This window comes from Indicator indicator, chromosome 2 (genome assembly GCF_027791375.1).
Source record: "Indicator indicator isolate 239-I01 chromosome 2, UM_Iind_1.1, whole genome shotgun sequence".
In the NCBI taxonomy this organism is placed as follows: domain Eukaryota; kingdom Metazoa; phylum Chordata; class Aves; order Piciformes; family Indicatoridae; genus Indicator; species Indicator indicator.
The window spans coordinates 23,932,456-23,993,403 of NC_072011.1; the positions used below are offsets into that span (position 1 = coordinate 23,932,456).

A 60,948-nucleotide genomic window follows, 5' to 3' on the forward strand; every position below is an offset into this window, starting at 1 on the left:
CATTTACAAATACATACAGTCAACAGAAAAGCACAACCAAGCTCCCTTTGCTTCCCCCCTAAGGGGCCTTTCCCAAGGGGCCTCTCTCCCACGGGCCTCCTCCCCCCAGGCTCCCCTGGCAGAAAGCAGAGCGGCTGTTAACTTAGCTTGGCAAGGTCAATGTGTTATCTTCAGCCAGAAGAGAAGAAGAAGCAGCCAGACAGCCCAGCAAGTTGCAAACTCAGACCCCAACTGCCCCAACTTTGTTTTGAGTAGTGGTTCTTAAACATTTCTATCTATCCAATGGAAGTGTTTAGAACAATCATTGATTTGCTTTTTTACACCCAATAGTGACTTATTTACATTCTTTAGCTTTCTCTGCTTGAACTTTGCAAAGAAAAATTAAAAAGACAGTTTTAAACCATCACACATCATTAAAATATTTTCTGTAGGTACCGTATTTGAAATATGAAAACACCGTGGGATTGCTGCAATATAAGTCTCTAAAGAGCTAAGGAGGAAAAATAAGTGGGAATAAGCTGATGAGAAACAATGGTCACCCTGTGAGATTTTATCAGAAAAGACCTGACAAAAGGGCTTAGTAGGCATTGCAAAAAGTGCAGGGGGATGTAGAAAACATACACTTCAGGAGAAGCAGACGTACAATAAAAACGGGTTAAATATGATTAAATCACAAGGTGAGCAGTGGTTGAGAAGGCAACATTTCAAAAAGCCGCACAGTCTCTAAGGGGAGGCAGGTGAGACAGGTTACTAACAGGAATTCAGAGAATCCGTATCAGGATTTCTTGGTATTTATGCTGATGTTTCTGAAGTACCACTTCAGCCATGGAGGACTGCTGTAATATATCAATCAATAGATGCTGTAAGTAAAAAAAGAACTATGTCTCATGGCAACATTTGGCAATAAGTTACAAACAAGTGTGTTGTGTAAATGACATAACATAAACTCATGTTCAAATGTTTTATTTTATGTAAAGTTCATTTTTGGCACTCAAATACAGATTAGAGTGTGAGCACTTTCAAACTTACGTAATAAAATATTTTCCTAGAAACACATTGGAGAGTTCAGTGCCTGACTGAACTTTTAGCCAGGCTTCAGCAAACCTGACAAAACAATACAAAACAAAAAAAGAACTGTTGGCCAAAGTTAATGATGAATAGTATACTGTTGAAAGAGAAAGTTTCAGGCAAAATGGGTCCTGTTCATACCAGTGAGAAAGCTCTAAAAGTCCAGTTGCTTGTTGAACTGTTCATACCCCCACACCTCTGTATCTCTGGAGAGGACATCATCTGTTCAGAAGTGCCACGTTTTCAGCACTAGAAGTAAGAAACCTCATAGGCTCTTTTAAGATTCTTATATTTTGAAGCAACAGAAATATTTTTTTGGAAAGCATTCTCTCCAAAAAGTGCAGATAATTCCTGTACAGTAAAAGTGAATGATAAAATTGCACTGTACCAAGACGAAAGCTTATAAACCAGACCTTCCTGAGAGAAGCCAAGTTAAACATGTCTAGCACTCTTCAGGAACATGCATTGCTTCAGTGCCTGTTGCCCAAACCACAGGGCGTTGGCTGGGCTTGGCAAAAACCTTCTATGTTGATGCTGACAACCTGCTGATTCTAATGAGCTGCACTCCTCCAGATGTACTTGATAGCCAGCACCATCGCCTTTTCTACAGCAGGCAAGGGCTGTCCTCATCACACAACTTTGCCTGTACATCTACAGGCTCATACTCCTTGCTTATTTCTAAAATCTCTAGACCAATTTCTGCTCTTACCCCTTGTCCTTCCAGGTCTTCATATCGCTTCAGATAAAAAAAGTATGCTTAAATTTATCCTTCTTCCTACTTCTACAGTGAGTCTACACTTTCCTTTTTGGAACTCATGTGCACCTTCCTGGTGACTGCATGAGCTCAAACATAAGCCCAGGTTTTAGATATTCCACCAAACCAATTGATTATACTTGATTCCTTGACTGGTCTCTAGAAAGCTTGTGTCTTTCTGTTCTTCTTTCTGGGTGGCATCTGTCAAATCTGCCAAGGTTCATCTGTTTTCATGAACTAGGTGAAACTGCAAGTTTCTCATCACTTTCTCATGCAGCCACATCCAGTTTCTCTCAAAACCAGGCTTGAGTTTATTGACTTAAGCATTCAAAGCAGAGGGTTTTGTGAAGTTTAACACATATAAGGTGAAGAATGTGAGGTCTGGATTCCCATTGCCAGATGTTTCCACCATTATAAAGAGGATGAAGAGCACACAGCTGGTTGCAGAGCTGCATCTCCACTGAGGCCTTACACACCTGCTGCTACACTTTGTCTTTGCAGTCATTGCGGAGTTAATCTGAACCATGTGGCTGCTGCCATCTTCTTAGAGTCACATTTCCTGCATATTTTCTTGTCATTGCTAGTGCTTTGTTCTGGTGTCTGAGAAAACATCTGCCCTGAGGATCCCCCCTTTTATAATCTCTTTAAAAAATATCACCATCTGCTCGGTCTTAAAAATCTCTTCCTTGATCCCATCACAAGTGACTGACCCCTCAATAACCTCCCGTTTCCTAGCAAGGTGCTTGAGCAGGGATGTTCATTTCTTTGCTTCTCATCATACAGTATTCTGTGTCATGTTTTGATCCAGTGGTTTGTTCAGTGTACAGCAGAGAAATGCTATAGCAAATGTCTCCTGTCTTGGCTATTGGAGGCTCTCTGCTTCTTGGCATTTGTACCGTGTCAGAAGGCAGACCTCCACCTCATCTCTCCCTGCACCATTCCCTGCTCCAGGCATACCACCTTTGGCTTCTTGCATCCCAAACATTTTCTCTGCTGCCCCAAAGTCCATCTACACCATACACCCAGACACAACCAAGATTGCCTTCTGCTTCTGCATAGCACATCTCCAGACATATCCCTACTTCTGCAATGACTCTGCCTCTGATGACAGAATTTTTTCATTGTCTTAGCTCTCCCTTTCCTCATGTCTGTCCTAGGTTGAGCTATTCCATATGCCAAAATGTCTCTTCAGGTTTTCCCACATATGCAAGAAACATAACAGCACTGTAAGCTGCTGTTGTAGTAATGGCTTTAATGTTTTAAAACCTCCCCAGATGCTTCCCAGTTAACTTCATTGTCTTCAGCTTTAGCTGAGTGCTGTTATGCTCCTTCACACAAGTTTGCCAGTGCTCCTTCCCATCTCTCTGCAAATACTGTCTCATTTGCTCATGTTTCTTAGCTCCTTTCTCCCTTCTTGCTGTTTTTAATCACATTGTTGTGATTACTCTGTGGCATTTTAGGTGAAATATTGGAGGGATTATTCTCTGCCAAATGTTAGTGACATCAAAAACAGGCCCAAAGACAGCCAGGAGAGACCACTGCTGCCCTGCTCGCCCTGGGCAGCTGTGTCTGTGGGATGGCAGATTCTTTGAAAAATAGTTTAGTTTTCAAAACAGGGACTGGTAAACAGACATTTGTATATTATCAGAACCACCTGAATGGAACACTGAACCAAAGCAGTCGTAAGTGGAGGTAAAATGTCTGTGGTACTCGACACAGTGCTCATGGTTAATGTTAGTATATGGATGATGTAATATATGCTTCAAGAGTTGCTCTCTAATGGATTTTACTTCTTTGTTTCCTTCTAGACTAAGTAGCTTTCTCCTGCTTGCCAAACACAGCGCTGAACATCCTGAGATTCTCTGATACGGATTTGGGATCCCAATAGGACCCCACTCTGTAGACAGTTCTTCTCCTCCATCTGCACTTAGCGTTCATCTAGTCTACAAATACCTTTCTAAGTGCCTTCTTCAAAATTAGTGATAAACACATACCATCTGGTTCACTTCTGTACTAGATTTTGTCCTGCCTGCACTTGCATGTACAAGCAGCATCAACGTGATTCTGCGTGAAGGACAGAGCCACTGTAACCATTGCATTAGGAACTTTGGTTAGTTCAACAGGCACAACATACACGTGTGTACTGGGTGATGACCCATTTTGTATTACTGTTCTGGCAGCCCACATCAGTTCACAGCATCAATGACAGTGTAACTGCAGCCTAATTCCCACCAGAAGCAAGTAGGTCAATACCCACCTCTGCTGGAGGATCCTTGCTTTGCTAGCCTGATCTTACTACAAGTCTCAGCTGAAGAAAGCAGGAACCATCTGTGCGCATATTTAAACATCAAAATATGGAGATATTAAATTTGATACATGCATTTCATTATCTCAGGATGTCTTGCAGATGATGACCAAGCACCTCTGAGTTCCCACCACATCCATCCTGCCCATTGCACATGGCACCATCGAGGTGCACAAGGGGTATCCTAGCCAGAGGGCTAGCCAGAGCAAAGCATGATCACTACGTGCTCCACTCCCACATGCATCTCTTCAGATCCCTGGTAAAACGCATGGCCTGACATGTCCTTTGGACATCAGAGAGCAGCTGATTCTTTGTACATCCCTGGGTATTTTATGCCACCGACTACTCCCTATACTGAAGAGAAAAAATAATGAAATCTGATTGAGCCCAAAAGCTGTTTCCTCATGCACAGTGTGCATGGTTCCCATGTGACTATTATTTTATATTCAGTTCCTGATAAGAAAAATGAGGAAAATATTTTCCCAGACCTTCGCCAAAGCTCATCTTTAAGTTGGGATTTTCTCATTGTAATAAAAATGTATATTTTTGTATATTTCATAATATTTCCTGGTGGTGGTATCTTCAAACACCACTGTAACTTATTTACAAAATGCATTCACAGGTTCAATTACTCAGTTGTGGGTTTTACACTGCACATATAAAGACAGTTAAATGATTTAAGCACAGATCTAACATTTCCAATACAACAATTCAAATTGGAAATACAGGTGCTGTGATCTGTGGTTTCCCACAAATGGGATTCTGTGGCAGATTAGCCAGGGACTCACAACTTGCTCCTCTGTCTGGTATCTTCCCAGATGCTGTGGCTATAATTCGAGCAGTCCTTGACTTGGGGAGGGCTAAGCTTAGACCTCTCTTTTGTCGTGCCCAGTTCACAGTCTGGAGCTTGCCCTTGGCTCAGAGAGGGCTAGGGGGCCTCTCTCTTGTATGCTTCCTTGCTGGGCTGCAGCCTCTTCTGGGATTCAATTCCCTTGGAGCTTTTCCATTTCTGCCTTGGTCCAGGTGCAAGGCCTGGGTGAAGTTGTTGGTCTGCTAGAGCAAGTTCTTCAACTGCTACTCATGCAGCATTTGGCTCTTGTTGCTGTGTGGGTGAGACAAGGCAAGTTGCCTGACTTCTTGGCTGGTTTAAATACTGTCCCAAGAAAATACCCTTTGGTAACACAGAACCCTGATAACTGGACCTGTAGGATGGGGCATATCCAGATATGGCCAGGGGCACACACAGTTCACAGCTGTGTTACAAAGTTAATCACACATGGTACATGTTCATCTAGACCCCAGGAAGTGTCCAGGTTTGCACATTCACAGGTGCTTACAATGTTAATCACACATGCTAGACATTTGCCTTGGCCATTTGGACCCCAGGAACTGTCCAGGTAAGCACATTCACAGATTGTCTGGGATAGGGCATGTTTCTGGGTTTGACCCTTCAGGACACTCATATCTCACAAAGGAAGCCACTGGGACTGTCACCATTGCTAGGCAAACTTAGTATTTTGGCTTCAGACTGTCAACCTCTTTTTCCAAAGATTTGAGAGGTGTGGAAATCTGGTTTACTACCATTTACTGCAGGGGACCAGGCTTAAACTTTCCCTGCTCTGTCAAAAAGCTCAATTTTTTAAGTGCTAAACAATCCAGTTAGCATGCAAATGCAGGAAGATAAGAAAAACAAAGCTTTGATTCCCTGAAGTGAGTTTATATACAAATGGTGTTCACCTTTAGTTCATTTGAAAATGTGAAGCATTGGAAAGGGTAAAACATTTCTGTAAGAACATAAGTTCTAGGTGAATAGCAGGGAGAAGAAGGAACTTTCTGAAAAGAAGCATGTAGTTGACACTGTCACAAAGGGACACAAACTGGACTGTAATACCATTAGAGGTTGCAAACTGAGAGAAATCCCTGGCCAAGGGATGCCATGAGGCTGAGGAAGAGTCTCCAGACTGCTGGGAGAAGTAGCCAACCAGGTGCAAGGAAGAGCCTCTTGGCTTCCCAAAGGGATTGTGTGCCCCACTGCTCACTGTCCAGGGAGCTGAACATGCCATGGCAGAGATTGTCTCTCAGGCCTATGGCCACCTCCCACCCCACTTCCCAGCTTTCCTTCCTCCATGTTTCCACCTGCTACTTCAGAATTAGAGCAACTGCTTTATGGCCTGTCTTCCTCTTCTGCATGGAACATAGGAGAAAGTCCTAAGTTTGTCATATGGTAGAAGCACCAAAGAGAGCACAATGTTGCTCTAGATGGAGGTCTGCTCTGGCAGCTGTGGGCGCACAGCTCATTTGACGTCACTCAGAAGAGCAGAAGAGCCACAGGGCACCTGGTAGCCCTGCCCCATCAAACCAGCTGGTCCTGGTTAAAGCCATACAGCACTGAAGCATGCAAGAGAGACATTTTAGCATCTTAGAGATCTAGAGAAAGTCACTTCATTGGATGCTACTTTGGTTGTTTGAAGGCAGCATCCTAGAGCATTACCCTATGACTATGAGGATCTGAAACTGTGATCTTTGAGATGAAAAGAAGAAATCAGTTGACTTCTTTTTTTTTTTTTCTATTTGCATTTAATGTATTAAAATACTTGTGAATCTTTCTGAAGATTCACTGAGACTAATTCCAGAAGGACTAACACTTGTAATTTTTCTGGATACAATTAAATTCGACATCTACTGCCCTCATCACTAACATATGTTAAACAGAGCTAAATATATCATCTTATTGAAAATTGCATATAATTTGGCTTCTTTTGTTTTCTTTCCGTGGGCACTGATATCTCTTTTATGCTCTGAACTGGTCATCAATAAACCAGAATTCATCCAGAGAGAGCAATTAACTGCTTGTATAAAATAATCTATCAGAAAATCAGTGTCAGCAGGTGGGTCCCATTACAACTGTTTCTAAAGCGGGGGGAAAGTTGCAATTCCTTCCACTGTACACTGCACAGCTTAGCTTTTAAACCGCTGGCGAACAGAAATTTGGCATTGCCAACTTTTGCAATTGTATCGTGAGTTGCTGTTACTGAACTTCTAAATGAAGTCTCCACTCCCAAAAGCATCTGGATTAGATGAAACTCTAAACTTTCACTTCTTGTAAAAACACTGTCTTTCCCATCCTCGTGGTTAGAAAAGCCTGGCAAAACATGGCTGCCATCTCATCCAGTTTTACTGCCTGTAATTTAGATACCTTAGATGCTCAAAATACTGCATTTGAAGAACAAAATATGGAACAAGAAAAATGCCACCAGAATGCAGGTTGCCAGTGGCTATCTGGACAACAGAACTGAAAAGACAACCAACCTCTCTTTGCACTAGAAAAGCAGCCACAACAGTTGCGCCATGAGACCACCCTGTCAAGGGAAGCTGCTGATCAGCAGAAAGTCTCACCTCTCCCACAGAGGCAGGAGGAGAAGGAAAGCCACCAGCCTCATCCGGAGGGAGCCTTCCCTGCGGCTCACCAGCGACTCAGCCGCAGCTCCAGCCCCGGGCAGGCAGCAACCAGCTAGTGTAACCTAGTAGCTTACTTCGCTACAAACAAAGACACAGTGTATCTTTTCACGTGTGCAACACTCGCTAAATTTCAGTTCAAAGCACCCGCGCCTAGCCGCATGACATTCTAGCTTGAACTGCCTCTGATAGCATTGTAAATCTTTCTGTGTATATACTTAAAGCCGGCAAGCATCTTGTCGAGTCGCCATCTTGTGGACAAGCGGTGGAACTTTGTTCCCTTAATTAGAAATTAATTCTGTAAATATTCTAATTGGGTCAAATCGTACATACTAAACCAGTTGTGGGATGTATTTCACAACCATGCACTAGAATCTATATATAAAATAGTGATTGATCAGTTATTAATAATTTTAATAATTAATAAAAATATTTTCATAGTTCATAGTTCATAATTCATAAATTAATAACCTCCATCACAGGTTAGGACTAAGAAACAGCAATTCTACCCATCTTCAGCTGCAAAGGAGAGAGCTGCCTTGGCTTTAGGGGCACCATTTTCCCCTTCTCAGAAGGATCAGGCAGAGAGACTGTCATGATACCTACTTGGGGCTTTGGGTGGGGAGCAAGGAGGAGGACAAGTCATTGCTGGACAATGAGCAATGAATAATGCTTTGAAGGGTGTCTTCATAAAGTTTTTCACATTACTTTGTTGGTTGGATGGCAGCACAGAGCATCTGTCTCCAGCTTACAGTACTGCTCATGTAAAAAATTCTGGCAGTTGCAGAGGCTCCCTTCATCCTCCATAAGGTCTCCTCCCAAACCGCACTGGTGTTGGAATGCAGGGTCCATTGCCTGGGGTGTTTTGTCTGTAATTGTTTTCTTCCTTCACTTTTGGAGAGTTGGGTTTTGGACTTTTGTTGCTTGCTTTTCTGCCAGAGAAGCTGCTTCCTTGTGGCTTGACTATACAAGGCAAATGAGAGGAGGCGGGGCAATAGGAAGCAATGACTTGCTGTATCTTGTGCATTTCATTGCTTTTAATTTATGAGCTATAGGCAGACGGTGGCTGCAGAATGTTATCATTTCTTTAGGAAATAATACAAGGGTTCTTCCTCCAGTGCCTCAAAATTTTGCATTCTGAATAAAAAGTATGAGAGAGTGCAGCCCAGCACTGGCACTGGCATAGTACCTGAGTACAGTTAGGCTCTGTTACACCAGGCTTTGCTACTTGAAGGCAACAAAGGGCAAGTGCAAGAGCTCCAATGAAATCAGAAAAGCTGATGACAATGGAAGCTTGCTCTGAAGGTGTGCGCTCCCTCTCACCCTGTGCAATACCATTTCTGTATCCACTGATCTTCCCTGAACTGGTGAATAACCTGAAAAGAAAAAGAACAAAGTAAAAAGAAACAGGATCTTGGAGGAGGAGAAGAACAGCTAATATGCATAAAGGTTGCCAGATGGGGAAAATTATTGCACAGAAATGCAGTGTGAATCACTACAACAGGAATTATGGCCCTTTTGGTATACCTGAATCTCAGAAGGCAGACATAGCTGCAGACACTGTGTGTCAGAAGCTTGGCATATGTTATTACTATTACTAAATATTTCATCTTACGTCATTTGGAACATGTGGTTATAAAAAAATCTCTGCAAGAAGACTGACTAGCTCTCTGGAGCTCACTGTTGACAATTATGAAAAGGCAGATTAATTCTGTTCATTAGAACCCATCAATATCTTTCCACCTCAAAAATGCTTGGTACAGGATGTTGCAAGTATAGAATTCTGTCTGGGTTCAAGGGTCATTTACAGGTTTGTGAATACATTGAGAACTATTACAAACAAGGGCACAAAGCTGCTTCTTTCCAGCACAGACCCAAGTTGCTGGATAACAGGGAAGCATCCCTTCAAATTTATCTCAGTCTTACACTATTTCTTGACTTCTAGTGTGAGCAAAGGCAGGGCATAGCTTGCTGAATTGGGCAAACCACTGTTCTGACCCACTTGATTGCTGTTGTGTTCTTGTAGATGCAATTTACAGCAGGTCTGGACAATTACTGATAGGCCATTCTCACAATTCCTCTAAGATCCTTCGCACAAAAGAGCATCTCAGGTCTTAGTTACAGAGTAATTTGCACTGGCATAGCTATTAAGTGTTTTAATGATCCCGTTTGAACCCATGAGAGTTTATACACAGGCATCCCATACTGCAGTATTGCATTTTGGCTTTACATAAGCCATTCTTTTTTATTTACAACCGATTAAGAGAAATCAGACTAAGTCACTGTTAACACCCAGTAACCTACACTGTCCTATTTAGCCACAATGACTAGAATACACAATATTAATTAACCCCTGGTATTTTGTGTGCAGAACAGGCCTTTATTCCTACTCCTTGGGCATGCTTTGCTCAGCACCATGAAACTGCTGCTGTCTCTGCAGATAGGAATTATTTTTTGAGGGAATATATATATAGATGATGTAACATTAAGGTCAATCATGTCACTCTGAATGCCACCAGGCTGACAGCAAGCCCCTGTCTGGTTGTCGTGGAAAGAAATACTGTACCACTGACACTCATCATTCATGCCTTAGATTCAAGCCTTCAAGGAGGTGGATAGTTATCTTCTGCCTAGCAAGGCTGCTCGGAGTAATAGGATGCCTTAGAGGCAACCAGGCCCAGTATGGGATGAGCACTTTTTTCCACTGCACTAAGAAAAGCAAACTTACACTTGGATTTTGGACTGGTTTGGAATACAAGTATAAATAGGAATTATACTTCACACCTTGCAGTGACAGAATGTGCTCAAAATTGTTCTTTCCATTTGTCTGTCCCTGCTTCCAACAAAATGATTCAACCTTGCACACAATACAGAGCTTGAACCTTGCAAGGCTTGTTAGGGTTATATCCACGTGCTTGCAGAGATGAGAAAGTCCTTTGGCTATAAGGCAATACTTAATGTTTAAAACAAAATCATACGGAAAATATGTTGCAAAGAACTATATCGTGAATCCTGAGCCCTCAAAAAGACAGTATTTAGAACAGCTGTTTTCTATTAAAGGATAGTGCAGAAGAAGTTGATAAAGACTCATTATACCCCAAACAAAGCTCCAAACTGACACAACCTCTTTCATAATCCCAGTTTGATGATAACCAGTCCTCTGCACTACAAGCAATATATATGCCTAGGTCAAGTCAATCAGCCTTCCCAGGTCTATCAATTCACTCCACCTTTGAGTTCAAGAAAGGAAAGCATTGAAAGCCTCCTGGGCTGATCCTAAAGAGCAGGGCTGTGCCACCCAGTCCACATCATTAAAAATAGAAAAAAAGAAAAGAAAAAGTGGGGAAGCAACACAGTTTTTGTTGGCACTTCTTTGTGTAACTCAATCCTCAGCATTTGCTGCTCTGGAGCACAAGCACAACCCTTGTGGGCAGGCTTCTGGGGAGCTATCATACAAGTCCATGCAAAACATGCTGACAAAGGCAGTCATTTTCACCCATTCATCCAAGGGCATACCACTGTCCGTGCCCTTGTCACATGCTGGTGGGATGGTTGCTTTGCCCAGCACTGCTGCACTGAGGGCAGAAGTCAGCAGAGGCTGAGCCACATCTCTGTCTGCAACACAGGGAGAGTGGAGCAGAACCAGGGGCTCCCCTTCCCATGAGTTGGGTTTCCAGGTCAGTGTGGTCCCCTTTTGGCAGCTCCTGCCAGTACCACTCTATTCTCTCTGGGCTGCTCTTGGCTTCCTCTTGTACAGCTGTGCTCTCCACATCAGAAGGAACTTTTCAGAGAAAAGTGAAATTAGTAAGAATAAAGATAATTGAATGCATTTGTTTTACCAGAGGGACTGTTCGTGGTTAACAAATAGACATGAAATGTTATAAAATATTTTCTAACAGTACCCTATAGAAATGACTTGTCTGTAAAACATTAAATAGAACTGGCAAGAAACTACCCCATTGACTTAATAAAACATACCATTAACTGACACCAAAAAGCAGCCTAGTTAAGAAGCAGAAAACTTTGCAGCCTCAGTCATTTGAAAAGTACAAAGGTAGCCCAGCTATTAAATTGAAAGGGATTATTGGGGTAATTTGCACTTTTTGGTTCACTACTATAAAATATGATGCCATGAATGCCTTGGGTTGGAATTTTTGACTCTGTTATTGTCCTGACTACTCCTGCTCAAAAACAAACAAAGAAAGAAAAACAAACAAACAAACAAACAAAACCCACCCAAAACAAACAAACAAACAGAAACCAAAACAAACCACGAGTGAAAAAACTAACTGCCATTTTAAAACTATGCAACATTTTGCAACACTTATTTAGAATTTTTTCCAGTGTGAGACAAATGTAGAGCCTGGGAACAACCTTAGCCCCCTGTGCTGAGCACCTTCATAAGATGAACCATAAAGAAAGGAAGAACCTCTGAAGATGTTCTTAACTATTTTGTAATTGTTGTGGCTTTCTGGGTAACAGAAAGCTGTTCTCTGCCTGTCATGAGCAGCTTTCTGGAAAATCACAGGGTATTCAAAAGGCTGGTGAGGTGGGATCAACGTGAAATCACAGAGGGAGGTGAACATCACTCTTCCTGATGCAAGCAAGTCCTTGTGATGTTGCATCTGTTATCATTTTGCTTGCAATACCATAGTTCCAACTCCTGAGTCTTTGGGTTGGGAATATGAGATATCAGATCATCTTGACATGACAGTCGCCAAAAGGCTCAACGTAGCCTTACCTGAGCTGGTGCATGATCCCAAAGCCTTGCTGTAAAGACTTATCCCATAACTGGATAGGCCCTGACTCTACTTCTCTCTATTCTACTCTCTGTCTGAAGTGTCTCCATTTTATCACACCTCCTTTAATAGCACAGCTAGTCATTTGTTCACTTTTAGATGTACAAGTTCTCTGTGAGAATGAACAATTAATCCATTTCTTTCTAAAGACAAGCACGCAATCATGAAGCTGCTTCTTCATGAGGCAGACACTATACTTGAAAGACATCTCTTGCAACAACAAACACAGCTACTGTAAACTTTTTTCCCCAGTGCCTAGACAGTCACAGAAAGGGAAAAAGGTAGGGGATTTTACTGGTGGATTTTAAGAGTGTCTAGTATCATGGATTATAACAAGTAACTACGTCTCCTGAGTGGTAAAATGATATAAAGAAATCTACAAGGAGAACAGAGTAATTGTATGGAATAAATCTGTAAGAGCAACTGGTTCAGCCATACTCCTTAAATTCTAAAGTGGTGTGCCATTGTTCTAAAGGGAAAGCTCTGAACACCAACATGAAAAGATTATTAAATCCTTGTATTGCTTTTTCCCCTAGGCTAAACTAAAGTAAAATTGGCAGCACTTTTCCTGGAGTTAACAGCAAACAGGTCACATATAGCACTCTGCCACTTATGTTCAAGAACTAGAAATTTAACTGTTCCTAAATGGGTTGGGTTAGCCTTCCTGAAGCTGCAGATGGGTTGTGGTTTATATGCAATCTTACCTGCTAGAAGTGAGTAACATTAGAATAACATAGCACTGCAATCTTGGCATTCTGGAAAGCTGGTAAGATCCTAACCTCAGATCCTCCTGCTAAATACTGCAGGTAATTTCAGCAGTGTGTGTTACTACTATGATTTATGTATATAGGTCCAGATAAGTTGCAAATGAGTAAAAAAATAATTGACAAATTCTCCACTAGCCTTCTGAGATGTTTTGTTTTTTTTTTTCCCTTCTGGGATCAAAATTTTTACATATATATATAAAGATGATTATTCTCTCCCCATAGCTATAAATTCCTTAGCCAGTTCCTGTCACCATGCAGTCTGCTGGGCATATTCCAGAACTATTTCTCAAGTTTTCTCAGATTTCCATATAAGTCCAAAAATTCCACAGTCCTGCTCTGTGCCAGCATGACAGCCAACCCTTACTGCTTGGTATAACTCTATGAAACCTACAGTTCCACTGATGCTAAGGAGCCAGTTACATCCAACAGTAAATTAAGGACACAAAATATACACAGGAATTTGGGCAAGTGTCGCCACAGTAATGACACCCATCCTTCCAGCATCTGCAGTCCTTTGCAGTAAGCCAGCCTATCCCAGAAACCACAGACAGGAAGGATCCACTTGTCTCCACATGGTCTAACACTGATCACCTCCAGAGCAAGCAGTGCTGTGGGGCAGTTATAAAAAATAAGGAGCAGGGAAACTCTAATATCTGCGTAAAAATACATGAACAGTACAAAACAAAATAATACTCCTCCACTGGAGGCAAATAAATTACTTCTAGGCTCCAAGTCAAGCATGTCTTGAAGCACTTTATCAAAATAGATGCAGCATTCTCAGTGTGGTGGTGTCCATGGTGAGAGCTTCCTACCAGGACCTGGTGTCCTACACGTGGTGCAGCTTCTATGTTTGCCATGGGCTGGAGGTACAAGGCAAGCTTCTGCCTGTGCATCCCTGTTTCCTGCTAAAAGAGTGAGTTAGGCAACAATAACAGTGGTTGTTTTGTTGCCATCTCAGTAGACGCTCTAATAGAGCTAACAGGAAAAAGAAACCTCACCAGAGAAGGGAAAGGTCAGAAGGCTGATAAAATAAATGCAGCTATTGTGCGTTTGTTTGGCAGTTCATAAGGGAGTGTGATCCCCTCCCCTCCCCTTCCCCCTCCCCTCCCCTCCCCTCCTCCCTCCCCTCTCCCCTTTAGTGGGAAGGCTCAGACCAGCATCAGACACCTATCCTACTAATCTACAGGGTTATGCACATCAGCAAGAGGGAGAAAACATTTAATCAGATCTCTAGACTTCTGGAAGGAGGGAGAACTTAACTTCTCATCAGGGAGAAAGCCAGGAAGAATAAAGAAAATTATGTGGGAATTGAGAAAGAAAATGTTATTATATTACTGGGTTTGAAACATGAAGAGACACTGTGATCATCTATTTAATATAAATTCCTGCATAAGCCAGGATGTGACATGATTGATTACCCCCAAAACTTAGTTCCTCTACAGCTGTAATTACAGGTATCTTCAGAAAAAGAGCATTTACTTGTACACTAATATAGCATTATTTTACTATCATCACCCATTTGTCTTTTGGGAATATACTCCTATACCGCTTTGCAGATGTTGCATGCGAATTCTTGTGCCAAAACACCTCAGACACAGCTAATACATTCACTAGGGTACCTTGGAAGAATATGGCATGTCTTAGACCTCAGAAAAATATTGTTTTGCAAACTTCTAAGTCAATGTCCCTCGGAGGAAGAGTTGTCTCAGATTTTTCTACAAGCTCTCATTACCATAACAATATTTATGTCTGTGCCTTAGGGGAGCAAGCAGACAGCCTAGTCTGTCCCACGCACAGCCAGCAGTCCCTGGGCCCTGCTTACACAGAGTGTTCTTTCAATACAAATTTCATCTCAGGCCAAGGGTTCAGGCAATGACCTTCCAGACATCACCACAGCCCCAGCAGTAATTGCTTGGACAGAATCCTATGCTAAATTTCTTAACCTTAATCTCTTAAATAGTACTGAAAGAAGAGTACACAGCCCATTTGCTCATAGCTGCTCTAAACCATCATTATGGATCGGACATTCACAGAACACTGCCACACTGGATGCAGCCCTCAAAGGCTCTTTCAGTTCCCAATGAAAAAATACAAAACACTTGCTGAGATATTCAAGGTTTCTTCAAATATATACAAATATTGTGTGCTTTCAGAAAGCAGAATGAGTAGCTGCGTTTTTCTGGTCTCCATTCCTTGTGCCCTTTATGAAGTATATCAGTATCTTGTCTCTTCAGAAAATAACAATTTAAATTTCCCAGAGGACTTCTGAAGAGTGCAAGTTTTACATGCTGAGGATGCAGGACAAGACCAGCAATCAGAACCTCATGGACTCCTGCAGCTTTAAAGAATTGTTGAGGCTTGCCTGATACAGAGATCACTGAAATGCAGCTGACATCTTATACCATGACACTCCTACCTATTAATAACACACATGAATCATTTAACCTAAGTCTTTGTTCAGATCTCTACATACTGACATCCCAAATTCAACTGTTTCCTGAACTCACTTTTTATCAAAAGTTTCACTAGCTTCAGGAAATTTTTGCCTGCATTTGGGCCAGTGTATTGGCAATGCCTTGCTTCAATTAGTTCCAAATCAAACTAAACATAGTAATCATTCATTGAAAATGTGATCCACACAAAGCCTGAAACTCAAAAACAAGTTCAGAGAACAAAGGTGGCATGCCAAATTTGAAGAAAAACATTCACCTGGCTCTCAGCAAACAAAGACACTTTGCAAAGGAAATATACAAATCAGTCATTTAAAATGTAGATTATATATTTTAAGGCAATTTTTCTCCTTGTTTTCTACATAATTTAATTTCTCCAAAAGTACCACAGGGTTATTTGCCAGCTGTATCAAGCATTCCATCCTTTGTTGCACTTCATCCTATTACAAAGAACACAATAAACTTTTACAGTCAATTTTGTTTGCAGTTTTTGCCATCTTGAATGATGAATGAATTATGTGAAATGCCTGTATGTCCTACATGGTCAGTGGAAAAGTTGAATTTGATTTTTTAATTGGTTTCACCAAAAAAGCACAATCCCAGGTAGAGGCATATGACAAAGGGCAGAAAATAGTCCACAGAAATGTTAGGAAAGTGGTAGGTCTGCCTAAGTTCCTACTAGAACAGTGGAAAGCTGGACTCCAGGAATTAAATGAAAGCAGGCCAGTTCAGCATAGCAGTTCTTGCTTTTTCCATATATTTTAGTTGGCAGTGTACCCTAAACAATAGCAGGGAGCTCCTGAGGAGAAAGGTGAAAAAGACCTTTTGTTCAAAATCTGATTTTTTAAATTTGCCTGGCATCAGCTGCACAGTTTTAGAGAGTACAGGAAGCAGTCAGGGGTTACCATTGTCTGTTCCCTTCTCTCTTTTGCCATGGCAAGGAAGGTGACATCTGAATACTTATTTAGTTCCTATGGAAATAAATACTACCCCATGCAGATATTTCCCTGCCTGTGTGGATGTCTTTACAGCCATCTGCTGGTTTCACCTAGCTGCCTGCTCTAGCTGAGCCATGGTGATGCGGGGTGTGCAACTGCTGTCAATCAAGCAAGGTGGATGCTTGAATCTGATCTGTGTATACATCAGACAGGGAATCCCACAAGCAGCTACAGGCTTTTCTAGGAGCAGTTTCTTTGTTGAAAAGGAGCAACTACCTCTAGGAGAGTAGAGAGTGTGTGCATATGTTGATGCTGCTTACTTTAAGGCTAGACCAAGATGAAAGTGAAAATTATTGTGGCAATACGATATTGTTTGGTCTAGGTGGGGTCTGTCTTTTACTTGACAAATTTTTCTTAAAGATGAATGTTAGCAAGGCTGGGATATCCTCAATAATCCTTAATTGCAAGTTGAGAACTTGACAGATGAGATCAATGGGGATGATGAGGTGTTTTTGGGTGGATGTTGGTATTGCTAACTCCTGTGGGAAGATTTTAATTTTCCCCCAAAAATAACCAAATAACATGCAATTTTTTTGTTGTTGTTGTCCAGTGATATCCTTTTCCTGATTCCTTGGGGTTTTTTAGAAAATTTTCACAGGTTTCTCACTGTTGTCAAGAAGAGCATACAAATTGTACAGAAGATAAAACAGAGGCTCTGTCCTATCTGTCTCTTCCACTAGATCTGTTTTTATGCTCAAGGTAAAGGATAAAACCTGATAATTTCTCCAAGAGAAGCTGAGATTTTGTTGCTTTAAAAAAGAATGTGGTTATCCCAGTTTTCAGCCTATAGTCTTTGTTCTTTTTTATTTTTTTTTTAATTTTCCCTGAAAAAATTGAGCATTAAAAAACTGGTGCTGTGACTTTACAGTAATTCTCCCCTCTTGGTTTGCAGTCTTACACTTCTTTTTCACTTATTTTCGTATTGATGACTCCTACTTGCTGCTATATTTGGCACTCATTAATATAACCCAAATGTCCCTGCCAGCTGCCACCAAGACAGTCTTTCTGACTTGAGATGAAAAATTCATTATCAATTCCTTTGAAGGAAAAAAAACAAAAACCCAACACCACCCCAAAACACTCCACAGCCTAAATATCTGTGGAAGATGGAGTCTAAATTTGATTGCTGATGAAAATCAGTAAATCAGAGTCCTTGTTTAGCTGCTGTTACATTTTCTCTGACTCAGTCAACAAATGTATTTCATTCCTGCTCCCCTTTCAAGCCAATAGAAAATAGTTTGATGGAGCTGGAAAATGCTTTGAGCAAGACTGGGGGAAGCAAACAATTTATTTACTGAATATGGAGTGCTGACTGATTCAAAATGTCTTGCCAGTTCATCTGAAGTCACCAAACGCTTAGAGACAGAGGATGTGGAGCTCTGTTAGTGGAATGAGACCATAGTGAGGGCAGAAGGTTCCTCATGAGCAGTAAGGACACTACCTGCAGCATTTTTTAGAAATCCAGACCCTCTATTCTAGATGAGCATCTCAGGCACCAGGCTGAAGGGGGTCACCTTTGCCTGACTACCCCAGATAATGAGCATTTCAGTAATTTGGTCTGCAAGAAACTCAAAATTCATCACCTCCAAAATGCTCCTAAGCACAGTAGACAGGGCACTCTTGTAGGAGATAAATGTTTAGGTCTGCTTTAGCTGATGAAGAATTCAATGCTGATATCCTGCATTTTGGAGTAGTGTCCAAACTGCCCACCCATAGAGGAGGGGCAAAGCTGCAGCACCTGCTTCCTCCCTCCTTGTGGGAACAGTGCTGTCATCCCACCCTTTTTCACTCATCCAGAAATAAACCAAGGGGGAAAGACACAAGGTCTCATTTCCTTCATGGCGTGTGCATGTGTGTTTATACAGGAAAACAAAACATTTTTTCCTAATTTCAGTTCAGAGGCTAACAAGAATCTTTCAATTTTGGCAACATTCATAGTACAGGACTATCATTTCACCTCTATGGCATGTCTGGGTAACTTGAAAGAACAGTTCCAGCCCAAGCAACAGCTTTTCAAGGCCAAGGCTTTAGTGATGAAGCAATGTAAACAAGGTCTAATAGGGGACACTTTCTATTCTTCCAACACATCGTTAGCTCACGGTCTGCCACAAGGGAAGAGTTCCCCTCCGATGCTTGGTCATAGCAGGGAATCAAAGCGTGGAAACCACATGAGTAGAGATTACTCAGCCTCTCAAGTCTGGCAGCCAGATGTTAGGTTAGAAGAGTGAGTTCGACCAGATGGTTTTTCTGCCATTTTTTCTCCAAACATCCAGAAGAGGTTAACAGAATGACAAACATGGATATAAGCTCATGATCATATTTACATGTTTACAGGTACACATATTAGCCCCTTCAAAACTGTAATCCCTAAGGATCCATAACTGGACAGCATGGATAGGATTTTCAGATGTTAGCTCCAGCTCAGACTCTGCAAGCAGTTCCAAGCAAGTAACAGCCAGACTAAGACTTCTCCATATTGCTGCCTTGATGCCAGGACCAACCTGGAGGTGGCATCCACAGAATCCCTTTGCAGCTGACTCCAAGCATACTTCCGGGTGCAGCACATGGGAACAGGTTCTCAGCTGACCATGGAACAGCTTTGCTCTTTTCTACCCATGCAAAACTTGGTTAAAGTGAACTCCTTGGGATTTGGAATAACAAATTCTGCACAAAGATCACTGCACTGCTGTGACACACTAGCTACTAATGCAAAGGGTTCAGGCAAAGTAAAGAGAGCTTTGATGGGATAGTCCTACATCACAGCATGAGCTAGCTCCTTGGAAACTTCTCTGAGGCCACAGAAACCTGCTTCTTTCTAATAAAGCTGACATTGGAGCTCACAGGAGAGAGATCTGGGTAGGTCAGTCCAGAATCAGTACATGCAGATGTCACTTTCAAGGATCTGTTTCAAGGCTGAGTCCCCTTCACCAGCCCACACCTATATCCATCCCACTGTGTCTATGCCAGATAGCCACATCTGGAAAAACCCCCAAACAATTAGTTCCATTTAATATCCTGTGCTTTGTCCTATACACAGCATGGGTTCAACACTCGCACACAATGTGTATTGCATAGTCCCGCACCAGCTGGACAGAATTCATTTAGAACAGCAATGAATATCAGCAGATGGACAACAACCACCACTTAATTGCTACAGCTTACACTTAAGATAAAACAAACTCCAGGAACAACTCCCAATTCCCAGATAGATAATACAGAAAAGCAGCAGTTCTGGCTCTGAACTACTTTTATCTGACCTGTATCTCATGAAGGCATGGGAAAAACTCCCCCTGGAGCTTTTGACCCTCCAGTTGATTGTTCCCATTCTATTTAGTTATGCAAACAAGCACCAAGCCCTGCACTTAAGCTCTCATAAATAATATTCCTCCATCCTCAAAAATCCAGGTGAGAGTTTTAGGTTTATGATCCATATTCTTTCATAAGAAAACTAAATAACTTCATGAGTATTTCTTTCTTGTAAATACCAATACAGTTTAATGTAATTACACCCAAGGTATTTTGGAAACTTAAATAGAACTGGGGGAGAAAAGGGTACACTTAATTCTGTCACAAGGTTCTCTCAGCATCTTGAGAATTGAACTCAAACACTCAAAGGACTGAATAGTCAAGCTCTTCTCCTGGCAGGCTGACCAGGTTTGCATGTATCTTGTATGCGAGGAAGAAATGGAAGACAGTCTGATGATGCGTCTTTGAAAGCCTGCATTTCCCCTTCTCCCTACATCCTCCTAACACAAGTCTGCTTGAGATCTGAAAGTGGTTGGAAATATCCCAATGAAGCATTTAATCATCACATAGATACATAGAGAGGTGGAGAGGGGGAGTTTTCTTAAACACCATCTTGTTTCAAACAAAATGCTTTGTTTGAAACAGCTGTCTGAATGACCTTTGGCGAAGTCTGAGGCTTGAAGCTCCTGACAGCTGCCCTGACATATAAGAATATCAGACTTTTCCAGCAGCTGTTGGGCCTGGGGAGCTTCTGGATTCCTGGAAATACTGACAAGTTTTCAATTGTGGCCAGTTTTGATGACAGTAAAATTTCCAAAATCCTGCAAACAGGAAGCCCATGCTTTTAGCTACCTGCATTCTGAATTTCTAGAGGGATAACAGAAGTTGTAATATCCATTCCTGTCAAGTCCAAATACTCAAATAGTGTGTATTGACCCTTCTTGGAATTGTGAGATTACCTTCAAATCATGATACTTTAATTAACAGGTGCTCTTTCTCCTTACATTCTGACTTGCAGACCTCTCATATGCGAGTGATAATTTTTGCAGTGTGAAAACTTGTAACCTTCTCTTAAAAAAAACACCAAGGAAAATCTGAAATACCTGTGCAGTAGTCTATCAATAGGATCATGGAATAGCAGAGGTTGGAAAGGCCCTCTGGAAACCATCTAGTCCAAGCACCCTGTTAACTCAGGTACACCTAGATCAGGTTGCACAGGAACGTGTCCAGGAGGGTTTCCAAAGTCTCCAGAGAAGGAGGCTCTACAGTCTCTTTGGGCAGCTTGTCCCAGTGCCCCATCACCCTCAGAGTAAAGTTTCTCCTCAAGTGAAACCTCCTCTGTTCTAGCTTGTACCCATTGCCCCTTGTCCTGTGACTGCCCACCACTGTGAAAAGACCAGGCCCATCCTCACAACTTCCACCCTTTAGATATTTATAAGAATTAATAAGATCCCTTTTCAGTCTTTGTTTTTCCAGGCTAAAGAAGCCCAAATGTCTAACCCCATTCTTATAAGACAGAAGCTCCAGTCCCCTAATCATTCACAATTCCCTTTGCCGGACTCTCTCCCAGTGCCTTGAACTGGGGAGCTCAGAACTGGAGACAATACTCCAGGTGCACCTCACCAGGGCAAAGGGGAGGAGAATGTTCCTCAACCTGATGGCTACACTCTTCTTAATGCACCCAGAATATTGTTGGCCTTCTTGGCTACAAGGTCACATTGGTGGTTCACGGTGAATTTGCTGTCCACCAACATTTCCAGATCCTTCTTCACAGAGCTGCTTTCTAGCAGACCAACCCCTAACCTGTACTGATACTGCCAGTACTGCAAAATCCAGGGATAAAAATAGCTGAATTACCATGTTACTGGTTTCTAGATCTAACTTCTTAGAGCTACAGCTCTATCGCCAATAGTATAAAAAACAAGCCTTTAAGATACAAGCACTATGGAGCAGCTAGCGGAAAGGAAGATATATACGAGGAATAAAGCACTACAGAGCTCACACTGAGGGACATGGCTCTCAATAAACAGGGATAGGGAGAAGCCAGGGAGGTGGTTCCTCCTGAAAGAAGGTGGCAAAAACAAGAACTAAGGAGTTGTACAATTGGAGACAGACCTGGACTTTTCAAACTATTTGCCTTCCCTAGCAGGTAAAAACTCCCCAGGAGGAAGATTCTGGAAGTCCCCAGCTTGTCTGCAAATACCTATTACAGGAACCAGCAAATTTTGCATGTTTCCCCAGAGTTTGGGAGAAATTAATACTTTTAGAAAATTTATGTGCAACAGAAGCCCTAAATTATGGGACTGCCAGTCTTTTCACACAATCCTAATGCCAAGGCTTCCCAAATGCTGTACTGTAGGTAGTTTTCTGAATTCCAGGGATTTGCCATCAACCCAGATGGATATTTAAAAACATCCCAGTGGGACACATCTGTCGGAGAGTTGCTTCAGTGGTGGCACAAGGCTATGTGGGTCCACCAGCCGCTCTGACAGGTCCAGGCAGGTTTGCTTACTTGCCTTCGTGCTAAATTGTCTCTCTCTCTCTTCATGTAAGAAGATTCTGTGAAATCTGGAGCAGCAACAGCCCTATGAAGCAGCACAGTTTTAATTACAAACTTCCATGTCTCAAGTAGCTGGCTGCCTACTCTCTGCAGTCCGGACTTAGTTATAATGTAACAGGCTTCGTCTTCTGAATTAAACTCTCTGGTCTCTACACTCAGAAGACCATAAGGGATGTGATGGTGTTATGGGTCCCTACACAGATATAGTTAGATCCTGATGAGGCAGCGAGGTTGGAACCCTAGAAGCATTTTAATTAGGAATTACCTTCCTCTTGCTTCTGCCTGCCTGGCTCTAGTTCTAGAAGACCTGTATTTGGCTGTATGTATTAACATAAACTGTCTTCTCCACAGCAGCAGTGCCTCCTGCGCACATAGAGTTTACTGATAAGTAGTTTAACTGACTGAGCTTACCTTGATTGTTTAGAAACCGGAAGCCCCAAATAGTTTCCTTCCTGTGCAGTACGAATACAGAAATTGCTTCTTAGCCTGCCTCTTGGAAATAAAACTCAGAAGCCCTACTGACAAGAGTAAAGCAGATGCACACCCCCACCTAGTGGGAAACACACAATTGTAGTTCACTGTGACAGGAGTGACTTCTGCTATGCAGTCAACCGTACACACCTACCACAGACACAGAGTAGCTTTGCTTTTTGAATCAGAGGGATAATAACAGCTATGACAACATCTGAGGCCAACACTTCTAATCATTGAACAGAAAGCACTTTAAGGAAAAGCCAGGTTAAGTCTACTGAGTTACCAGTATTTTATCCACTCAGTATTAGAGATGACTGAACACAACTCTTGATTTATTCTAGTGTAATGATTAACTTCTGCAAGGTCAGTGCAACAGGCATGTAAAACGTCAGCAGAGTGACACAGCAACATTCTAAACCTACTGTGCTACAGAGAAAACTAAATGCATGGATGCAAAACAAAGGCTAGTAAGTCTTTTGTAAATAACGAGGTTTTAATGCATCTACCAGCTGACAAGCTGAGCTGCTGACCATATTTTCTGGAGACAGTTTGGGGCGCACTACCTTTTTTTTTAAATACATGCTCTAGATAAAGGTGAATTAAATAAATAATGGTGAGGTGGAAAGTAGAAACTGGAGGGAGAAAAAAAAAAGATACCTTTGGTCTATCTCCATTTCTGATTGTTCAGTGAAGACGTTTACAGAGCCTTCCTATTGCAAGAGCAGGATGAATGCGCCACCCTCTGGGCTTGCTGGGACCAGCCACAACACCAGCCCCACGGGAGAGACTCACAAGGGCACTGTTTGGCTGGCCTCAAATTACTTTAATCTTTTCTGGTACAGAATGAGATACAAACGCTTTGCAATTTGTACTAGCATTCACGTGTCTTTTGACAGGTCAGGGAAAAAAAGCACAAACATGCACTTGCATTCTGCAGCATGCTGCTGTCTTTTGAGACCTGACTGCATCGGTTGAGGCAGTTCAGCCTGCTTTGACAAACTGAAAAGTCTGTAGTCTACAAACTGAAGACTCTAATTGCAGCAGCTTTGCCACCCCTAAGTATTGTTTATTGGATCACCTTGATGCATTTTGTTCCTCAATAGACAATCATTTCCAAGAGGATTTGCTTGAGGTACTGAACTTTGTTCCTGTCTTGAAAACAATACCAAATTCTTAACATAATGGCCTACACGCAAATTAACTGTGCATAAAGACGAGGCATCTCCATAGGCAACACAGCTAAGCAAGGACTGACAAAAGCTAGGTTCAGGGGAACTGTTGGGATGCAATTCTCCTGCAACTCTTCTGCTTGGCCCAGGTCATAGATCAATTCGTCTAGCACTGAAGTTCGAAAATTCTCTGTTCCTGCTGCGCAGACCAAGTCTGCAAGTAATTTCATGCTTACTAAGAGATAACCTGCACAGTTCAGGTTGGAGACAACTTCACAAATATGGCTATTTTTACCAGGAAGCTCCAGGCAGAATAAACTGTGTTAGTAGTTTAGTTTTTTGAGTAATGGGTCTCAGACTTGTTTGTTCAGACGAGGCATGTAGCTGTAATGAATTAGCTTCCTATTTCTCAATACACATCTGCCTACCTCCACAGCAGCTTCTGTACAGTTTAACCAAGTCCTTCCTTCAAATGACACACACATTTTGTTTGTCCTTTATTAATTGTCCACCAGAACAAGCATTAAATAATTTCCATTTCTTCAATGTTCCTACCATTTGCCTTCAACATTTAGTTAATTTTCATCTTCCTGTTCCACAAACATTCCTATTTGTGCACAGCTTTGGAATGTCTACTTTCAGACTTAAAGATAGGACACGAGGCAGCAGGACAAGCTCACCAGTTGACTGTAAGCATGAGAAATCTTTTTAACCTGGGACACAACATAAACAGCCTTACCAGCATGTGTTTGGTCTCACACTACTGGCTTTAAAGCCTCAGTAAGAGCTTGTCCTGCTTGAGGAGCTCTCCATGGTTTACCTCCTCATTTACCTCCTCAGTTAACTCAGGATTCCTCCATAGCACAGGCTTTCCACTCCAGACCATGAGTGTGTGTATGTTTACCTCTCTGTTCTTTAAGTACATGCAGTACACCGAGAAGATGCCTGAAAACACATTATGGCACTCAACAAAACCCTGCCTCAGTGAGCAGTATGCTCCTCAGGAGCATACTAAGAAAGCTCAAAGAAAACTTATGAGCAAGGGGCTATGTATGTCCAGTAGCACCCAGTCTGAAATATTTGCAACAGAATTAGAAAAACAAAACACCCCCATATCAATCATTTCTTGTATTTTTCAAGCACTCTTGGGCCTGCTCCTTTATATCAGATAGTAATTAATTCCCACCCTCAGGCATTAATTTTAACTAGTTCTAACTGGTTCAGGAATGCAGCTACAAAGAGACAATTTATACTTGACATATGCACACAATCAGTCTTTTAAGTTACAGGATGTTTTATGATATACTTTAACAACTAGTATGGAATAAATATCATGTGCTGTCATCCAGTTTCTACATGACAAATTTAGCCTGACCCAGCACTGTTAACTCTTGCCCAGGGTAACACTTCAAAAGCTAGTCCATCAGTGCAATACATGAAGATTGTGTGTATAAGAGATCCACGAACAGGTAAGGACAACTGAAGACAGCCAAGTTCAGGCAAGGCACAGAAAAACTTATCTCCACTTTCATCTATCTTTTCAAGCAGTGAGAAAGCTCCATAACCTGTAATACAACAAATTACAAAAGGTGTTTCTCGTCTCCTTTCAAATCAATTAACTGGGCCAACTATTACTAAAAATAAGTCTCTTAAAGATAGATATAGAAGACCCTTCTTTTGAGTTTTATTTGTTTACGGCAACATAAAGTACATGTTTCCACTTAGGTATTTTAGTACAACAAGGAAATCCATTACCTCATTAAGCTCCAGCAAGGTGATCTATGTTTTATTTAAAGTGCCTCCTTTTGTTGCACAACAGTTTAAAGCTTCAAAAATCTAAGTAAATACTTCTCACAGAATTAAACAAGCAGACACTTTACTTGATTATGAAATTCTTTTGTTGGATGAGCTAAGTGTTTTCAGCAGTAGAACAATTCAATTGTAAGCCACAGGCACTACTACAAGAGTGGTATCAGAGTAGAAGTGGTGACATTTTAGTAGTCTGTGCGAGAATTCCACTCTACTTTTTGGAGGCTGCATATCTTGAAGATACATTCTCCCAGTTGATCACATTCCAGATGGCTTTCAAATAATCAGGTCGAACATTTTTATACTGAAGGTAATAAGCATGTTCCCAAACATCAATTCCTAGCAAAGGAATGAGACCTGTACAAAACCAAAACAAAACAGGTTTTTTGTAAATCTATGAAAACACACTTTACATGTAAAGGCTTACATTGCATCCCACTTTGTACCCAATTTCTGAGTCTTTTTCTGCAGGAAGAAGGTGCTTATTGCAATACTTTACACCGTTTGAACTATTTGCTCTCCACACACACACATATTGCATAAACTGAAAGAGTTAAGGTAAACAACCACAAACACTCTTCAACTGCCTTGAAGACAATTGAAAGAAAGTAATTTTTGAAAGATTTGTATCTTTTCAGGTATTTTCATGAAAAGTTACACCATTAAGTAGTCTCTTGCCATGCTTCCGATTAAGTTATTAATTAAGCATCTAATTACTTTCCTTGCTTTTGTGCTAAAATACCCTTCTGAGTTTATAACTGACAGTTTTCATGGTGTGTGCATGTGTAATTTACTCCCATTACACTGTATGTCCCTATTTTTTTTTACTTTTTTTTTTTCCCCGGATTTTCTTTTCTTTACCGATAAGCAGTACACAGACTGCTAGCAATAGATAAAAATTCCTTGCCATTCTCTATGTTCTACAGAACACGTTTTGAAGAAAGCTGCAATAGGATTTGGACAAAAGGCCATTGCAGGCAGTATTCTCATTAGCCATAACCTCTTCCTTCTGTGGAGGGTGTCCAACGTATCATCACTTACATGTGTCTCCCAGCAAGTACAAGCAATTATTGCCAGTACTATGTTGTTTGCCTAGATGTAAATTCTTCCACACCCAAGGCTTATTTAATTGCCACTCACGACTCTATACCAATACTGAGGAAGCAGATTATAAACTTTCCATTTTAAACCTAGTCTACACAGTAACAACATTTACCGTGTACATCCTCCTCTCTGCTGTTGTCTGGTCTGCACTGACAGTTCTGTGAATAGCCTCTCCACCACAGAAAATCTAGAGGGAAGAGGCTTAACCCTCCTTGATACAGGCAAGCTACTCCAGTAATTCAAAAATAATCCAAAGGAGCCTAAGCTAAAGCTGCTAAGGGAGAGTACTTCCCCCTGAACCAGACTTTAAACCCTAATGGTCTTCACAGTTTTTAAGTCCTGCTCTACAAATGCTGCTCTAAAAACCGCAACTGTTTTCGCTTCTGCTAGCAGTGATGTTCAGTTTTCCAGCCCTAGTTATCCAGCAATTTCTTCTTAGTATTTGTCCACAAACCCGTTTTCAGATATCATACGCTTGCCTATGAAATCTACAAAGAGAGAAGTGGAAGGAAAGAAACCTGACCTGTTGTTCCTTGCAAAGGGTCTTGATTTGCACAAGCTGCTATTTGTAAGCGTCCCTGCTCTTTGTTATAGCCAAGCCACCCCCAGCCTGATCCTTGAACACCAACTGATATAGCTGTCAGCTTCTCCTTGAAGTTTGCGAAAGAACCAAAGTCACGCTTGATGGCTTCCAACAATTCCCCTTAAAAAAAAAAAAAAAGCACAGAAAGAACACAGAACATCAGCTACTTAACATCTTTCCATTTCTATTTTCCACCTGGAAAAAGAAGGAAAGAAGAGCAGAAGGAAAGGAAGTGTCTAAGACAGAGTAGTTGCATCATTAATTAACAGTTCTGTCCCAATCTGCTTCAGAGGACAAGCAGACTGGAAAGAAATTAGCGCAGAAGTCAAAACTTGCTGTCCTCACAGACACAGGCAGTGTGCTATTAACTGGATACTCAGGAACTGGCATCATTGTCTGAAAGGAAAAAGAATGGCACAGAGAACTAGGCAATAAGGTAAAGAGCTAGTGTGCATATACAGAACAACATTAAGTGACTGTGATTTCTTTGTCTTGGTACAACAAAATATTTGGACATCTTTGATATCAGTATAATGAATCTACACATAGTAAGACACATTTAACCACTTCTCTCAGATTTTAGATTTAGATCTGCTTCTACACTTGTGTATTTAACATGGCTAAGTAGATCCCTTCTATATAAATCTTAAACTAATCTGTTGGGGCAAAGGGAGCAGAAACTAAAATTTAGTGTAACAACACATTGTCACACTTCATTTCTCCTATACCCTAACAGACTTTTGGTTTTCAGATTTAGGTGGTTGCTTAAAACCTGAAGGTATCTATACTCCTTTCTAATCAGCATGTGTAAGAATACTGTGCAATGTTAGAGAAACATTCATTCCTTCCACCTTCAGACAGATGGTCTTGAAAATCTCTTGTGAAAACTGCAAGTGCATCTTAAGACAGGCTTTAAAAGGCTTCATACAAAAACTTTGAACCATTCAGTTCAAACTGAAAGATGACATTTCAAGCTCACTCATTTTCTCAAAATCTTCACAGAAATTGAGAGACAAAAATCCAGGCTTTAAAACATCTTTTCTGACAGTATCATCTGAAAACAAGTTCTACCAGAAAGGGACTGATATCAAAACTGCTTATTGAAATTTCAACTTTGAAGCTTCAAAACTTTATGCTCTAGTCTTAGCTATAACATCTTCAGAGCATCTTTGTACTTCCATGGTAGTCAAGTCACAAGCAGATGTCACTTATGAACTCTAAGTAAAACACTCAAAGCACACCAATTTACAGAGAGGCACATCAACTTTATTCAAAACCCCTCAGGTTTACCACAACAGCTTTCATAAGATCTATATTTTCAGGCCTTTACCTTTAATTGCAGGTCACTTATAGATAATCACTACTCTATCCTCCTAGAGGGATTTTCTTCCTTTAGGTTTTATTTGCTAAACTATCCCTATTCAAACTGGAGCATAAATCTAGTCACTAGGTTGGGTGATTTGCAGCACATTTTTTACCAAGTACAGCATAGCTTTGTACTACTATTTTCTCTTCTGAAGACAGAGAGAACAAGATAACAATAGACAAGTATTTTGTACTGTACACATCATCAGCTTTAGAAATTAAAAACACTTAGCACAGTGCTAGCTTTTTTATTCTTGGGTTTGCATCTGAAACAGCCTCAATATCTCAGAATTGTGATAATTGTCATACAGAAAGGTAAATTAACACTGAAAAATAAAAACCTTCTAGAATCTTTCAAAGAGAGAAAATATTATCAGTTCCACTGGTTAATTAAATCTGATGTAATAAACCACTGTAACAAGCACTAACCTTTAGGCTCTCCTCCTCCATTAGGAGAAAGGTTTGTCCAGAAGATGGTGTGGTTGATATGACCTCCACCATTGAACTTCAGTGCAGGCTGAAGTGACACTTGAGCTGTAACATCACCTAAGGATTCAAAAGATAAAAATACACAGATAAATAAGAACGTTATTATCACCACAGTAGCCACTAAGACTCCCTCTATCTCCAAAATCTTTTGAATCTTACTATAAAATACCTCCAGAAAACATGTTTGTGACTGTTACCCAGATATTTCAGACAGTCACTGACAAACAAAATTAAAAACTTCTTCATCTTTGACCTTTTCTTATGCTGTAAGAATATGTGATCTTCCTATATTGCAACTACCTGGAAACCAATACTAGACACCTAAGATCTGCCATTCTACAGCAGAATAAAGCAACTACTACAAACAGAACACTTTAAGGACCCAGCACTTGTGAACTGCTCAGTATTACTACAACAGAAGATGGTTGTTCACCCATTAGGTCACTTAGTCACAAACTAATAGTTTTTAAGCTTCTTAAACTTAAAAGGCAGTTTGCACTTGAGGTAAGATGCCTACAGTGAGTACATACAGAAACAAAACATTCATCCCTCTCCCATGTTTTGTTTAATTTCTTTTTTGGAGGAAGATACCTGCAGGAAAAGACAGTGACCGTATTATTTTACTTCACATGAGAGAACTCTTGCATTTGAAGTCAAGATCAGGCAGCCCTGTACTCCCTCCGTCTCCATAAACTGCCATATGCCTTAAAGAATTCACTGGTGCCTTGTGCCTCTAGTGTTGCACCAATTCAGCACAATGTTCTTTTGGCTTTTAAAAGAACTGAAACATCTCAACAGTTCTTGATGCTTTATCAGGGGCAGCTGTTTCCTCTCTCTTAGGCATGAGTGGTAGAAATCTTCTGACAGCAATGAATGAGTACCTTAACGCAGAAGCAAAGGCAAGCCATAAAGCAGTAGCATAACTGTCACTAAGGCTTTGTTCTCAGTATCTCCTCATACCCTTCACAAACTACAGACAGATACAGGACTGGAACAAAACATCAAATGCAGTTAGTAAAAAACACTATTTGCTTATTAATTCAGGTATCAAGGATGAGACATCTCTTATACCCACCACTCAAATGGCATCTTCAGGACATTTTCCTTAAATTTTGCATGCCTTAATGACACTTCTAAGTTCATCCAAAGCATACAGAACATCAAAAAAATAGCCCAAAATGTCTTTATCAGTCTTTATTTCACCATTCCTTAGAGGAACCTGTTCCTCAGGATCACTAGACCATTGTCATTAGAATACAGTATTTGTGGTGCCACCAGATCAGTCCTGCTGAACTTTGCACTGGAAAAGACAATGGGGGAAAAAAGTTAACTCTCCCTTAAAGTTATGACAAAAGTATCTTGGAATGTATTTGTAGATGGAGTCCCTCGCCTTTGCTCCATCTTACTATGCTCCTCAATACAGCCACAGAGAACAATTCACTAAAGGAAGACAGACAGAGTAGAGGTACTCAAGAAAGTTACCTCTGTTTCTCTACCAAGTCATTTGTTTCCTTGCAAGAGCATTTAAATAAAGCACCACAGGTCACATGACAGTCAGAAAACAGCAGGGAAAATTATGGTAGACCCAAGTTTTCACTGAAAACAAGTTTCAAGTTGATATATTTCAGTTATCAAATCTTGCATATTTTGATAGACCAATAATCAGAACCACCTTATCCTGGAAAAAATAAAGTTCCATGCTGCATCTTATCACAGAAGCAGGCTCCCCAGGGAAGTGACTGAATCCCCACCCCTGGAGGTGTTTAAACAACCCATATATATGGTGCCAAGGGACATGGTCTAGCACCAGACTTGGTAGTTAGATAATGGTTGGACTTGATGATCTTAGAGGTCTTTTCCAACCTAAATGATTCTATGATTTTCAAATAAGATTACATCATAAGCCAGTGGGACTTAACTCAAAACAGCTTTTATGTCAGTTTTCTAAGCAGATACAGATAGATGAACAATACGTTAAAGGTAATCTGAAGAGAACACTTTCTACTTCTGAACAAAAGCAATTCACAAGGTTCTGTTATCCAGAAGAGGTATTTGATATTAATCAGGCATGCTATGTAACCCAACACTTAAATGCAGCACAGAAAGACTATCAATCACGCTCAGTTTTTAAGTATGGAAAAAAATACTTAACATTGAGAGATGTCAGACTTTGCTCTTTCCTAAAGTCTGGTCTAAGAGGGAAAATACTAGGCACAGTATACAAATAAATAAAACTAAACCAAAACATGCACTCACATGTATCTCAAGTAAGTATCTGTCTGCTTTGATGTGCATAACCACCACTAATATATTATCCATTTGGAAAACAATGCCTGCAAAACCCGTAACAGATGATGAACTTCTACCATTTCCAAAAGCAAGAAATGAGGCTCTCTCAAAGGACAGTACTTTTTAAAAGTACCTCAAAGCATCCACTACACTGCAGATGTTCCTGCTAAACAGAAATTCTGCCTCCACTAGCAGCTGAAGCCATGGTCATTGAGCACTAGTAACAGCAAAAGCAGAAACACTCTTTCCTCATAGTTCAGCCCCCCCTTAACTGTGTTTGCAACAATTAAATCTCTAGAATCTGGTAGGACAAAGAAGCAGCAGCCAATTGGGAATGCCTGACTCTTAATCAAATCTCATTAGTCATTAATAAAGAGTACACAAGTTATTTTTAGGCTTGCTTAAGCACTTGAAACTTTCACAGGTAACCAATATTCTTGATTCAAGCACTCTGGTGATCATCAAGGATAAAGGGTTCAACTTCACTCAGATATTGACAATTCTCACTTTCATCCAAGCTTAAACAATTAAATTACACTTTGAAACACCCTAACAATTAGAAGTGAGTCTATACATGAATGACTTCTTAAAGAAGTATCCATACTCTTATAAAGAATATCAAAACAACAAAAAAAAAAAAATCAGAAAATATTCTACCTTCTCAAAAAGCTATACATATTAATACACACCTTTTCATTGGTACAGTTGAAAGACTGATTTTATAAAAAGCATTCTGTGTTGCAGCATAGCCTTGCTACAACAACTGTAAAGTTTTCATCAAAGTCAGCAGATCTCAAAATTCAGTTTCAGATCTTGACAAAAAAAATTCCATGACAGCTGGCTGCATATTTTAGTGTCTCAGAACGACATACAACCTACGTGACTCTTTAATCTAACCCAGCAGAGTAACTGACGCTTCACTGGGCATTGTATACATTAACTGCACATTTGGCTTACCTCCACTTTTAGGCAACAAAGATTATTTCACAGGAATACACAGAACATCTGATGTGAAAACCATCAAGATGTACGAATTTTACTTTATATTAGTTGGTTACTAATTTTTCATTACAAAGTATTTATTTCATAAAATGACTGAAATTTGCTATCGACTCAGTCTTTAGTTCAAGTTACTAATGCAAATATGGACTAAATACACAAAAATCAATGAATTTTCTTCTAGTTGTACAGTCTACAAAGAACAGAATTCATACTTTTTAGTTACATCTAGTTTCCAACTATCAACACCACTAAAGCTTATCATGAAAATTTCTTTCTAATAATATTTCACTTTCTTAAATAAAAAAAGAAGCAGCTTGAATTACATTATCCAAAACTTTTAGAAGAAACTATTTCCCTTGAGAAGCATTTTTTTCCTCTCCTATCATCTATGTCAACAAGCTTCCACCTCATCTGTTGACTGTGGCTATACAAACCTTTTGCCAGTGCCTCTTTGTATTTCTCCTCCGCAACATTCAGGTTGTTGACATAGGTAGCATGATGTTTGCTGTGGTGCAGCTGCATGATCTCTGCACTAATATGAGGTTCCAAAGCGCCATAGTCATATGGCAAATCAGGAAGAGTGTGCTTTTGCCTAGAGACCAAGCATCCCAATGGTGCTATCAACTTGGCACTGCTTCTAAAAGAGAAAAAAACACAAGGAAGAAGTCTTATTCAGTACTTAGGCTTTACTAGTGAAACCACAACTGTTATAATCAGCTGCTCTGAATACATGGGGTGCTGTCTTAGATAAAGAAGTCAAATTTCCGTTTTTCTGAAGCTCACAGCAAGCACACTCAGCAGATTAACTGCAGAGATAAATTCACATAAAGGTCGTACATCTGGGACTCTGCAATGTAAAGTCACCACTTCTCCAATCAAACTTCCCAAGCCACTGCAGAGTCACGCTGTCCCCACACATGCAGGCAAGGCAAAGGCATGGAGAAGGGAAAGCTAGCAGTAGCATGCTAGCATTCAAAGCTTCACCTAATCTGTATGGATCAAAATCAGACTACAAGATATCCCTGGTTAAGTTTCCCTCCCTCACTATGCAGATCTCTGCACTGAAAAACAAAATGCTTGAAAGACCCAGTCACCGGGTTCTCAGGCCTGAACCATAACGCCTCCTGCGCCAAGACACGCACCTGACAGGCTCCAAAAGCCACACGCTGCATGATGTCCAGCACAGAAAACAACATAGGTTCTGGTTATCCTTCCCCATTTTAACACCTCGCACTTGTCAAGAGACTTGACAATGACCACGATGAAAGTAGGACTGCTGGACTGGGAAAGGAAAGTCAGTTCCCAAGGCCATTTTTCACTGGTGACCTTGGCATAAAACACCTCCACCCTCGGGGCCCTGGAAAGCAACTGAGTGTGGCAACCATGGCTAGCAGCTAAGAGAGGACCTGGCAGCACCACGTCAGGAGACGAGAGCCCCGCGGCAGAGGACAACGACAGAGCCCGGGCAGGGGAAAGGACAACTGCGAGCAACCGCCCAGCCATGCCACTGTCCGAACCGGCGCCGAGCCCTGCGGGGCACTTGGCAGCAGCACCACCTTCCTCCTCCCGAAATGGCGGGACGCCGCCGAGGGGTGGGCCACCCCACCACATCCTCCTCCTCCCGCCTTGCCCACCGCTAGGAGCGGACGGGGAGGGCGGCCTAGCCTCCGCCTTATGCTGCGGTGCTCTGGCAGCCGTTACGCTCCCCACCTTCCCGTGGCGCAGCTCTCACCTGCCCGCCGAGGCGAAGCGGCACAACATGGCGGCTCTTTCACGGCCGGGAGCTACACACACAGCGCAACCGCGTCTGCGGCGGGGCGGGGACCATCGGCGGGGCAGGCGGTAGGGAGGACAGGCAGCCGAGCGGGGCTGAACTTCCGCGAGTTAGAGGTCGGCAGTGGAGCAGTCACCGCACTATTTCAAACTAGGAAAACTACCATCTATGTAGCACAATATTATAAATAGAACCACTATAAAAATCCGTTATTTTAAAACTCCAGGGTCACAGTACTGCAAGCCGAGGTGAAGCAGCCGCTGAGGGAGAAGGACTAGGCCCGAGAATCTCTACCAAAAAGGCCTGCCAGGAGCTTCTGCTCGTTGTACGGACGGCTGTTCGGCACTAGAGGGGATTACAGCAGCCCAAGACAGCTGTATTAAGGTCTGGAAATATGCCTGGGAAAGGCATATTTGTCAGTTTACTGACAGGACTAGCAGTACTTACAAATACCTTTTAAGCTATTTTGCCTTCAACTTACTTTTTTGGTTAATTTCTGTTCTTTTCCTCAATTCTTGTGCTCCTTTTGCAACGTTTCCTCCTGGTAGCAAAACAATTAAAATCAGTTAGAAAAGACCTGTAAGATCATGGAGTGCAACTGTTACCTATCTCTAAGTGCTGCTAATGAAAGTCTTTCATTTGGGTACATTAAATCCATCAGCTAAAATAATCCTATGGTTAGAACAAGTTAGTTCAAAAATTTGTTCTATAGAAAGATCAGTGAGAACTCTTTCAATAAAGAGTTAGGAGGCCACTCTGCAAACAAGGCAAACATGAAGTAAGATCTTAACTGAATGGAAATTATCTTTCCTACCACAAAACTCTCAGTCTTGTTTTTCTCTTCTGAAACAGACACATGTATTTCAGTCTCTTACAGAACCCACATTTTCCAGACTATTAAAAAAAGTTACAGAAAATTCAGTAGGGGTTAGCCCATCTGAACAACCTTGTTGAAAACAAGTTACCTTATCTTGGAAATTCCCAGGAAATCCACCTGGAGAAATCCACACAGGGAATCTCATCCTACTGTTAGGCAGAGCACAGTGGTGCATGTCCCTCCCCCTGCTTCTTGACAAACCCCAGACAACCATGTTACCTTACTTTCACCTATCAGCTAGTGGTACTCTCTGGGCATCTAAGCAATGGAAATAACTTTCTCAGTAGATACAAGGTAAGTTGTCTGAAAAAAAGAGAAGGCTTGGAAGCACTTTTTCCCTGGAAGTTGAAAATACATACAGCAATATCTAGGCAGTATCTAAAGATGAACAGGTTGTATTTATTGGTGACCAATAAAATATCCTATTTTGTTTAAATAAACTAACGACATTCAGGATTATTAAATATAATACAGGCATCGGTAGCCAGGAAAGAATATTACAGATATTAGCATTTCTACAGGTATTATTGTGCTGCAGGTCATTAATGTTTTGCAGTAAACATTCCATGAAAGCAAGTCAATTATGTGATACACTTTAATAACTGGTGCAGCTGACAAGTTGCTTTCTCAGGGTGGGGGGGGGGTTTCAAAATACCACAGCCTGCTTATTTAGAAGCTTGACTCTAAGCAGAGAATTTTAAGGGGAATGGCTTACCTCACCTTACAGCTATTTTCGTTCAACAAGGTAGGCTAACTTCTAGTTAGCTAACTTCTAGTTCTGAGCACTATAATACTAAGATCAAATACAGATCACTAGCAACTATAGATCTAGGTCACCATCAGGGATTTTTGTAAACTAGAAATAACTTCGGGTGCCAAATGCTAATGCTTTTTTATATAGATAGCTGTCACTTCTTTCATACAGTCAACCAATAATGTTTTTCAGGCACTAAGGGCTCAAGTTCAGTTTAAAAAACAACCAGATGTTGTCAATGGAATTCATGCTTCCAATGACAACTACTGTTAGGAAATTAAAATAGTGGTACACAGACTAGCATGTCCCTAGCAACTGACAGCCAACAGTATTTTATTTCTTGGACAATACTTTCACAGATAAATTTTCGTATAATATGCAACTTAAAAATGGTACCATAGAAACCCTTTTATAATCTAGGAATTTATTTTAACTGTGTGATTTTGAAACAAAAATCAAGCATATTCTAGAACTCTTGAAAACAACTGCTTTCAAACTGAGAAAGACCTACTCCTTCCTCAGTGAATTGCAAAGCTATAAGCCACTGTCCTTCCAATGGCTATAATTTTATTAGGCATCTGGTAATTACAAGATTCACACTCATGTCTACCCAGAAGTACCTTGAACAGTGCTTAAAAGACAGTGCTTTTTCCTCTCTTTGCTTATGTGCTATCACTAAACTAGTAGATAAAAAATATGCACCAGAAATCCAGGTTCTAGTAATTTTGTAACTAAACTCTACTGAACAATGAAACATATTCTTAATTAAAGGTAGGTTTTCCATTCTCTGCACCTGTTAAGAAGCCAGCTGCCTCTGGCAAGCATTTGAAAACAACAAGAATTGTATCTGGTTTAAGGAGCTGAATTCCACACTCCCTAAAATTTCAGTTTGTGTAAATTACCTGTTGGATAATTCTAGCGTTTTGAGTGGGTTGGGTTTTGGTTTTGTTTTTTTTTTTATGCCTGTTGGTTTTCTTTGGTTAGTTGGTTGGTTTGGGGTGGGTTGGTTTGGTTTCTTTGTGTGAGAGGTTTTTTGGGTTTTGTTCGGTTGGGGGGTTTTCTTGTACGTGCACGTCATCCTACCCACCCCCCTGGGTTTTTGGTTATTTTTGTTTTGTTTGGGTAGAGGTTTGATTTGTTAGTGATGTTCTGATTTTAAAATCTTCATAAGGTTCCAACTCTAAAGTTTACTTTTGCTAGCTGACTTCCCCCACCCCCTTCTTATCTCCCAGTAAGGACAAAACCTGTAGAATAAGCACACTCAGACAGGCCCAAAATTAGTATGATGGGATACACCTGTAATTTCAGGTACATGGCATAAGCTGTATCAGATAGGAATGACACAGGACCAAATTAGTTAAAAAAAAAAAAGCAAGTACACTGCATACAAATAAGCCATGTAAGCCAATGCAGAACAATGAGGAAATTACATTATTAAAAGTTTATTTAGGTTTGGTCAGTACAGGTAAGATAATTGGAGTCACAGAGCAATATGCATAAACAGGATACAACAGTTCTTAAAAACTGAGTAACTATGCACACAATTCAAACATTCGGTCACCTAAGGAGCAAATGCACAGATGTATGGTGGGAAAAACTGTAATTAACACTGAAACTACTACAGGACTCCTTCAGTAAGTCCATCTTTTAGTGATAACTACTGTACTGGGCAAACTTGGCAGTCATAAACCCACAGCTATTATGACAAATCTTGAAGGTGGTGCAAGTATAACAGTATGAGTAAGAATGCCCTTACACAGCACAGGTTCTAGATATACACAGATTTGTACAGACATCATTTATGTTATACTTTAAGGAAGTAATTTCCATTTCAACTTCACATTAACTCATATAAAAATAACTTGAGCTACACAAATGTCCTTTTAGCAACATTCAACGTAATTAACTGTTAAAATTTCCAAAGTGGCAGAGGTATTGAAGCAAAAAGAAACCCACAAAAAGGCAAAATTGTGACAAGTATGCACTAATTTAAACGGCTTCTGGACAGTATCCTCTCCCAATTTAAATGACACTGTATAAAAATGCTGCAGAAAAATGTTACAAAACTGAACCCTGCACATTTACACTGGAGTCCAAACCATTCTGGACATGACGAGAACCCACAGTTCTGTTACCTTTCACACTCACTGTTTTCTCCTCTTGAGGATCATGATTGGAGTCTGTGTCATTTGAATGGTGAGTGAGAGAGTTTTCACTGCCAGTGGGAGAGTCTACACTTTCATACCCAGTACTGAGTTGGTTTATGTAGCTACCACTTCCTCTACCAGTTCTATCTTCAGAGTGGTTGGACAGCTTATTACCATTCCCTGGAGAAGCTGGGAAGTCATCTTCTGTGCCGCTACCCTCCCTATAAAATCCAGGCCCAGACGTCCGCTGATGGGAGGAGCTACCATTGCTTGGTCCATTTGCCAGTCGGCTGCAGTCTTTACCCACAGCCTCTCCTTGGTCTGTAGGCTCAGAAGATGGAGTCCTGCTGGTACCTGGGTTGGAGGCCTGGGACTGCTGCTGCTGGTACTGTGCCAACTGCTGGCGAGTCTCCTTCAACTGCTGCTGAAGAACTAGAATGGTACTCTGCATACCCTCTACCTCCTCATCAAGCTGGATGATGAAGTCATTCAATTCTATATAAAGAAAACACATTTGTTGCAAATGCTTAATAGCCCATATATAGCTTGAATCCCCAAAAAAATTCTGTAACTCAACATTTTATGCTGAAATTTTTTAACACACTATTTTTCAGCCATTAAGTATGCACTGGTTTTGATACTCCACCTTATGCTTAACTATCACCTACATACTTTTTAATACTGCTACTCAAAATATGTAAGAAATTAATTTTATCAAGAAAGGAGAATGAGAAACAACTCAATTTCAACAGTATTTTGCAAAGTAGATCCACATATCTAGTTTTACTCAAGTAATAAGCCTTAGCAGAAATAATGCAAAAGTGACCACAAACCACATCTGTATATAATCTGAATAATTACAAAAACCTATTCAGTAACAAAAAAAAAAAATTGGTTACATTTCAATGAAGTTTCAGGTCTTACTAATTCTTTAAATCCTGCATATCTGGACACTAAAAGGACTATTACCAACACAATTGCTACCTTATTCCACATAGTGTTTTAGTCCTTGTATCAAGAAAGGATTTTACAGTTAGGTCTGCATTTTGAAGCCAAACAAATTTGACCTGAAAACGGAAGAAACACTGACTTGCCCAGCCTCTTGAACTGCACCATTGATATAATGGAGCAAATAAGCTGCGAAGTGCTGGTTTTAATGTTAAAAAAAATTAAAAAAACATTACAATGTTCTTGCTCATGTGTAAAAAAACCAAACAATAGGGAAATTGCTATTGCAGGATTATTGTCATCTTCATATGGGGAAGAACAGACAGGGGCTAAAGAACAAATGTCAGTTCTGGAGTTTACTTCACTATATTGCATTCAAGAGCAGAAATCTTTAAAGAATGTATTCACTTTTCTACCATGAAACTGATAAATGTACACAAAGTGCATGTCAGCACAGAAAGAATAATTCCCCTTTAGAATTCTAGTTGTATTATTTCATACTGCTACTTTCTGAAAAATACGATCTTGTGGAGGGTGGATTCTACCCTTAAAAAATTAGGTGTGTCAGACTTTGATTACACCAAATCAAGTCTATACTATCTTACATACCAAATAAAATAATGAAATATTTTAGATTATCTGAGCTATCTCAAAAAAAGGGCTAGTTTCCTTATGCTTGACCATTGTTTAAAAAAATACAAACACTTCTAATTTCAAGATGAGCCAAGAGTTAACAAAAAACATTCTGTTCTCAGTGCATGCTTAGGTTATGCAACATTAATGCTAGCCTAAACAAGACCTACAGTACAAAACCCATCAACTTCAATAACCCATTACTAGAGCTGCAAATACCACCAGTCTTCAAAAGTTAAGTTCGTCTCTGTGGGGTTCATGTTTGTTTTCAAATTAAGACTACCAGTTAAGACTTAAAATTCTCATATCTTACTTGGTATTGCCCTTTCATTCAGGCAAAGATGGTTTTACAGTATGTGTATCATCAGGAAATTAAACTAGCAGAAGTGCAAGGCAACTTCCATTTTCTTTAAAACAATCCCTTACCATCCTGACTGCTTTTAAGTTCCTCACTATATTTCTTCTGTAAAGCCAACTCTGCCTCAAGCTGTGCAATACGTCCTTGGGACAGCTGCCTTCCAAGCTCTTGATTCTCCTGGATAAGCATTCGACACTTCGCCATTAATTTTTTGCCTGTTTGGCTGCAAAGGAAAGAGCCATCTATCACAAAATGAATATAAAACCTTCAGTATTCTTCCTCAATCACAGTACAGACAAAATGGAGATGCAATTTCTGCATGTCACAATTCAAGGACCATTATGCCTCAACATAACTGTCATAGCAGAAAGTCTCCCTATAGTTACCACATGCTGTTCCAATGCCGGTTGATCTTCTGTCGCTGTCCCATAAAGTGGAAGTTAAGTTTTATTACTGCAAATATGAATAAGCATATTGTTTTTTTAACTAACATCTGGATTATCAGTATGCACAACCTTCCATGTGCTAATTCTCAATGGATTTAAATATTTGATTAAAGATGTGCCTTATACTTCAAAAGATCAGGTATTGCAAAAAAAATTACAGGTGTAAACTGAAAAACAAAGAAAATTCTTCATTTATTGTACTGGTAAAATTTAGTAATTCAGTTTGGGTGAAGAGAAGTAAGTTGATTGGGTGGAGTAACTAAATCCCATGCTAATTTTTCATAGTGGCATCCACTTTTCTTCAGAAGGCTTAGACATTCTTCTGAATGCTGTCCCAGGTATTCATTAAAAAACTAGCTTTCTATTTTTCAATTCATTTTTTATACTTGACAATGATGTACACAAGCCGTTTCATGACTTCCATGGTCAGCTTTTCCTAAGCACATCTTGCATGATGATGAAATAGTAAAATGTAGTTATAAATTGGCAGGAAATTAAAAAATAGTATATTGTTTATCTACTTCCTTTAGAATGACAGATTTCACATTATAAGTAATGATCATTAAGATGTCCAGTTTCTGAAAGAAATGGAAAACAGGCAGTGAAAAAAAAAAATGTATTCTGAACTGACAAGATTTTCTTTAGTAAATGGGTAACATCACACATCTTTAATCTTTACGTTAAAAATTGCATTGTAAAGCATTATAGGAAGTAGTATGCAAATTAATATATAGGCAATACACCCAACTCCATGAAAGAGAAAAATTAAAACCCTTAAGGCTCTTGTTTTGCCAAAGTCAGTATAGCAACCACAAACAGTTCTCCTTTTAATAGGGTCAGGACATAATGAAGCTGTCCTCTTCTACAGAAGTGTAAGCTCTGCCAAAAAAAAAAAACAACTCAATCTTGAATAGGTTTACTGTGAATTCAATGGCAGGAGTTGCATTATTTTGTTTGCTTTTAAACAACTGTCAAAGACTGAAAGAATTTTTCAGGACTGAAAAAAAATGGAACAGGAAAGAAATCTCTGCTACAATTCACAGCCATGTTTCTCTCCTGTAACCAATATACCCAACCAAAAGAATTTAAATAATAATTTCCTTAACTACCTTTAAGTTTTCAAGCCTTAGACAGCTAAAAGTTCTGCCAACTCTGCCCCATTTAACGCTTTCCGAATGACTTTCCCAAATCTTTCAGATGGGCTGCTCCAGAAGGAATCTGGCTGTGTAAAGTCCTGGAAGCCTGAAACTCTGCTAAAAGCAGTAACCTGTTTTCTTTCTTCATGTGATGTCCAATGCCAGGTCCTTGAAGTTTAAATTGTGCTGACCTAATACAGTTCAAGTCACATACTTAAGATGCAAGTTTCCTTAGAAATGTTCATTCTGTGTAAAGCAGGACCACTTTGGAGATAACCAATGAGATATCCCAAAAGTTATTAGGCAGACATGCAGCGATTTTTAGCCATTTGCAAATTCCTGTTACTGTAATCATGACTCCAAGTTGAAGGAAGTTCACAGTGCTTAAGTCATTTAATGCTTTTCACAAAACAATGTCAGCTCTAGAATTAGCAAGTATCAGTTACCTTGGAATTGGGACCATTTTAGAATCCCATTGATTTCTTCATGTTAACTCCTGCCAAAATGTAAAATATTTATTACCTGTATAAAAATTTGCATAGTTACCTATAATGCTATTTCTTCCCATCAAAATTTTTCCAGATGTTCTGGCCTACTATGGCACCAAGTAACCTCTCCCCTTGCAATTTACTAAAAAGACAACACATGCAAGAACATAAAATCCAGTAACTATTAAAGTAATTCTTATTAGCTGTAAAATTTAACTTTGGCATTGTTTTCACAAATCTTGAACACATGCAACAAAACCTGTAAGAATGCAAGTGGTTAAATTTAAGAAGAGGTAGCGTTTGTTGTATTATGCTTACAGCAAATTACATTTCTACTAGTTTTTAATCCAAATGTATACTGTTTAATGATGGTTGAAATGGCTTAGCATAACCATTCCTTTGATTATATGCCCTTTTATTTCTCCCTCCAGATATCATCAATGATTAGGCTCTTCATACTTATCTACTGTTAAGGCCCAGAATCAGCCCTGCTTAGGGCTGTATTTAAGCAGTTACCTCAAGAATACCAGTTAGGGATCCGGACAGGTATACTATCTTTCAAAAACTAGGTCAGATAAATTAAAAGTAGCAGTTGCATACAAGGATGGATAATTAAAGCTACTTGGCAGAAGGGGGAGGATGCAAAAAATCCATGAACATTTTACATGAGTCATCATTTCTTTACCTTTCCAGAAATAAATATTGGTAAAATCTTAACCCAGTTAATGAAGACAGCCTCAATTATCAACCAGAAAATAACTCTAACTCTCTCTATGCCAGCTACTGCATAATGAATTATACACATTCATATCACTGACTTATGATTTTATGATGCATATCAGGGTATACTGTAGCTACAGAAATAACAAAGTTCTTCTCAAACTTTTGCTTTGAAAATTACGAAGTTACTTGTCTCTCCTCAGTTGTACATACGCATTTAGAAGCTGAGGACTTCAGAAAACAACCAGCCTGTGTCTGGAAGTTTCAGCAATTTTCTGAACTCCGTTTAACAAGCAATCTGCATGGCATGCCTCTATCCACACATTACAGTGAGCTTTACAAAAGAGCTTAATAACATGTTAACAACTTATTAATGCAAGGCTTACCTCTGTTTCGATTCTAGATCTTTAAAATCTTAGATACTGTTATAGAAAAATCAATGCAGATGTATCACTTTTAAAAATGTAAAGTTTTTCTGTAGTTTCTCTATTGCTGATAAGTCATTACTCATGCAAAAAAAATCTGCATAAATACACTACGCTTCGATTCCACATTAATCATGTGAAGCACAGTTAAGATACTTCTGAGTTCAAAAACGTAGTTATCATCTTAATAAAAAGTAATCAAAACACTTAAAATATATCACCTGTGACAGCTGGATGTCTTTTTTGGTTTTAATTTAAAACTGAATTTTCTAGGATCAGACTGAGTCAAAGTGTTGCCCAACTGTTTTGAAAATCAAAACCTCAATTTACTAAATAGAACTCAATTCACTAAAAAACCAAGACACATAAAACACTATATACCAAATCTGCATTTCACTGTACACACCTCAGACATGCACTCCCACTTGTCCCAGACTGTTACTCCTGCAAGTATCTTGGGACAACAGAAGAGGCTTCAGAGTAGCAAAGGCTCCTTCACTGATTCGACCAAGGAAAATGCATGCATTCTTTTGGTTTGTTAAAATACTGACTTCGTTTTCAGAGAACGAGACAATGCAGAAATAACAACCTGTTCAATTCTCGTTCATCCCGGGAGTTTCACAATACAATAGTATAACCAGTAGTGTTCCTTGATCTACGTATTACAACTATTTCAAGGCACATTTTATATAGAAGTGCAATACAAAAACACCCAGGTGTACAAAGTAATTAGAACACCCCACCAACACTGAAGACAGCTGCCATAGTGTGCCTTCTGTAATGAGCATTTGAGATCAGTTCTTAATATAAAAGATGGAAAAAGTCTTGTTTCTGCATGAAAACATGCAGTGAAATACTTATCACAACTAGTTTTGCTTACACATGCTAGTTGTGATCAAATATATATTGCTTCCAACAATTTTAAACCTGCAATTAGTTTCATACAGTCCTAATTTTGAGGTATCCACAGTATTATCAACCATTCAGAAAACATTTCATTATTTAGCAACATTGACTTAAGGCTCCATCAAGTGCTAGAGCCCAAAGGCTAGACAGTCAAATGGGTACACTACCACTGTTGCGATATCAAATAGCACTCTCATGGCTATTCAAAACTGGTTAGCAAGTAAACTCTTTAGCACAAAATTCACCTCATTGAGTTCTGACCCAGAAGTTCAGTGAACAAGCAGGAAGTCCACAGTCTTATTGGCAAAACTGACTTACAGTGTCTCTATGTCACTAGGCTCAAGGTTAAGAGCGAAGCATATTCCACTTCTACATTTTACGGGAATTTTACATGTTCAATTCATGATTTTTAATCTCTAGGTTTTCTCTCCTCCAAATTGTCTGTAGACACAGTGTGCCACAGACTTAAGACTTCTGTTTCTCCCTCTATTTTCTTCAAATAGAAGAATTTTGCAAATGTCTACATGTTCTAGAAAAGATTTTTTTTCGAAGATGGCCATTTCTTCAGAATAGTCCGACGCCATCAGGCCTCTGAAGCAAAGGGGGAGAAAAAAGCTGAAACACAAGGTTCATCTGGTAAGTTTTACACTAAGCATTACAAGCTGGACAGTATAAGAATGTGGCTTTTGCCTCAAACGTCTGAGTCTTGGTGTGGAAACGAGTACTTGGCTGTCCCACCATAGCATTCTCGTAGTGGGACTGTCAGGGAAGTCTTGACTGGGGAGTATTTGTTTTGTTTACCTATCAGGCGTAAATTTCCAGGCACTCAGTTCATTTTGGGCTTGTTCCAGTTTGTCTTTAGTCTGTTCCAGTTCACCTTTCATTTTTAGGAAAAACAAGTTGATGGCTGGGTCCACCATTGTTGATCGCAGTTGGGCAACACTAGGCTGCTGGACTTGCTTGAGGTACTGAATCTGATTCTGCATAAAACAAGAAAAGACTGTTATTCATGCAACATTACATAAAAAAATTAAAGCCATTTGGATACAAATAAAATTAGTTATTCAAGGAAATTTGCCTTCTTTCAACACTGTACTTTTTCTTTAACCCTGCCTTAAAAAAAAAAAAATCACAAGAAAAAAACACAAACCAAAAAACCAATAAGCAAAACATCACTTTTTCCCACCTGCACCCTATCAGTGTGTGTGGTAGTTTCAGGCCATGCCTTGCAAATTTTCCACAGATCTTGAACACAACGTAGGTATGTAAATAAATCACCACTGGGTGTAAGAAGGAAAATAATGGTAAATTGTAAATAATCCCATTGGACAGATAACAGACAAAAAACTTAGATACATAAACTTTCTTTGCACTTCCTCCGCTCCAGCTGGTACTCCTCCTGGTGCTCTTCCTGGCTTTGGTGACCTCAGCTGTGCTTTGTTGTGGCTAAGTATTAACAAACAACTCTGCTCTTTCTCTTGTCCCTTGTGCAGGGGGCAGGGAGCAAGGAAGCTATTATTAGCTCCCTGGTTTTGTCCAGGGGGGTTCTTGCACTGTTTATAAATTGCAAATACCCATAAATATTGTATATTTTGTACATATTCATTGCATTTGATTTTAGATTGCGGTTTTGCTTGTAAACACAGCTCCGTTTGCTTCCAACTGATCTGGCAATTTTATTTTGGTTGGGAATTTTCAACCCACCACAACATGCATATTCATCCAGATCCTCATCCCACCACCTTGCCAAGCATAAACTTTCAAGGCTGATAATTTGAAACCGAGAAAGAAGGGAAAAAATGTTTTCTACATATCAGTTTACATTTCCCAAAGCAATAACTGCAGCATTCAAATGCTCCCTTTATTTTATATATGCCTGCACTTTTGCAGTAAAAGCAAACAAAAACCGAAACAACAACAATAAAAAACCCAGGAAGTAAACCAACAAACAAAAAACCAAAACAAATCTAATTTCCACATAACTTCAGTGAAAGTTATTATGGAACATTACAGCTATTATTGGCAAGTAATATTTTTAAGCAACTATTACATAGCTTTTTACAGGCTTCTAAACTTTTTTGCACAAGTTAGCATGTTTATTTTTTAAAACAAAATAATTTATAAATATTAACATCATTAAACAGACAAAACAAATACAATCCTCAGCCAGTTCTTGTTTGAGGACAACATGCTTTCATATATACTATTAAGTAGCAACAGTTGATTTTATTTCAAAAGTGATTTCAAAGGTACTGAACTAACTGAAACATTTCCATTACCTCCACATTAGTATTACTATTAAAATAAGATTTAGGTACTTAAAAAAACCCACCACAACTGAAATAACCATCACACTAAGTTCTAAACAGACAAAACTTTGATGTGTCCATAAAGAAACAGAGGGAATACTGCACTACATAAACAAATTTGAAAGAAATAAAGCACTCAGAAACCCACCTACAAACTTAGAAACAGGAAGTCCAAATTAGTATTATCCTAATGGTTTTGGATGGCATTTTACCCCCCAAAGGTCCTTTGCTTCACTGAATGCACAAGATGTTGCTCACCAAATACACCAATAACAAGCTAACTGCATCTTTATTCACTCACCTGCCACTTGCACTACTTCAAGTATTTCAACAACTTGTCACAATTCTGAGGGCTAGCACTAGTAGAGGGTGAAACACCTAGTTTAACAGATGCCTGCACACACAAAGACACTCTGGTTGACAATATATTCCAGGAATATAATTAGACCACAGCAACATGGTTCCCAACATAGATAAGCATCACTGAGGGGGAAAAGAAAGGCAGCATTCCTTTTCTAACCTAGACCCAGCTCTCTCAAACTGTTAAGATTCCCTGGATCAGTGACACAAAGAATTGCTATCACCTGCTCCTCAGTCATGCCATAAAAACACTTAAAAAGACCTAGCTGATTCCATCCAATGTCAGTTACTTAACAGGCTCATTTCATTCTCTCTAGCTCACGCTCTTATGTCAAGCGGAGAGCACTTGTGCAGGCTCCTCAACTGTCATTTCTAAAACAATAGTATAGAAAGAATTTACTTCATCTGAAATTTGCTCATTCCCACCCCAAACTGCACTCATTCCTCCAGACTGTCCAACTCCAATTTTCTCCACTGACCCACAAGTGCTTTCACCAGTTTTAAACTCCAGAGTTCTCTCACCTGTCAAGTTTTTCATCCACCCAGACCTCGCAACCTCCTACGATCCCAACTTGCCACTAACAAAGCAAGGTCAAACCTCTTAACCCTTCTGCCTACTTTCTTATTCCATTCACCTTCCTGCTCAGCCAGTCCAAGCCTATCTTGCTCCCTCTAACCTCCGGTACATGTGTCCTCCTGTTGATATTCCAGGTGGCAAGGAGTGGGGAGCAGAACGTTTGGCAGTAGTCAAGACCAACTTCATGCCTATTCATAGGAATAGCCCTGTTAAGTGGCAGACCCCAGGACCCATCCATTCTGAACACATGAAATTCCTACCAGTTATTCATATTCTGAAACATTAAAGAAAACATTCACTAGTATTCTTCAAAAGCCCATCAGATGGACAAACAAACGAAGTTTCACAAACAATTAAAATCTTGGTATTAGTTTTCACTCCACTCTAATCTAAAGCAGCAGAACACTGAAAGTCTATTTAAAGGACATCAGGCTGTGTGTAAGTTTTGTTTGGGTTGGTTTTAATCGTTAAGACAGAGTCTCTGCTTCTCACATTCTTGCAAACAGCTGAATCCTTCCAGCTGAAATTTTCAAGAAACTTGACACCATAGATGTTCAGTCTTTCATTAAGATGTGATAGGAAACATTAAAGGCTTACATATAAATAATGTCATCGGTGTATTTTATGGGTAAGTATGGATTATAAACAATGTTTATGTTAAAAACAAGTTTATTTTAGGGACTACAAATTAGACACATCAAGTAACTTGTCATATAACAAATAGGGTTTTTCATTTATGAAGTGATTTAGCAACCAATAGCTTATCTTTGCATATCATTACTGCCCTACTTTACTGGGAAAAAAAAACAACCAAAACTATCTAACAATACAACACCAAGCAGTCCTCCAGAGCTTCTTGAAACTCTTTGTATTAAAACTTGAAACAGTTTAAGTCTTCATTATAGCTTTTACCCTCTTTCTTCAAGGATGCATCTTTCTACTTCCATGCACTATGGAGAAGATTACAATCACTGATGTTATCCATGTATGAATACCTGGAAAAATGTAAGTCACATGGGTGGGTGTGGTTTTGTTTCTTTTCACTGGGTTGTTTTCCCTCTCTTTTTAATACACTGAAATTAACAAAATTTCTTCAAAAGCCAGTCTAAACAGACTTCTGGAAAGCCTGTGCACCACAGCTATAAACACCTATAACAAAGTACAGCCAAAAATCTTCAGTCTTCATGATCTTGTCAAAACTCATAGTCTTAAATACTTGAAAATTTTCTAACTTGTTCTTCTATAAATAGGAACAAAGTTGAAAACAGTACACACAAACTTGGTTTTGGTGAAAGACTTGATATTGTTTTTTTTCCTAGCAATTTTTTCAGCCACTGGCTCAGAAGATCGAAGAAAAACAGACAAACAAAAAACACCTAAACTCACTCACACTTATCACTCCTGTTCCTCGTAGCAGTATTTACCAGTAAAATTAACAAGAAGGACAATTAATCTAGTAGTCTTACTACTAGGGAAGTGTTGTGGTATAGTTCCAGAACAGATCTTCACTGGCATCCTGAGCTGCATTAGGAGTGCTGCCAACAGGTTGAGGGAGGTGATCCTTCCTCTCCACTCGACACTGGTGAGACATCTGATGTACTGGGTCTGGTTCTGGACTCCCCAGTACAGAAGACACATGGACATATTAGGGTAAGGCCAATGAAGAGCCATGAAGATGATTAAGGGGTTGGAGCACCTAACATACAAACAGAAGCTGAGAGCACTGAGGCTGTTGATAGCTTGGAGAAGAGGATCATATCAATGTGCATAAACACCTGACTGTGGAAGTAAAGAAGGTGAAGCCAGACTCTTTTCATTGGTGCCCACTGCAAGCACAAAAGGAAATGGGCACAAATTGAAACACAAGAAATTCCATTTAAGCATAAGAAAATGCTTGTTTTGCTGTGACAGTGTCTCAACACTAACACAGGTCACCCAGAGATGTTTTGGAGTCCCCATTCTAAAAGATGCTCAAAACAAATGTGCACAGTTTTTAGTAATCCGGTCCAACAGATCGTGCTGCTGTGAGCAAGCAGGTCAGACTAGGCAAACTGAATAATTCTTTTAAGCTCAGTGAATCTGCAATTCATTTTTTGTCACTGCTAAGTAACTTCAGCATCTTTCCCTCCCTGCTTTACACCAATGCTTATTATGAACTAAAGTAACCTTATGGTCTTAAGACCGTAAGAGCAGTGAAAATACTGTGTACAGAGCTAGTAGTAGTTACTTTCACAGAGAGCTTGTATTTTTCATAAGAGATCAAGAGTGTATTACAGAACCTAGTAATAAAAACAGCTTTTTACAGTCTCTTGGGAACTGCCAAATTAAAGCAACAGGTGAAAGTTATTTAAGAAAGTAATCCAAAAAAATGACCTAAAGTCCGAAAGTGGTAGTAGGTAGTTCCAAGAAAGTAAAAACTAAACACAGAAGAAAATAGTCACAGAAAAGCCACAGAAATAATGGAGAAACAAAAACAGCCACAAAAAAAAGTTATTCCATACAAAGAACATTAGAAATCCCAAGAAGATCTGCCAAATTTCAAGAGCTGCTTCCGCAAAGTCAGTAACTCTTTCCCTTACCTAACCCAATGGATGTGGAAGCTTACAAATACCTTGTTATCCAAATTCCTTCTAAGTATCAGTCTAAAACCTCCTAAATGAAACCAAATAAAGTCACCCTTATCCTTAATGTTTCGATTTGCTCCTGCATCCAGTGATAGTCAGAAGTAACATTTTTGGTAAATATTGATAAATTTTGATTGTTGATAAATGCTAGAAACAAGCAAGCATGGCCTACACAAGGATTAGCTTGGTTCTGTAGCAAAAGTCCTTCTAAGCACAATTGCTGATGAGGATCAACCAAAATAACACTAAAAAAAAGTATATGTAGTAAATATTCTTTACTAATTCAGCAGAATCAATGTCATTTCTTTAAGCACAAAACCCCGTGATGTTATAGATATACAAAAACCAAATGTACATGGGTACTGTCTCAAAAGCTAATGTTACTGTAATATTCCGAAAACACTTATCCTCTCTAAATACTTACAGTACACTCTTGCATCTCCTGTTCCTTAGTTGCCAGCCTCATGACTAGAATATTTTCTCTTCGGGCAGACTCTTGCTGTTGCTGTTTCAACTTCTCTTCAGATTCTCTCAGTCCCGTCACATCATTAGCTATTACAAGTAATAACAGAGATAAAGCGTGGTTTATAGCACACTCTTAAGTGTATTATTTAAAGACAGTTAAAACAATCTAGAAACCAAACTAATAAACAAGCATGAAGTAGGAAAAAGTCAAAATATCATTAATAGAAAAGCCTGACAGCAGTTGGTTTTAAATACATCTTTTTGATCCTTCCTTAAGATTTTCTAAACTTCTGAAAACATTTCCATGCTTATATGTGAAAAAACTTTTCAATGGCTTGCCTAACCAACCACTTCTACAACTTGCAGTTTGAAACTCAGGAAGTTGCAATCATAGTATAGTTTCAGTTGGAAAAGACCTTTTCAGTTGGAAAAGATCGAGTCCAACTGAACTGTCCTGTTATCTACAACAAACACTAAGGCCAAGATAGAGGAGGACAGAAACCTACAGTGGCAAAAACTGATCTAGTCTGTAAAAAGTGCTATTTATGGTCATTTCTCAAACTAGTCACAACATTTCATGAGTAAAGAGTAAGACATTTGAGAACTTCATAAATGACAGAATTCTTCCAATCCATGAACATTTATGAAAATTTATGAATATGAGAAGACAGCACATTTGTAAAATAGATAGAAGCAGCCTGGTACAAACAGTATACATTCAGTATGCTACTTGTCATGTATATAATGATGGAAAGTTGGAATAATTACAAATTTTATTTTTTCTAATTACTTGAAAATAATCAGCTGTAAATGTAAACCGAGAACAAACTGCTTCAGGATAATTAATTTCTAAATATTTTTTTTTTGCCGATAACACGAATAACTACAGCCTGTATTAGTTTCCAAAACTAAGACACTAAGAATGTAAGACCTTATATTTATCTGTCAGGGACAGTTTGAGATTAAAATGAAATTGATTGCTTACATGTGCTGTATTTTAGTCTCTCCATAACTCAAACATAAGTTTGCCATAGGAAACGGATATAACAGAGTAAAGAGAAGACATTGGATGGAACTAACAGAAAAGCACCCTTCAAACTCAGTGGTACTAACTCTTTCAGTATTTACACTGAAAAGGTGAGCAGAAAACAAAGGTGAGCCATCTGTAGCTGCTAACAAATTTTACAAATGACAGGACTGGAGGTTCAGTCACTTCTGGAATACATTAAGCTTTTCAAACCATTTGAGAATAGGATGCTCTTCCCCGTATTCTCTTTCAAAAGACTGAAGCACAGACTAAGTTTTAAAGACTATGTACTACTGACAATCAAATAATTTGCCTAACCAGATAAAATATTATTTGGGGACTCACTTGAGACCCTTTACTTCTACAAACTGTTCCCCTGCTTCCATGTGGTTTACAATCCTGTGAGACTGCTGAAAGCAGCGTCACAAAGTATTTCCTTTCTAACAGAGAAGAACTGAAAATGCACTACTTAGTGGAATTATGTTTTGAAGCTTCCTCCCCCAGCAGTACAAGTGGTCCTGCAGATGCAGGAACAGACTTTTCAGATACTGTGTAAGATCTGCAACAGAAACCAAGTTGCTGAAAAGGTCAGGAAAGGTTGAAAACTCAGGCTAGAAAAAAATGGGTCTTTTTACTAACAAATTACCGACATGTAGATTACTATATCTTTTATTTCTAAGAGTTTTAGAAAGCACAGGCATTATTTGCATATTCTGCTTTACACAAACATTCAGCTAACTCCTACCATTTTGAAACTTGACTAACTTACAATTAAGGTCTGTGTATTTGCCCTCCAGAGCTTGCACGTATGCTTCATACTGTTTCCACCTATTGAAGAGAGAGAACAAATAGTTTTCTGAAGTTCAGTTTATTAATCAAGGTACCTCATTACTAAACTTTCAAAATGCATCATGACCTGAAAATATCCAAGGGGAATTGTACAACTGCATAAAAGGCAACTTCAGTTTCAATGAAGAGGCTTTTAATCCTGGAAATAGTTACATCCACTCTGTATCTCACAAGGATAAAAAGATAGCTGTGAATTACAATACTTAAGAATTGACATTTTAAAACTTACTGTGTTCAAACACTTATTAGTTATCTGTGTCAATTACCTAAGATACATCTCATTCTCAAAGCAAAGTAATTCAAACAGAATTCCATAACAGAAACTATAATACACAGACAACATTGTTACCAAGTGAACAAGACAAGCAGAAATGTATTACAATACACTAGAACTGGCAGTCTAGGTTAAGTAGTTATACCAGCTCATTCAAATCAAGATCATACTCTGATTAATATTCATCAGCCAGAAGCTAAACAGTTTAATAACTCCTTGAAGGCACATTAAGTGATTCACCCAGTCAGAAAACTTCACATGTAACAACAGCATTGCATCTGATACAAACCATCAAATCAGTAGTAAATAAAGCCTACAGTAAAGTTTAGCATGACATGCCATACCAAAGTTCACAGGATGGTGTTTTGGGATATTGTTTGTTTTTAAAGGTACTTTGTACCTAAGTGTCTTCCTCACAATGGTACACCTCCATGTCAAGAAACAAATTCATCTAAGCATTTTCCAGCTAGCTCACTTTACAGGCTCTTCAGGGAGAAAGTTTTTACCCCTAAATACATTTTAAGGTTCAGTAAAATAAACTGTTTAAAAAAAAAAAAATCAGTAGTGACACAAAATTTTTCTCCTTCCCGCCCAAATTACATCACAATTAAAATGTGAAGACTGCTACTAGCACATGTTCAATCATAGGAAGAAAGCATTCCCCTCTGGTAAACAATTTTGTCTTACTTGAATATTATATATCCCTTTCATGAGGTTTCATCTATACATAACATCTGCATTAATTCAAACTTTTTTCTAATAGACATAGCTAAAATCCACACTCACAGTGATGTAAAAACAAGTTTGTTAAAGTATTTAAGAATTTGCATGGCAGTACAACAGCTTTTTTAAAAAATGAGCTTGTAGGAACTTATTGGCTTGACTTCAAGGCTGAAGCCTTTCTTACAAGATTCAAGAAATTTCACCCACACAACCTAAGAGATGCATTGGTTTAAGCATGAGAGTTGCCTTGACCACCCTGTCCCATACTGCACTTTGTGGTATGTTTGTAAGGGACTCTGGCAGCTCATTGGTGAACTTCAGTAGAGAAAAAGACAAGGTAAAAGCCAGCTTTTTTCTTTCTAGTCAGTTTCATTTCTATTCAGTATTGACTTTGTAATTTGTTTAGAAGTTTGTCAATAACCTGATGGCTAAACATTGACAATTTGAAGTTTCATTAAATTGCTACTTGTAAAGGCATTAAAGACGACAGAGTGCTGTGCACAGAACTAGGAAGACAGCCCCAAATTCAATTTGCTTAAAATAGGTTCCTTACTGCCTCACAAGAACTGGAAGGTAATTGAGCAGCATTATGTAGGTTAGTTAATTTCCTTCATTCTCTAAAAATATTAAGACGACTAAGATTACATGGCTTCAAAATACCCCTATAAATGCTACTATTTCTCCTTAAGCACTCATTTTTTATACTGAGCTCTGAGGTTCACTTTTTCCCAGAAAAATTATAAGCACTTAGCAGGTAACTGCACAGACAGCATTATGCCTAAGCCATAGTGACTGGCTGTAAGCGTGTTGAGTAAATTCTGTAAAAGCACCGTATTTCCTCAAACTGCTTCTGTAAATCTGGATGCTTCAGTGTTTTCAAGACCAAACATGAGGCTAAATTATCAGGGCAATACTGATTAGATTTTCAGCTATGATCCAAGGAGTGCATTGCTATCACATTCCTGGCTCTTCTTTCTTCACAAGAACTCCTACACAGTCAAGCTACATAGCTAATGCATTACAGAGAACAGGAAAAATGGAGATGAGTCCACAGCAACAAGACAAGCAGCAATTACCCAAAGGCCAGACTGAAAGGCTTACTGTTGATCCTACTCATGTTTACCCAAAATCAGTTAAAATGAGCAAACCTAAATTATGTACTTCATGCAAAAAGAACCCAGTGAAACTGGGATTCACAGAACAAGAACTGACAAAAAAAGTATTAGTATCTTCTACATATGTATTTTGTCAGTGCAGCTGTATTGATAAAATGTATCATAGTACCTAAAAACACAAAAGGAGATGGCAGATGCCTGTACCTTAAAAAGCAATTTACCTCACAAAAGCACAGACAACAGTGTTCCAAATCTTAAAACAATCCAGTCAGTAATGGTCAAACACAAGCTTTTCTACATCTGAAAGTAGTAGAGATGTCTTTGATTAAAAGCGTGCACATAGTGTTGTTTTATTCCAACCTACAAAGCCAGCAGTTAATGCAATAATTTCTAGTTATATATAAAATCAGTTAAAAGGTAAACTTCCTATGAATCCATTAGACATGTGCCCCATTCAAACAAACAACCAAAAAAACCCACACCACAAATCTGTTTGTAGGACTGCTTAATGCAAACAAAAAATGGACATGACCAAAATGGCATTTAAGTTTCTGCCTTGGTGTGTAAGACCTATTGTCCTTAAAACCATTAAGTAGCTGTTTCAAGAAAAGTTGCTTTGTGTACACAAAGATGTGATTACAACACAACTGTCATTAGCAAATTCCCACCTGTTTCCTCAAGCACACAGTTAAGTTGCTGACATTTTACCACCTTGGGTGTAGTCCATCACATTCTCACTCAAATAGAAAAAATCCATCTCTGGCATATATAATATCAACTAATCATTGCAAGTTACAGGGACTGGTTATGACCAGAAGACTTTTTTTATGGTATCAATCAGAAATTAAGTGGCAGAGAATCTATGCTTTGGTACCTTGAAAGGAATTTTATAGCTGGATGTAAGGGCATAGCTTTACAGAATTAGGAGTTTATTATTCCCAAGGGTAATATTGAGTATAGAAACTTCTATGAAAACGGTTCAGAATGCCTAAACCACTTAACATCAGAAGGTTTTCCTGCTGTTTAAACATGTTATCCTTTACTACCCAAAGGACTAGATACACCAAAGGAGTCAGAAACTAGTTTTAAACATATAGAGCCAGATACTGATTCTTTTGAAAAGAACTCACTCTAGAAGGAGCTACCAGAATAGTTTATCCAGAGTAACTGATCATATACACTAAACATTGCATTTGCATCCTTGTATTTCTGCACAGTTTAGTATTTGCTCTATCAAACAACAACATTTAACTTGAGACATGCTAATAATGCCATTAACTTAGTGTACAAAAAAAAACCCCAAGAGCTACAGTGTACCAAAACGCACAGTATTGACTCTGACAGATAAACAGAGGATCCACAGATGTCTGGTATAGTTAGCTTCTTGTTTATAAATCAGGAAATTCAGATATACAGGAGCAAGTGACTTGGGTCAGTTTCTTTAAGCAGGTGGCCGTCAGTTATTTTTTCCACAGTGACAATTAGCTTTCCAAAAGGTGAAAAAGATAGCCAGGATCTTCTTTATGCAAGTTCTAGGCAATAAAAGCTTCATTTCAACATTTTACTATTAGTATCTGAATGTGCTGAGAAAGCAACTGTGTAAATTAAGAAAACCTAAAACTTACTCTAGAGTAAGGAGTTAATGTTTTTCTAATGTTTAAAAATAATTTGCTATCTAGCAAGCAATGTGAACCTTACCTTTTGAAGTTACAAATTAAGAAAAAACTCCTACTCATGCATTACAAAATATTGTTCATTGGAAAAGGCGTTTCCCCTCAAACTACTATATAAAAATATTTGAAACAAGATGAGAACTTTACAAAAGAAACATATCATGAATAGCTTTTCAGAACAAAGATGCTAAAAACAGAAGAGTTAGGTCACATCCTCCATTAAAAGTTCACCTGCTTTTTACTTTACCTTAGGATGAGCTCATCTCTAGGTAAAACTTTAAAATCTGCTTCACTAAGGCGAACCTATGGAGAAAAAGGAAAAGCACAACTTACCAAGCTGTCATGATTACCTAAGGGGGGGGTAAAGTCACAAGTATTTTTAAACATACCTTCTTTGGAAGAGGTTCTTCATTCGTCATTTTGGACTCTGAAGGAGGGGAAAAAAATTATTTAGTGTAGTTACTAGCATACATGAAACAAGTCAGAAACTTGTACTTCTACCTCTTTTTTTTTTTTAAGCTACTGAAGTATTTGTTCCACACAATGCAGAGCTAGAGTATGAAGCAACACTAATTAGGTTACAGTGGCAAACTTGTAAAGTCAACAGACATACTTTTTGTAGAAATTAACTAAAACTTTCCATCTCTAAAAAGTCTCCGTAATCAATTCTTCCTATTTCACTAGACAAAACTACTCAGCTTTGTCCATATGTTTAGATTAAACTGACATTTAGCGTGTGCCCTATTTAACATTGTATTTCATAAGGCAGAGGTTAATCAAGGTCTGAGGAAAGTAATTGATACTACTACTTCAGTATCTTGGGGGAAAAATTGTGAAATTCACTGCTAATGCTTGGGTTATGTCAAAACCCCATGTTCTTCCAAATACTTATTCTATTACTTTTATGATTCTGATAAACAAGTATTAAACAATTAATTGTAAACTTGTGTGATTATTTAAGAAAAGTAAGATTTCAAATAGGTACACCAAATTCAATCCCTCTTGTGTGCATGCAGCATAATAGGATTGACTTGTGCTAGGTTAAATATTCATGCTTCCTTGAGTTGCAGAACATGCGTCCTTACTTCGAAATGATTAATACCTACTATTTTCTATAACTATGATTGTTATCAAAAATATTGCAACTGAAAATATTATAAGCATACAAGTAACAATGAATGAAACATCTGCTAGAAGCATGCATCTTTGCAATATGCTTTTCAACAAGAAAGTTTCTTATAATATTAAAACTCAAGGAGTTTGTAAAGCTGCAGTAATGCAGATATAACTGTATACATGAACTCCTCGGTTGTGAACACTCAGCTTCACAAAAACAACACTCAAGTTAAAAAAATGTTTTCTCAAAAAAGAATTTTACAGACTACTTCGGCTATTTTCTCAATGATCCTCAATGAACTAAGTTAACTCTTCCAAATCCTAAGATAAAAATCATAAAACTGTCAATAAGACAAACAAATACTTGTCAAATGACGTGAAGTCTCCTCCATCTACACTATTCACAAATATATATAACTACCTAATAAATATATGCAACTACCTACCAAGCCCCTGGTTTAAACAAACAAACCAACAGACCAAAAACACACCACACACCCACTTCCACCACATGCAAAAAACCCTTCATCAAGCACAGTGCATAGATGAAACCATAAAATAAAAACGGACATTAGAACCCATGGAAAGGCTTCAAAAACATGCAATCGAAGCATCTAACTGATGAGTGGCAGCTTCCTGTTGCGAGTGTTAGTAACACACAGGCACTTAAGCGCTTCCCTAGGCTAAAAAGTACCCTCCACAACCTTTCATCTCACAGACACGTTACTAAGTACTTTGCTTTAACTTAAAGATGCAGCTCCTCATGTCAGACTTTTACTAAAAACATACCTTAAATATTTTCAAGCATTAAGAGGGTATTGATAGAAAGTGCCGATGCACAACTCAGTCACCCAAAGTAACACAAAACAACTTGAGGTCACACAGGGGAATAGTCATTATCCCTGTATTTAGGTTGCCTACCTCTCCTACTAAAATTTTCCCCAAGGTTTTTAGAATTCCTTAAATCCTTCAGTGCTTGGAAGCAGTCTTTAAGATGGCAACAAGTTCTAAGTTCTTGACAGAGATCAATAAGCTTTTCAGATGTCCCACAAAGCTACAGCTGACACCAATTAAAACGTGGACAGATGATACCAAGCCAGTATTTATACATTCCTCAGAAAAGTACCAGAAGCATACAAATACCAAAACCCACAAGTTTCCCCAGAGACTTAACAGCCGACTGCAAAGCAGCATACAATTAAAGGCTGATGCTCCCTCTAAGAGTAGTCTACCTTTTATCTCCATATATCATACAAAGTTTCAGCATTGAATTCTCTACAGCAGCACCAAACCTGGCTACTGTAACCTCTAGGGCCAGTACACCACCATTTACAAAGCCATTTCCTGCTTTCGGACAAGAGCACAAAAGTGATGACTGAAGTTACAGACCCCTGCATTACAGAAGTTATTACCTTACTGCCACCTATTATCGATCATAGTTATAGAAGTATACACAAAAACAACACACCCCATACAAGCTAAAAAATATTCTTCAGGTTATTTTGGAGAAGCTAGGAATCTACAGATAAACACCAGTACTCTTTCTCTATGTGTCAATTTCACCTCACTACTCCCATGCCACAGCTTTTCTGGCACCTACTGTAACCTAACAAAAGCTCAGAAATTGGTTACTGCTATGTATTTCCGCTATTGTGCTCAGCATTTTTCAGAAACATTAGGAGCATTAGGTTGACTACATTAGTTGTCACAGTTTTTGCCTTAGCTTTCTGTTCATTAGCAGATGAATTTTTATACTACAAAAAATAACGTTACCATGGAAGCGTTCATTCTTTGATCTTAATACACTAACTTTCCAAATATTGTGCACAAAAGGTGCTTCTCATTACTTGGCTCTCCTTTAAAAGGGAAGATGAGCTACACAGATCAGAAACATTCATCAAGAGCATGATGAAGTACCATTTCCTACAATAAAAAGAATCAACAAAACCAATATTCCTATATACCTCATTAAAACTAACGTAATTATATTTTGTGATTTATATGACAAACAGCTCGAACTGTACAACCGTAGCTCAGCACTTTATGATTTCGGGGAAGCGACGTCTGCTACACGCCACTCCTGCATATCAAACCATACTGCATGCTTAACATTGTCACGGGCAATTAAAGAATTTTTGCATAATTTCATCATGTTTTAGACTTCTATGACATTTTAAATATGGAAAGTGGTGAAATACGGAAACTACATTTTATTTTGGGAACTCCAGTACACCTTTTACTACAACGTTTAGAAACATGGGATTTAAGAATTAAAAAACCCAAGTAATATCAGGTATGCTACTTCACTAGTTATACATGAAGTAACTGCCAGTTTTTCTAACAATATGGAAAATACCTCCGTGAGAAAAGCCCCTCCTAAGCTCCGGGCTCCCGAAATATGGGGAGGCGGGAAAAAAAAAAAAAAAAAAACAAAAAACACCACCACCAACAACAAAAAAAACCCACACACACACAAAAAACGCAAAAACAAACAAACACAAAAAACAACCATGAACTTGAAGATAACACTGAGCAGACTTCAAACTTGCCTCAGAAGCCGCCGCGGTCTGAAGCCGGGCCTTGTTCTGCCACCCTCCTACAAGTAGCGAAACACCCCCGTCCGAGCCAAGCGCAGCTATAGGCCTCTGACCGGTCGGCTCACCGCAAGTAGGTGACAGACCCGGGCTAGCGCTGCCACCGCCCCCCCACACTCCCTCCCCAAGCTCACACACTGCCCGCCTCCCCGCCCTCGCTAATCTTCAATAAAGAGGCGGGTGGCGGCGGCCGTGCCCGGGCGTGGCGTCTACTGAAGGCTGGGGGAGGTGGATCCCAAGCGAGCTACCAGGCCGGGTTTGAGGCCTCACACAAAATGGCTCTAAGTGCTTCCGCTCCTCCCCCAGCTCGAGGTGAGAGACAAAACCACTGCCAGGGTTTAGAGCCCCAGCACCGTGAGGTGTCCCATCTGTCCCGCGGGCCCCGCTACCTCCTGCTAAGGGAAGGCAGCAGTGCTAACAGAAGGGAGTTGGGGGGGAGAATCGCCTATAGGGAGGAGCGCTCGCGCGGCCACTCACCTCCCGCCCGCGATGCGGAGGCCTCGCTCTCCCAGCACACCAGTTGCCTGGGCCGCGCCTGTCACATCGAGGGCGAAACACCGCCACTGCTCGTGCTCCGCCACCACCTCTGCACTCGCAAACCAGCTCCACAGGGATCGGCGCTCCGGACCCGGGGTCGCCGCCGCGTCCCCCCGACCTAGACTCCTTTGCGAGCCACTCCCGCCCGCTCTTTATTTGCGGATTTTCTGCGCTACAAAATGGCGCCCAAGGAGGAAATGAGCGCCTGGCTGCTCCGCCCACGAGCCGCCCCCTCACGTTAGAGGCGGAGGGGCTGCGCGCGCAGCCAGTGTGGGGCAGCAGGAGTCGCCGCAGTAGTGCGGCAAGGCATAGACGCTCGCGGCAGTAGGCTGGACCCCAGCCTCTCACGTTTTTGTGGTGGTGGCGGCTTTAAGGAAACTCATCACTCACTCACCCGGCAGGTGGT

The 60,948-nt window shown here is 39.6% G+C and overlaps 2 protein-coding genes across 3 annotated transcripts; both read right to left on the reverse strand.

The window, feature by feature from the left end:
- Nucleotides 1–23,694: 23,694 nt before the first annotated feature.
- Nucleotides 23,695–34,465, reverse strand: SOD2 (superoxide dismutase 2). Of its 2 annotated transcripts, none has more exons than XM_054399266.1 (5): nucleotides 34,420–34,465; nucleotides 33,122–33,324; nucleotides 29,337–29,453; nucleotides 27,483–27,662; nucleotides 23,695–26,212 (listed from the first exon to the last, which is right to left on the reverse strand). In XM_054399266.1, exons 1-5 carry the CDS (start codon nucleotides 34,446–34,448, stop codon nucleotides 26,067–26,069), a joined length of 675 nt encoding a protein of 224 aa, XP_054255241.1. In that variant the 5' UTR covers nucleotides 34,449–34,465; the 3' UTR covers nucleotides 23,695–26,066. The 2 variants fall into 2 exon arrangements, with proteins under 2 accessions (XP_054255241.1, XP_054255242.1); XM_054399267.1 differs by lacking the exon at nucleotides 34,420–34,465 and adding an exon at nucleotides 33,830–33,855.
- A 3,038-nt stretch (nucleotides 34,466–37,503) lies between these two features.
- WTAP (WT1 associated protein) lies at nucleotides 37,504–60,547 on the reverse strand. Its single transcript, XM_054393023.1, has 8 exons — nucleotides 60,483–60,547; nucleotides 56,685–56,722; nucleotides 56,543–56,598; nucleotides 52,431–52,489; nucleotides 50,594–50,721; nucleotides 45,101–45,279; nucleotides 40,247–40,401; nucleotides 37,504–38,734 (listed from the first exon to the last, which is right to left on the reverse strand). Exons 2-8 carry the CDS (start codon nucleotides 56,712–56,714, stop codon nucleotides 38,151–38,153), a joined length of 1,191 nt encoding a protein of 396 aa, XP_054248998.1. The 5' UTR covers nucleotides 56,715–56,722; nucleotides 60,483–60,547; the 3' UTR covers nucleotides 37,504–38,150.
- Nucleotides 60,548–60,948: the final 401 nt, after the last annotated feature.

Bases quoted from the DNA above. Each gene is read 5' to 3' on its own strand.
- SOD2 (XM_054399266.1), bottom strand. From the start codon at position 34,448: ATGTTGTGCCGCTTCGCCTCGGCGGGCAG. The intron at 33,325-34,419 runs GTGAGAGCTGCG...TTTCTCTTTTAG, and splicing joins CGCTTCGCCTCGGCGGGCAG to AAGCAGTGCCAAGTTGATAG. The intron at 26,213-27,482 runs GTCAGGTTTCTT...GGTTTTGTACAG, and splicing joins CCCTTTGCAAGGAACAACAG to GTCTCATTCCTTTGCTAGGA.
- WTAP (XM_054393023.1), bottom strand. From the start codon at position 56,714: ATGACGAATGAAGAACCTCTTCCAAAGAAG. The intron at 56,599-56,684 runs GTATGTTTAAAA...TTTTCTCCATAG, and splicing joins AAGAACCTCTTCCAAAGAAG to GTTCGCCTTAGTGAAGCAGA. The intron at 50,722-52,430 runs GTAAGTTAGTCA...TACTTGTAATAG, and splicing joins CAAATACACAGACCTTAATT to CTAATGATGTGACGGGACTG.